Source organism: Nerophis lumbriciformis, linkage group LG06 (assembly GCF_033978685.3).
Source record: "Nerophis lumbriciformis linkage group LG06, RoL_Nlum_v2.1, whole genome shotgun sequence".
Classification (NCBI taxonomy): domain Eukaryota; kingdom Metazoa; phylum Chordata; class Actinopteri; order Syngnathiformes; family Syngnathidae; genus Nerophis; species Nerophis lumbriciformis.
The window spans coordinates 53490810-53562898 of NC_084553.2; the positions used below are offsets into that span (position 1 = coordinate 53490810).

At 38.1% G+C, this 72089-nt stretch overlaps 2 protein-coding genes across 7 annotated transcripts in view; both read left to right on the top strand.

The window, feature by feature from the left end:
• The first annotated feature begins 3342 nt into the window (after positions 1–3342).
• Positions 3343–21157, top strand: aktip (akt interacting protein). Its single transcript, XM_061964539.2, has 10 exons — positions 3343–3472; positions 7399–7540; positions 9059–9267; positions 9382–9446; positions 9549–9649; positions 13413–13501; positions 13578–13676; positions 15679–15786; positions 15865–15925; positions 20194–21157. The coding sequence occupies exons 2-10, from the start codon at positions 7499–7501 to the stop codon at positions 20299–20301; spliced, it is 882 nt and encodes a 293-aa protein (XP_061820523.1). The 5' UTR covers positions 3343–3472; positions 7399–7498; the 3' UTR covers positions 20302–21157.
• Positions 21158–37970: 16813 nt separating this feature from the next.
• chd9 (chromodomain helicase DNA binding protein 9) overlaps positions 37971–72089 on the top strand; it is a 254829-nt gene continuing 220710 nt past the window's right edge. For 4 of the 6 annotated variants that reach the window (XM_061964542.2, XM_061964544.2, XM_061964545.2 and 1 more), the window contains exon 1: positions 37971–38127. The gene's annotated coding sequence lies outside the window, so the exon portion shown is untranslated. Of the gene's footprint in view, positions 38128–53676; positions 53799–72089 lie in introns of those variants that run through there. The other 2 variants (XM_061964540.2, XM_072913392.1) reach the window with 2 other exon arrangements.

Below are 72089 nucleotides of genomic sequence, written 5' to 3' on the forward strand. Positions count from 1 at the left end.
TACTTGGGGGAGGAAAATATGTTCAACGGCAACAAGCCTTTAAATTAAAGGTGCAATTTAAAACTAAGTTTGTTTGGGTGTCAAATTAATTAGCAAGTGATAGCTTTCGATAAAGTTGACAGTTGGCAGTTTTGAAAAAAAACAACAACTGCAGTTTCGCACATTCAATTAAGTAATCCAATCTCCCCCATTTTGATTACGTTCATTAGTATATTTGTTTGACCATGCAAGGTCATGGGTTGATTAGCTAAAGATATAAAAAAAAAACTCATTACAAAAGCAGCGGTGTGGATATTTGCACCCTTGTTAGCCTCGGATTGTTTAGCTCAATGTCAAGGAAGGCAAAGGCGCCGTAAACGTATTTGCTTTTGCGGTCGTCTTTGATTTGTCCGTGTCAAAAGTGCGCTGATGACCTTGTCTCTTCTGCTGCTCAAATAAGCAGGCAGGACACTAATTAGCTTTGTCAGTCAAGTGCACATGGAGCAATATACAATCAAAAAACAATGATGAGGTCAATCATTTGTATTTACTCCCAAACTTGGACAATGTCATCCCTACCAATTAATACAACCGCTCACGCATTAAATTAGGTTTTTTCCACGCGCCCGGAAAAATAACGAGGTGTAATTGTTAAGAAATCAATTCATCAACTGAGCGCCAAAGAAAGTGTGGTCAAAAACTAAATAAATGCGAGGCGCAGATGGCGTGGATGCATCTAACTCTCCAGGGATATTTGCTGTGCAGCGCCCCGAGACGTTCAATTTAAACCGACGCAAACGCCAAGTGTGTACTGTTGCTAAAGTCAGCAAAGTGTCTTTAAGCAGTTAGTTTTGTAGTTTGGTTCTTACCTTGGAATTTGAACTGACAAATTGGGAAAAATATAGCTTAAAGCAGTGTTTTTCAACCTTTTTTGAGCCAAGTCACAGTTTTTTCATTGAACAAATACAAAGGCACACCAACAGCAGAAAACATAAAAAAATGAAGCTCAGTAGCCGATATTGACGGTAAAAAGTTGTTCTTGCAATTGTTGTATATGAATTTAAACCATAACCAACCATGCAGCAATATAGCTCTTGTCTCAAAGTAGGTGTACTGTCACGACCTGTCACATCACGCCGTGACTTATTTGGAGTTTTTGGGTGTTTTCTTGTGTGTAGTGTTTTAATTTTTGTCTTGCGCTCCTATTTTGATAGTTTCATGTCTTCCTTTAAGCGCTATTCCTCGCACCTGCTTAGTTTTAGAAATCAAGAATATTTAAGTTGTTGCTATCCTTTGTTGATTGTCATGTCATGTACGGATGTACTTTGTGGACACCGTCTCAGCTCCACATGCTGTTAGTTTTTGCTGTCGTCCAGCATTCTGTTTTTATTTACTTTGCAGCCAGTTCAGTTCCAGTTTCGTTTTGCATAGCACTTCCCTAAGCTTAAAGTTAAAGTACCAATGATTAGGTGTGACCACTAGGTGTGGCGAAATTATTCTCTGCATTTGACCCATCACCCTTGATCACCCCCTGGGAGGTGACGGGAGCAGTGAGCAGCAGCGGTGGGAATCATTTTTGGTGATTTAACCCCCAATTTCAACCCTTGATGCTGAGTGCCAAGCAGGGAGGTAATGGGTCCCATTTTTATAGTCTTTGGTATGACTCGGCCGGGGTTTGAACTCACGACCGACCGATTTCAGGGCGGACACTCTAACCACTAGGCCACTGAGCAGGTTAAATGCCTTTTCTTAGAGGTTATTTATCTACTTCGGTTTTACACTTTTGGTATTCGAAGTATTCTCTGTCTCTGTCTTTTACATTGCATGTGAAACAGATATAAATGATAAATGGGTTATACTTGTATAGCGCTTTTCTACCTTCAAGGTACTCAAAGCGCTTTGACAGTATTTCCACATTCACCCATTCACACACACATTCACACACTGATGGCGGGAGCTTGCCCAAGGACACAACGGACGTGACTAGGATGGTAGAAGGTGGGGATTGAACCCCAGTAACCAGCAACCCTCCGATTGCTGGCACGGCCACTCTACCAACTTCACCACGCCGTCCCCATATGAATGAAGGCTGTTACAATTGTTGTTGTTTTTAGCACATATTCAAAAATTAAAGGCCTACTGAAACCCACTACTACCGACCACGCAGTCTGATAGTTTGTATATCAATGATGAAATCTTAACATTGCAACACATGCCAATACGGCCGGGTTAGCTTACTAAAGTGCAATTTTAAATTTTGCGCGAAATATCCTGCTAAAAACGTCTCGGTATGATGACGTCTGCGCGTGACGTCACAGATTGTGGAGGACATTTTGGGACAGCATGGTGGCCAGCTATTAAGTCGTCTGTTTTCATTGCAAAATTCCACAGTATTCTGGACATCTGTGTTGGTGAATCTTTTGCAATTTGTTCAATGAACAATGGAGACAGCAAAAAAGAAAGCTGTAGGTGGGAAGCGGTGTATTGCGGCGGGTGTTGTGCCGGATAACGCACCCCCGCCGTAGAATGCACCCCTTGATTGTTGTGCCGGATAACACAGCCGGTGTTTCATTGTTTACATTCCCGGAAGATGACAGTCAAGCTTTACCATTGGCCTGTGGAGAACTGGGACAACAGAGACTCTTACCAGGAGGACTTTGAGTTGGATACGCAGACACGGTACCGTGAGTACGCATGCAGCTGCGGCTTCCAAACATTTGATCGCTTGCCCGTACGTGCGTGCCCGCTTTGTGCATGTCACGTACGTAACTTTGGGGACTTTGGGGAAATATATGTGCTGTATGAACTTTGGAGAGGTGAACGGTACTTTGGGCTGTGGGATTGAGTGTGTTGTGCAGGTGTTTGAGTGTGTTGTGCAGGTGTTTGAGTTGTATTGACGGGAGAGGGGAGGTGTTTGTTATGCGGGATTAATTTGTGGCATATTAAATATAAGCCTGGTTGTGTTGTGGCTAATAGAGTATATATATGTCTTGTGTTTATTTACTGTTTTAGTCATTCCCAGCAGAATATCAGGTCCCACCCGCCTCTCACAGCATCTTCCCTATCTGAATCGCTCCCACTGCCCTCTAGTCCTTCACTCTCACTTTCCTCATCCACAAATCTTTCATCCTCGCTCAAATTAATGGGGAAATCGCATTTCAGTAGGCCTTTAAATGACCTCTGGGTGTCTGTTTGTACAAAAAATTTACCTTTTTGATGTTTTTTCCACACTTCTTCCACACGTCGTCGCTGCAGCCACGTCAAGTGCTCATTTCCTTGTTTCTCACGTGACTGAATTATGGCCAATCACAGACCAAAGACGTCTTCTCGAAGGACCAATGGAATGGCAGGGTGACGGACAGACCCGCCCCTCTCGCGGGGTTAGATTGAGCTCGGGCTGTCAAAGTGTTGAGCTGCACGGACGCTGGCGAGCTAGCCGTGTTTACACCCAGGCGATGACGAGCAGATGAACTTTTGCCACACTTAAGCTGAGGTAAACCCATTTTTTATGTTTTTGTCGTTTTTGGAGAAGTGTGTTCAATCTTTTCCGAAGGCTAACTTGTTAAATTTGAGGTGTGTTGAAGTTGTCATCGACGCTAAGTCTGCATTGCTAATGCTAATGTTTAAAGGTTTGGTTCAGTGAGGCAAGGAAGCAGGTGAGGTTACGTCAGCTTGTTGACAAAACCACATACTGAAGTTTAACAAGTCATTTAGAGAAGTTAACGCCACGCACGCGATTAAAGTTAACTTCCAAGTATGTTTGGTATAAAGTTATCCACGTCGCAATGGCTAACCTGCCAGTGTAAGGCAGCCCTAAAGCTAGCTAGGCTAAATTACCTTGTCATACACGCCATGCAGTAAACAACCCATTTTAGGAATATTTAACGTATATTCTTATTGCTGTTAGCCTTCTAGAACATGAATAATGTTGTAACCCAATTTTAAAGTACAAAATGTGACGCTAATCATCACATACAGTAAATAAAAGAAAACAAAAAAAGTACAATATGAAAGGCATTATCACATAATATTGAAACAGTGCTTGTGCATATTCAGTAAAAGGCATCTAATAAATAAATAAATAAAAGCAGCAATAATATATATATATATATATATATATATATATATATATATATATATATATATATGTATGTATATATATATATATATATATATGTATGTGTGGGGGGAAAAAAAACAAAAAAAAAACAAGCAAACCGTCAACTTCCTTGACGTCACTTTCAACCTGAGAAATAACAGCTACCAACCATTCACGAAACCCAACACAACAGTCCCAATACGTGCACCATGACAGCAACCATCCACCCACCACCACGAAAAGAATACCTACCGGAATCAATAAAAGGCTATCGATGCTGTCATCTAGCAAAGCTGAATTTGACCAAGCAACCCCCCCGTACCAAAAAGCCCTTGATGAAAGCGGATACAATTTCACCCTCACCTATGAACCCACGCCAGGAAACCAGCCAAAAAAGAACAGAAAACGAAACGGCATCATCTGGTACAACCCCCCATACAGCAAAAACGTCTCAACGAACATTGGACACAAATTCCTCAACCTGATTGACAAACACTTTCCCAAAGACAACAACCTAAGAAAAGTATTCAACAAGAACAACATCAAATTGAGCTACAGCTGCATGAACAATATACGACAAATCATCTCAAACCACAACAAAACAATTGCAAATGAGCCGTCGACCCCCAGTCAGAACGACTCCAAAACCAACAAAGCATGTAACTGTCGAAAGAAACCTGATTGCCCCCTCAACGGGGGATGCTTACAAACATCAGTTGTCTACCAATCTAAGGTAATACGCAAGGACATTAACACATCCGACACATATGTAGGATTAACCGAGGGTGAATTCAAAACCAGATGGAACAACCACAAGGCTTCTTTCAGGAACAAAAACCTGCGAAATACCACAGAACTCAGCAAACACATTTGGGACCTCAAAGACAATAATGTTGAATATTCAATAACTTGGCAAATTCTTGCATCCAGCACACCTTACAATAGTGGTAATAAAAGATGCAACCTATGCTTGAAAGAGAAACTGTTTATTATCTACCGTCCAGACCTGTCATCCCTCAACAAGCGCAGCGAAATTGTAACAACATGCCGCCATAGACGGAAACACCTCCTAGGTAACACATGAACCAATCACCACGCCCCTAGGCCAGCCTGTACCCACCCACTCTGTGCCCTATATAAACCATGGTATGCGAATGCTCCCATTAAAATCTCCTGACGATTGAGGGTACCCCCCTCATGAAACAGGCCTGTAGAGATGAAATAGTCTTGTGATTTTTTTTTCCCCACACATACATATATTGCGCTCTACTACGGTATCGAGCACTATTTTTTGGATAACCTTATTAAGACATATATATATATATATATATATATATATATATATATATATATATATATATATATATATATATAGGCAGCACGGTGGAAGAGGGGTTAGTGCATCTGTCTCACAATACGAAGGTCCTGAGTCGACTGGGGTTCAATCCCGGGCTCAGGATCTTTCTGTGTGGAGTTTGCATGTTCTCCCCGTGACTGCGTGGGTTCCCTCCGGGTACTCCGGCTTCCTCCCACCTCCAAAGACATGCACCTGGGGATAGGTTGATTGGCAACACTAAATTGGCCCTAGTGTGTGGATGTGAGTGTGAATGTTGTCTGTCTATCTGTGTTGGCCCTGCGATGAGGTGGCGACTTGTCCAGGGTGTACCCGCCTTCCGCCCGATTGTAGCTGAGATAGGCTCCAGCGCCCCCGCGACCCCGAAGGGAATAAGCGGTAGAAAATGGATGTATATATATATATGTATGTATGTATGTATGTATGTATGTATGTGTATGGTTCTCGCCCGGAAAAGGGTGGAGTGCCATCTCCGGGTTGGGGAGGAGATCTTGCCCCAAGTGGAGGAGTTCATCAAGTACCTCGGAGTCTTGTTCACGAGTGAGGGAAGAGTGGATCGTGAGATCGACAGGCGGATCGGTGCGGCGTCTTCAGTAATGCGGACTCTGTATCGATCCGTTGTGGTGAAGAAGGAGCTGAGCCGGAAGGCAAAGCTCTCAATTTACCGGTCGATCTACGTTCCCATTCCTCACCTATGGTCATGAGCTTTGGGTTATGACCGAAAGGACAAGATCACGGGTACAAGCGGCCGAAATGAGTTTCTTCCGCAGGGTGGCGAGGCTCTCCCTTAGAGATAGGGTGAGAAGCTCTGCCATCCGGGAGGAGCTCAAAGTAAAGCCTCTACTCCTCCACATCGAGAGGAGCCAGATGAGGTGGTTTGGGCATCTGGTCAGGATGCCACCCTAACGCCTCCCTAGGGAGGTGTTTAAGGCACGTCCGACCGGTAAGAGGCCACGGGGAAGACCCAGGACACGTTAAAGTTAAAGTTAAAGTACCAATGATTGTCACACACACACTAGGTGTGGCGAGATTATTCTCTGCATTTGACCCATCACCCTTGATCACCCCCTGGGAGGTGAGGGGAGCAGTGGGCAGCAGCGGTGGCCGCGCCCGGGAATCATTTTGGTGATTTAACCCCCAATTCCAACCCTTGATGCTGAGTGCCAAGCAGGGAGGTAATGGGTCCCATTTTTATAGTCTTTGGTATGACTCGGCCGGGGTTTGAACTCACAACCTACCGATCTCAGGGCGGACACTCTAACCACTAGGCCACTGAGTAGGTGGGAAGTAGGTTGGGAAGACTATCTCTCCCGGCTGGCCTGGGAACGCCTCGGGATCCCTCGGGAAGAGCTGGACGAAGCACTCTTGGCATTCTATCGATGAGCTGCAAGAGGTAGTCTCCTGAAACGGTTTTCACTTCACAGGTGTGGTTTAAGCTCATCGAGAGAATGCCAAGAGTGTGCAAAGCGGTAATCAGAGCAAAGGGTGGCTATTTTGAAGAAACCAGAATATAAAACATGTGTTCATTGATAGTTTTGATGCCTTCAGTGACAATCTACAATGTAAATAGTCATGAAAATAAAGAAAATGCATTGAATGAGGTGAAGGTGTGTCCAAAATGTTGGCCTGTAAACTATGTAGTAATGAATATGATTAGAACATTTTAGCATTATGTTTGTCTTCAATTATACAGTAAGTGTGTTTATTTCTAAATATTCCTGCCACTTCATTTTACACTATCGTTTTAACCCAATTTTTAAAATACACGATGTGATGCTAGGTCAACTCAATGTAGTTCAGATAGTAAATAAAAGCAGCAATAAATTAAAAAAAATACAGTATATATAATTTAAAAATGTGTCTACACATTTTATAAAATACACAGATACCAATGTTTCCATTTATATGATTGGTACCTAACGGAACTTCAAATGCAATGCAAGCTGTTTATGTTATCTGTCTGCAGAGCCACACCATTTGTGAATGTATGTCCTGGAAAGCACTTGTCATGGGACCTACGTAAAGGGAGAAAAAGGGGAGCACAGCACTGAACCTCTTCATGTGTAATGAACCCCTTCTGGAGCATGTCAGCCAATACAAGTCGAAAGGTAAAGTATTCAAGAAAAGAAGGGACAAGCGGTAGGAAATGGATGGATGGAAATACCTAATAGTGTCTTAAAAACTTTTTTCAGTTTATTGTTTTTGTCACATTTAGATTAATTGGTCAAACACTACATGAAAATAAGCAAACAAGTTGCTCTTAATATATTAGTTAATTATTTAATTACCAATACTAAATGTATTTATTTTTTGCTTGAAAAAGTGAATGTCCCTGCACAATTCTTTGCACTTAAAAATACATATACAGTGCAGGCCAAAACTATGAATGAACACATGTGGAGTTATGTACTTAACAAAAAAAGGTGAAATAACTGAAAACATGTTTTATATTCTAGATTCTTCAAAATAGCCACCCTTTGCTCTGATTACTTTTTTTGCACACTCTTGGCATTCTCTCGCTGAGCTTCAAGAGGTAGTGCCCTGAAATGGTTTTCCCTTCACAGGTATGGTTTAAGCTCATCGAGAGAATGCCATGAGTGTGCAAAGCAGTAATCACAGCAAAATGTGGCTATTTTGAAGAAACTAGAATATAAAGCATGTTTTCAGTTATTTCACCTTTTTTTGTTAAGTACATAAGTACACATGTGTTCATTCGTAGACATGAAAATAAAGAAAACTCATTGAATGAGGAGAAGGTGTGTCCAAACTTTTGGCCTGTACTGTGTGTAGTAATGAATATGATTAGAACATTCTAGCATTATGTTTGTCTTCAATTATACAGTAATTGTGTTTATTTCTAAATATTCCTGCCACTTCATTTTACACTAACATTTTTAAGTCTTTCTTTCGGACATATACCACAATAATATTGTACCGTGGCCTTAATAATTTTGTACCGTGAGATTTGATACCGTTACATGCCTACTTTAAACACATTGGAAAGTTAGCGCCCTCTAAGCATCCTTGTAAAGGTTGAAAACAGCGGCTTGAACATTAGTATTTATACAAGTGTAAGGAGAAGTCAAATTAGTAATACGGCAGCTAAATCCAACTTTTTGATTGTCCAGGGTGTACCCCGCCTTCCGCCCGATTGTAGCTGAGATAGGCTCAAGCGTCCCCCGCGACCCCAAAAGAGAATAAGCGGTAGAAAATGGATGGGTGGATGAATCTTTTGAATTAGTTAATGACAATTTTCGGTATGAGGTGTAAATTTGGGGCTTTAGCAGCTAAGAGTTATAAAATCTGTACCATTTTCCAATTTTTCAAAAGCAGAACACAGTTCATCCTTAGGTGCTTGCAGAGTTTCATGAGACAGGCATGGCCTCCAAAATACTCAGAGGGCCTTCTTTCCAAATGCTGATTCTCATCATTAAAACTTCCTGGTAGATTCCCTTCTGTGCAGTTATAAACGTCTACAGTGACATTTTTCTCCCCGTTTTATCAGGACACTTGTGTCTTCTGACTTCATTTCGACGAGGTGTACCGTAACCTGAGAAGATTGTCAAAGCACATGTCGACCCCACCCTGAGCGCCCACATGCTGAGATGTCAGCTGTTATTTTGCAGAGACCTGACAGCGAGGACCAGGGCGGACAGGGGGAGCAGAGACCCAGCCCGCCCCGGCTGCCGTTCATCAAGAAGCAGCTTCCAGCCATCCCTAAGAATGCAACCGCCGTCACCAAGCCCACAGGCATGGGCAGCCCGGCCCAGTCTGCCAACGGCCCACATGCACCCTACGGACCCTTTTACTTGGAGTACTCCCTGCTGGCCGAGTTGTATGTAGCGGCGTCTTGTGTGACCCTTACAAAATCAATTTGGCTCACTGCTGAAGGAAAGCCAGGTTGCATGCATTTCGAATGGTTTTAACTTGATTGTCATGTGACCTGCAGCACACTCGTGGTTAAGCAGAAACTCCCTGGAATTTATGTGCAGCCGTCTTACAAGTCGGCACTAAGTGAGTATTGATTTCTCACTTTTGGAATGTGGAAATTGGTCACTGACTCTATTACCCGCTTTGAGTTTGCGCCACTAACATTTTCCGTCTCCCCCTGTTTAGTGTGGTTTGGGGTCATATTCATCAGACACGGCTTGTACCAGGATGGAGTCTTCAAATTCACTGTGTATATCCCAGATAACTATCCAGATGGCGATTGTCCAGTGAGTGGTGCTTTACATTCACAGTTGTGAGTTTTATACCAATAGCTGAGTAGCATTGGCCTCATTTCAAGCAGTAAATAAAGCTGCTAGACTCTGGATTTAACAAACATATGTATGATAACTGTAGTGAAACTTGTGTTGGTTATTATCGTAATATATGTATTGAAAAACGGTGACTAATAACTGCATTATGATAAACTCATGGACAGACTGGCACCAGCTAGCTCGCTCGCTTAAATGCTGACATGAAAACTAGAAACATTAACATCTTTCCCCATTCAAATAACAACATACCCGAATCTAAAAGTATATAAACACACTGAGGGACTAAGATATTTTATTGTGCACATTGAACCTATAAACTATGCTCTCTCAGCACATAGTGGTTGTTTTACACTCTGAAGAATACGAGACAGAGGTGTTTTTGCGGTACGTTCAAGGACCGCTTAACAGTAGCACGCTACAAGGCCCGCCAGAAATAATAAATAATAGATTTTATTTGTTGTGCACTTTTAAGTTAAATACATCTTAAAAGTGCTACATAACAATCCAATGTTAAATAATGCTTAGCAATTAAAACAGATAAAAGACAAAGACTAAAACACTATCAGTGAAGCGTAAAAAATACAAAACTTGTAAAATAGTGGGTTTTCTAACTATGTCTATTTAATTATTTGTTTTTTTAAATAGCTTGGTCAAAAGACTTAAGTGTGTATACATGTACTTTTTGAGCATATTTAACAATTCCGCAATGATGTTGATAACCGTGGTATTTTGGTCATGATATTTGTGGTCGCAAATTTTCATATACTTATATCTCTAATGCCGACTACTCGTGATACTGCAAATGAAGCTTCGGCCGGCTTGTGGGATTAATAAAATACCTGAGGAGGTTGCCTACAGCCCTAGCTATTTGCAAACCATACACCCCTAAACTGTGGAAGACTGATTAATTAAATAGAGGCGTTAAATTGAACATTTACAGCGATTGTCGAACTGCGTGGGCTACATCTACTGGTACACCAAATCACTTGATTATAGTCATACTTGCCAACCCTCCCGAATTTTCCGGGAGACTCCCGAAATTCAGCGCCTCTCCCGAAAACCTCCCGGGACAAATATTCTCCCGAAAATCTCCCGGTTTTCAGCCGGAGCTGGAGGCCACGCCCCCTCCAGCTCCATGCAGACCTGAGTGAGGACAGCCTTTTTTCATGATGGGAGGACAACAGGGTGACAAGAACTAAATCATCCAGACTAGAGATAAACTGTATTATTATGTTTATCTTACCTACATATAAATATATTTGTTAATTTAAAAAAAAAAAAAAAAAATTGATTTTGCTAAAAACATCCAAATTAATTCTATTTTTATTTTTATTTTTTCTGACTCCTTATTACATCCAGCCATAGAATTATACATTAAAATAAACATGTTTGAAATAATTAATTTTAAATGATCATAGTAATTCATTTAAAATGACCATATCTAATTATTAAAATAATTGCTTGTTTATCAACAACTTTAGCATTTTATTCATTACATTTTGAAGCTCTCAGAAGCCAAGTTATGTTATATTCCTTAAGATTTATTTATGCAAGTTTGAAGTATCAATTATCTAAACACAGTTTTGTTTGCATATTTTCAGGATATATATGTATGTGTATATATATATATATATATATATATATATATATATATATATATATATATATATATATATATATATATCAATCAATCAATGTTTATTTATATAGCCCTAAATCACAAGTGTCTCAAAGGGCTATATATATATATATATATATATATATATATATATATATATATATATATATATATATATATATGTGTATATATATATATATGTATATGTATATATATATATATATATATATATATATATATATATATATATATATGTGTGTGTATATATATATATATATATATATATATATATATATATATATATATATATATATATATATATATATATATATATATATATATATATATATATATATATATATATATATATATATATATATATATATGTGTGTGTGTGTATATATATGTATATACGTGTGTGTGTATGGAATGCTTGACTTGGTGAATTCTAGCTGTCAATATACTCCTCCCCTCTTAACCACGCCCCCAACCACGCCCCCCACATAAAAAGCACACAATAGGTAAAACATGTAATGTTTAACTAAAAACAAGTACAGTGCCCAATAGAAAGAAACAGCTTCTCGATCCTTTTAAAAAAAAATGGTATGAAATTCACCCAAAGTGGTCAGTTCAGGTAGCCTCAGATCCTTTTGTAATTTTATTTCATGACCATGGGACTTTTTTTTTTATTTTATTTTTTTATAAATAATAAATTGAGACTTGGGGACGGCGTGGCGCAGTGGAAGAATGGCCGTGCGCGACCCGAGGGTCCCTGGTTCAATCCCCACCTAGTACCAACCTTGTCATGTCCGTTGTGTCCTGAGCAAGACACTTCACCCTTGCTCCTGATGGGTGCTGGTTAGCGCCTTGCATGGCAGCTCCCTCCATCAGTGTGTGAATGTGTGTGTGAATGGGTAAATGTGGAAGTAGTGTCAAAGCGCTTTGAGTACCTTGAAGGTAGAAAAGCGCTATACAAGTACAACCCATTTGTGTTGGCTCAGGGACCTGTGACCTTAAACTTTAGCGACTCGAGTCTCTACACATAAAAGAACATAAATAGGGGGGACCCAGAGCAAGAAGTGATGTATACAGTATATAAAAAAAGGTTGCCAAAACTGGTAATAAAACGTAATGCACAGTGATATACAGTATCCATTTTTTTCCAATACGTTTAGGGTGCATTCATAAAAAGCAAGTTTTCATTATCTAGCAAAGACATAAAAGTGTTCAGAATCAAGCGTTTCATAACTTGTAGGGAAAAACAGGACTTGTTTTTAAAGAAAAAAAACGAATTTAATTTTAAGTTTAGCAATACGTTTTTCTATGTGTAATTTAAAAGATAAATTCTCATTAATAACAATCCCTATGTACTTCTATTTCGTGACCATTTCAAGTTCAACCCTATGAGCTGTTTATATTTTTGGAATGTTTAATGGCAGTTGTTTGCCATTTGAAAATAACATCACCTTAGATTTGTCTGCATTTAGCACTGGTCAACTGAGTCAGCTGGGACTGAACAACACCAAAAGCAGACTGCAGGAGCTCAGAGGTTTGCGCTACAGCAGGGGATGAACAATATATGACCGCGTCATCTGCATAAAAGGGAAACACAGCATCCGACACAATATCACAAATATTGTTTACACAGATGGAGAACAACAACGGACCTCATGGTTCCAGCATCACCGTCATCGGCTCGGCCGCCACGCTCTGATTAGCGGTGCATTGTGACACTAACATTCTAAAATGTCATACATGAGTCAAAATAATCAATCCCCTCAACTATAACAATAACAGTTAATTTTAACAATACGATGGTGATTGGCGCCACATTATTATATCCTTAACTGTCACAAATGCACTGTAAAATGTCAAAACAACACTACCTCAATGACAACAATCTTTTATGATTTCCCACACGTCTTAACTCTTTGAGGCTGATTTTGGAGCAACTTGAAGAAGCAAAACATCCGATCATTTGATGCTTGCTTAACTGAAATGTTTTGTCATATGCTGATGTCTTATTTGACTAAGATGTGAATTGCACATATTTAGGTAGATCCCTTTTACAAAAATTGTTGTTTAACTACTATATTACAGAAATTGGTGTTTGATATGCCAGCCTTCCACCCGCTTGTCGACCCCGTCTCTGGCGAGCTTGATGTTAAAAGAGCTTTCACCAAATGGAGGTACTGTAATTATCTCCTTTTTACACATGTGCAGTATATACAACACCGACGACACCATGCCGTGTGTTCATTGCAGGCGAAATCACAACCACATCTGGCAAGTCCTCATGTATGCACGTACCATTTTCTACAAGATCAACACGACAGAACCCTTCAACCCAGAAGCTGCTGTGCTGTGAGTTACCAAAATCATCACCTCCTCAAAATAACTTCTCACAGTCAAACATTTTTCAACTAAATGCCACTAATTGGTGTAATTGTTTCATGTCTTCAATGCTTACAACTCCAATAGTTGGGCAAACTGCTATTAATTCAACCTAAAATGGAAAAAAGCTCCAATAGGTTTTTGCTTAAAGGAGAACTGCGCTCTTAGTATTTTTGCCTATCATTTAAAATCCTATGTCTTTCTTTTTTTTTAATGAATTTCTAAAACGTAAATAAACGCTACCAATGGGTGGCTAACAATGCAAGCAATTGGGATTCAATCTATTCCACCTATAAAGCGGTCCTAAAAATAATCCCCTACTGTCCAACGTCTGCTCTCACTGGGATGCTGACTGATGGGATGTTTATATCTTTCAGCACAAGACCTCGTTTTAGATAATAATTTAATCATAATCTTCACTCCTCAGGTAGAAAAAATGTGAGAAGCGATCATCTTGTCGTACCAACCCGATTTCTTGGGGGGGGTCTAAATTCAATGTCAAAGTTCACCAACTATTTGGCTTATGGCCACAACCTTCTACTATACAGGTGTGAGGCATGACTTAAAATAGAGCACAAGCTTTTACCAACTCAGAGGCGATGCAGCAGCTCAGTAGGTCAATAGCTGCAGGAGCTAGTTACATCTCGGTAAAAGTGGTTCTTCTGCGTATACCAATGTTGCCAATACCTGGTTAATATTCTGGTCACGACACGTAAATGGCGTATTTATGGATGTTTTTTTCGAGGGCTTTGATGGCGGAATAGTTGACTGCCATTAGGTATATTGTTGCTGTCTAGTACGAGTTGTATTTTACAATTTAGAATGCATAAAAAAAGAGGGAAAAAAATGTTCTTGTCTCACATAGGGATTGTGACTAGAGATGTCCGATAATATCGGCCTGTCGATAAATGCTTTTAAAATGTAATATCGGAAATTATCGGTATCAGTTTTTTTATTATCGGTATCGGGTTTTTTTTTGTTTGTTTGTTTTTTTGTTTTTTTATTAAATCAACATAAAAAACACAAGATACACTTACAATTAGTGCACCAACCCAAAAAACCTCCTCATTCACACAAAAGGGTTGTTTCTTTCTGTTATTAATATTATGGTTCCTACATTATATATCAATATATATCAATACAGTCTGCAAGGGATACAGTCCGTTAGCACACATGATTGTGCGTGCTGCTGGTCCACTAATAGTACTAACCTTTAACAGTTAATTTTACTCATTTTCATTAATTACTAGTTTCTATGTACCGTATTTTTCGGAGTGTAAGTCGCACCGGAGTATAAGTCGCACCTGCCGAAAATGCATAATAAAGAAGGAAAAAAACATATATAAATCGCACTGGAGACCGGCCAAACTATGAAAAAAAAACTGCGACTTATAGTCCGAAAAATACGGTAACTGTTTTTATATTGTTTTACTTTCTTTTTTATTCAAGAAAATGTTTGTAATTTATTTATCTTATTTTATTTTATTATTATTTTTAAAAAGGACCTTATCTTCACCATACCTGGTTGTCCAAATTAGGCATAATAATGTGTTAATTCCACGACAATATATATATATCGGTATGGGTTGATATCGGTATCGGTTGATATTGGTAATTAAAGAGTTGGACAACATCGGAATATCGGATATTGGCAAAAAGCCATTATCGGACATCCCTAATTGTGACTGATAGGCAAAACGTTTTTACAAACAAAGTGCAGTTCTCCTTTAAGTTCTCTACTCAGTACATTCCATTACTCTTCAAATTGATTTTAGTTTTTATCCTTACAAATGTTTTAAAGCTCTTGTTTGATGGTTGTTGTCAGGTTATTTCAAACATGCATGCAGTGACAATGAAATACATCACACGCAGTATTTCCAGTTGTTTCCTTACAGCGTGTCCATGTTTGTTTGCCTCGTGCATTATGTTAACCATATGCCATCCGAGTTCTTAAAAACTGTTGTGTCCTCAGCTATGAGAAGGATGTGCAGTTGTTCAAGAGCAAAGTGGTGGACAATGTGAAACTATGCAACAGTCGTCTGTTTGACCACCCCAAGATAGACGATCCCTACGCAATAAGGTGGCTTCTTTAAACCGTCGCCAGCTTCTTATTTCACCTTTATGTACATGATAATAATTGATGATGTCTGTGCTGCAGCTTTTCTCCATGGAACCCAGCTGTTCACGAGGAGGCAAAGGAGCGAATGTTCACATACAAAGTAGGTCGCTATCTTTTTGGCTACACAAAAATCTTTTACTGGTAGTGTCGGTAGGATGTTTCTTCATCATGTCTTTAACATTTGTTATGAGATTTATGTGTGCAGACAAATAGTCTTTAGAGAGTAAAAGATAAATCTTAGTTCCGGCTGTCTCCTCAGCCTTCCTCAAAGCGGTCGCTACTTCTTGGTGTGATGTCCCGTCTGTAACATCAGCTGGCCTCCCACATCGCTTATTATATAAAGTATTTTGTCTGCACACAATATTGTACTAATAGTGCGGGGGGATGTTTCTACTTGGAGGGGTGAGGTTGAGCCTCATCGGGACATGGGACGCACTGCCTCGTCCTGGAGGTGTAGCTCTCTTCTTACAAAAGATAATGATCCTAACATTAGCCAATTATGACTCATCAAACAAACCCCAACCAATCATTTTCTCTGTATGTATGGATGTTCTCATTAATCCAGGTCATTCGATTTTCTCTGTATTATTTTTTTTGGCCTGGCCTCCATTTTCTCTCTTTGTAGCTTGTAGTTTTGGTGTAAGCTACCTCGCTACATGGCTCTAAAAGTAGCTAGAAAAGCTACTCGTTAAAAAAGTAGCTAAGCTACTAGAAAAGGTAGTTATGCTACATAGCTTAGCTACATGTAGCTTGTTACTGCTCATCACTGGAGTACAAAGGACAAATGAACTGAGGATGTGCGGTCGACGCGGAATTTGTTTACCACAGAGGCGGAAGTAGTTTCTTCTTACTTATTTCCGGAAATAAAATGCATGTCATGATTGGATGATTTTTTTTATTGTCTATGTAAACAGTGGATTTACAATTCCCCTCAACCAAGTTTTAGATCAGTTCACATACAGAAACTTTGTTATAACTTTTATTTAGTCAAGTTTGATGTCTTCATGTTGCTGCGCGCCAAAGCGGATGACTTTAACAACGATGGGTATTTTTTTAATTAATTTTTTTAGGTGAAAAAAAGTCACAAATAAGAAGTTTGTTCCTTTTTAAGGAAAGACTGTATTCCTTTCATAAGTGCTTTTTTGAAATATCCTCGTATACTGTACGTGCTAGATCACATGCATGTGACGTTACTGACACCCAGTGACCAGGCAGTGTACTACATATCACCATCTGTTTATTTCTCTAAAAAAACAAAACAAAAAAAAAAACCATAGATTCGACGAAATGAGCAAAATCTAATTAATCAGATTCGGCTAAATAAAAATCCTTAAATCAAAAGCAGCTCTAATAACAATCCTTCCGCAGGTTCACATATGGAAACTTTTGCAACTCCATTCTGACACTTTTAGTGACTAGGCAGTGTACAGAACTACATCACAATCTGTGTTTAATACCATAGATATGACTTTGCGTCGCTAATGGGCAAAATCTAACGAATCATATCAGAGGACAGGCGTGTTTACTGAAGTCTGGTGCGATTTTTGTGCTAGTGTTTGCCTCATTACGTCAAGCTTGGGCACTCGTGCAACCCTTGTGTCTCCATCCGTGTGTTTGTTGGGGACAAAGTGCATTTCGACATATAATTTTTTTTTTTTACTGGGCAGCTTTGGTGCCAATGATGTGTATGATTAAAAACGGTGCCGTGGATGCTAAGTAAACCTGATGCTCAGCATGTTCGCCGGTCTCGGTCTGATCTGACCCCTAACCCTAAAACATTGGATTTACCGAACATGTCGTCTGATAGAAGATTGCATGACATTAGTAAACACACAAGGAGGCGTTATGATGCTAATTTTTAAAGGGGAACTACACTTTTTTTTAATAATTTTGCCTATCATTCACAATCCTTGTGTGAGACAAGACACATGTTTTTATTTTTTATTTTATGCATTCTAACTTGTAAATAAACAATGGAGGTAATGGGATTCCGCTCTATTTAGCCTATAAAGCACTTTAAAAAACATCCAAAAGCCTCCATCATTTATTAAAGAGTAATTCTATTGGTAATTAAATCACTTTTTGGTTAAGTAACAAGTAACTATAATTTGTTTTTAAAAGTAGTTTTCAGGACACTGGTAGTAACAGTATTGTGGTGTTGAGTTTAAACTAAACATTGTACATTTTGTTTAAAATACTGTTATATCCGATTGTAGCTGAGATAGGCTCCAGCGATCTCAAAGGGAATAAGCGGTAGAAAATGGTTGAATAGATGGATGGATGAATCCTATATTGTGATACAACCTAAAAATACCAGGATATCAGTTTTGGTCCATATCGCCCAACCCTACACTGTAAGTATATATGTAATGTAGTGACAGGCACGTTCAGAAAAACATGTGAGATTTACGTATTTTGCTAATTTTAAACGTACGGCGGTGTATCACAAGGTTCGTTATTTTTTTTCAATAACTACTGCTAACAGACTTTGAGCGTCAACGTCTACTGCTTTGGAACAAATAATGACCCAGCAAATTATATCTTTAAGCCTAAATGAAAGGATGAACTACAAGTTTTAGAAGCTGTGCGATAAGCAGATCCTGCTAAACGCTAAACAAGAAATGCAAACTACGAACATAATAAAACATCACTTACTGTACAATGTCTGCTCTCACTAGGATGCCGACTGATGGGTTCTTTATATGTTCCCCTCTTTCGATGAAGAATTATTCATATACCTCACTAGGTTAAAAAAAAAACCCATTAAAAGGTGATCCAAACTGTTTGAGTCTTTCTCGCCATCGCTGGTTCTAAGTTGAATGAAGTAAGTGAATGTTCTGCAATTTGTCTTGTCGTCCCCAAAGTAAGAACTGAACTGGGCAAGAAAGCATTCAGGTTTTCAGCACCGAAGGCTTGGAATAACCTAAAATCGAATATTAAACTTCAAACCCTTGTTACATTGAATGAGTTTAAAGCTTCTGTGAAAGGATTGCAGTCTCTCTTGTCTGTATACACATGTGTCATGTGAGCAAGTTTTAATGTTGTAAATTTGATGTTTTATGTGTTGTTTACTGTTTTTAATGTAACCTTGCTGCTGCCCTCTTGGCCAGGTCTCCCTTGGAAAAGAGAACTTTGATCTCAATGGGATTTTTACCTGGTTAAATAAAGGCTAAATTAAAAAAATTATAATAAATTGGCTGTCAAAGTTGACCAACTTCACAGTCTATGGCCACATCCTTCTACTATACAAGTGAGAGTCATGATTTATAATTAACTTTTACTTACATTGAGGCGATGCAGCAGCTCACCGGCTCAGTATGTCAATAGCGGCATAAGTTAATTAGCTCTCTGCAATCACGGCGCCGCTGAAAGTAGTTCCTCTCCATTATTGCTTATAATAACAATATCGTTAATACTCAGGTCACAACATTTAAATGGAGGATTGTTGGTGCTTTTTGGATGTTTTTTTACAGGGCCCAACAGATTAGTCCTATTGGCTGCCTTGTCGTACTTGCTGTATTTTACTAATGACAATGCATAAAAGACAAATGTATGTTCTTACGTAGAGATTGTGAATGACAGGCAAAGTAAATTTAAAAAAAAGTGTAGTTTCCCTTTAGGTCAGTGGTTCTCAAATGGGGGTACGCTTACCCCTGGGGGTACTTGAAGGTATGCCAAGGGGTACTTGAGATTTTTTTTAAATATTCTAAAAATATCAACGATTCAAAAATCCTTTATAAATATAAATAAAAACCTATCTTTTTTTCAAAATAGTTCAAGAAAGACTACTACAAATTAGCAATATTTTGCACTGTTATACAATTTAATAAATCAGAAACTGATGACATAGTGCTGTATTTAACTTAATCTCTTTTTTTCAACCAGAAATGCTTTACTCTGATTAGGGGGTACTTAAATTTAAAAAAAAATTCACAGGGGGTACATCACTGAAAAAAGGTTGAGAACCACTGCTTTAGGTGATGATAATCAATGGAAAAAGCCATCCAAAAACTTCTGAGCAGCCACAAATAATGCCACTTATCTCGTAGCTACTAAGCGCCGTCCTCTTTTTGTACTTGATTTTTGACTTGAAAAAAACATTTTTCCAAATGGGTCGTTGTGTTGTTTGAATGAAGGTAGTGCTCACTAGTCCATACTGTAAACCTCCTTCTTTACATTCTTGCAACCAATGAGCACTCTCTTAGTTTACGATGCTTTGTTTATTATTAAACTTTATAAGAAGAAACAGAAGAGAAACCGACCCAGGTTTACAAATCCATCAATTGGCTTTTCTAGCAAACTATTTTATAACCGTCTGTATTTTTTTATAGCCAGACCACTTTTTTTACGTGACCGATTTCCCTCTAGAGACGACCTGAGGATCACCATAAGGGAACGCAGGGCTCAGGCCTGTCTTGGGTCAAACCAGGCTCAACGCAGCCCTTCAGCAAAGACGACAGTCCTCCTCGGAGCTGAACCTGCGCACGGCCACTAGAGGGAAGCACCCACGCCACTTTTGCCTCCCCCAATCAATGTCCGTGAGCTGGTTTCCTTTTTGGAGAAGAAGAAAAAGAGCATTATCATATTTATTGCTCAGCTTTAAAAGCTTCGCCCGCCAACAGCTTTAGCTTAAGGAAATGAAAGTTTGCAAGGCAAAGATGACAAATGGATGTCTCCAAGTTGAGTAGATTTGAGTGCAGTGGACATGATCTCTCTCTGGCTCAGGACTTTCATCAGACCAGGAATGTCAATCACAGCTGGGTCGACGACCTCCAACCTGTCCATCTAAGCGACATTTTTATTATTTTCTTTCTTATCGGATTTATTTTTAATGACGTGCAAACCATGGTCTTACAGTTCATCATATGTATATTGCAGAAGTTAATTAGTCTTTTACTATGGTTTGGTTTTAATTTGGTGATCATCTAATTAAAGGATGTTTATGTAAATAATGCTTGCGTCGGTGAAGGTTTGATTTGAGTAAAGCTTGCAATCTTTACGCTGATTTGTTCCCCATTTTCAGTCCTAATAAGTCCTGATTCACCCATGACCCCAAATGATAATCACATGTATTTCTCTTTTCCACTTTTCCAAATTAACTACCTGTATATGACGGTGTAAGAATACTAATAGACGGTGCTAAAAGCTGCTGGATCTATTTATAATCTCTGCGAAAGGACAAACCAGTTTCTGCCATTTAGCCTCCCATCGAACTGTTTCATTTGACTTCTGTTCAATGATCACCACAGATCCTTTCTATTGAGTGGGAATGACATCACTGCAACCATCTGTCAATGCTTTCTTTTGACTACAATAAAATATTCATTTAATACTCTTGGACTTTCTTATTTTGTTTCCGCCACTGGCTTTCATTACACTCCTGTCTGTTAAACAGTCTTTGAATGCAGTAGGTCCTCAAAAACAGCAGAGTGCTTCTGTCATATAGAGGATCATTGACTAGCCTTTTTTCTGTAGGTCCTCAAAAACAGCAGCGTTCCTGTCATTTAAATGTTCTTCAACTGGCTGTTTTGCACTAAGTTCCCCAAAACAGTGACATCTGGGACTTAACTTTTTTGTGTAGTTTCTTAAAAACAGCAGCGTTCCTGCCATTTAAATGATCTTTGACTAGATTCTTACAATAGGTTCCCAAAAACAGCAAAGTATTTGTCATACAGACCAACTGTTTTGCAAAAAGTTCTCAAAAACACCAGAATGCTCCTGTCATTTAAAGGTTCTTCAACTGGCTGTTTTTCAGTAGTTCCCCAAAACATTGACATCAGGGACTTAATTTTTTTGTGTAGGTTCTTAAAAATGGCAGCGTTCAGGTCATTTAAAGGTTCTTCAACTGGCTGTTTTGCTGTAGGTTCCCCAAAACTGTGGCATCTGGGACTTAACTTGTTTGTGTAGTTTCTTAAAAACAGCAAAGTATTTGTCATACAGAGGATCTTTGACCAGCTTGTTTGCAATAAGTTCTCAACAACACCAGAATGCTCCTGTCATTTAAAGGTTCTTCAACTGGCTGTTTGACTAGATTTTTTTTTTTTTTGGTAGTAGGTCCTTTTAAAAACAGTGGACATTATCTCTCTCTAGCTCAGGACTTTCATTAGACCAGGAACCTACTGCAAAAATAGATCTTTGCCTAGCTTTTTTGCAGTAGGTCCTCAAAACAATGACATCTGGGACTTAACTTTTTTGTGTAGGTTCTTTAAAAACCGCAGCGTTCGTGCCATTTAAAGGATTTTTGACTAGATTTTTGCAATAGGTTCCCCAAAATAGCAAAGTATTTGTCATATAGAGGATCTTTGACCAGCTTGTTTGCAATAAGTTCTCAAAAACACCAGAATGCTCCCGTCACTTAAATGTTCTTCAACTGGCTGTTTTGCAATATGTTCCCAAAAACGGTGGAGCTCTCCTGTCATAGAGGTTGACCCACCTTTGTTTTTGTTTTTTGGTAGTAGGTCCTTTTAAAAACAGTGGACATTATCTCTCTCTAGCTCAGGACTTTCATTAGACCAGGAACCTACTGCAAAAATAGATCTTTGCCTAGCTTTTTTGCAGTAGGTCCTCAAAACAATGACATCTGGGACTTAACTTTTTTGTGTAGGTTCTTTAAAAACCACAGCGTTCGTGCCATTTAAAGGATTTTTGACTAGATTTTTGCAATAGGTTCCCCAAAATAGCAAAGTATTTGTCATATAGAGGATCTTTGACCAGCTTGTTTGCAATAAGTTCTCAAAAACACCAGAATGCTCCCGTCACTTAAATGTTCTTCAACTGGCTGTTTTGCAATATGTTCCCAAAAACGGTGGAGCTCTTCAGTCATAGAGGTTGACCCATCTTTGTTTTTGTTTTTTGGTAGTAGGTCCTTTTAAAAACAGTGGACACGATCTCTCTCTTGGCTCAGGACTTTCATCAGACCAGGAACCTACTGCAAAAATAGATCTTTGACTAGCTTTTTTGCAGTAGGTCCTCAAAACAATGACATCTGGGACTTAACTTTTTTGTGTAGGTTCTTAAAAACAGCAGCGTTCGTGCCATTTAAAGGATTTTTGACTAGATTTTTGCAATAGGTTCCCCAAAAACAGCAAAGTATTTGTCATATAGAGGATCTTTGACCAGCTTGTTTGCAATAAGTTCTCAAAAACACCAGAATGCTCCCGTCATTTAAATGTTCTTCAACTGGCTGTTTTGCAATATGTTCCCAAAAACGGTGGAGCTCTTCAGTCATAGAGGTTGACCCACCTTTGTTTTTGTTTTTTGGTAGTAGGTCCTTTTAAAAACAGTGGACATGATCTCTCTCTTGGCTCAGGACTTTCATCAGACCAGGAACCTACTGCAAAAATAGATCTTTGACTAGCTTTTTTGCAGTAGTTCCTCAAAACAATGACATCTGGGACTTAACTTGTTTGTGTAGGTTCTTAAAAACAGCAGTGTTCCTGCCATTTAAAGGATTTTTGACTAGATTTTTGCAATAGGTCCCCAAAAACAGCTAATTATTTGTCATATAGAGGATCTTTGACCATCTTGTTTGCAATACGTTCTCAAAAACACCAGAATGATCCTGTCATTTAAAGGTTCTTCAACTGGCTGTTTGACTAGATATTTTGTTTTGGTAGTAGGTCCTTTTAAAAACAGTGGACATGATCTCTCTCTTGGCTCAGGACTTTCATCAGACCAGGAACCTACTGCAAAAATAGATCTTTGCCTAGCTTTTTTGCAGTAGGTTCTCAAAACAATGACATCTGGGACTTAACTTTTTTGTGTAGGTTCTTTAAAAACCGCAGCGTTCGTGCCATTTAAAGGATTTTTGACTAGATTTTTGCAATAGGTTCCCCAAAATAGCAAAGTATTTGTCATATAGAGGATCTTTGACCAGCTTGTTTGCAATAAGTTCTCAAAAACACCAGAATGCTCCTGTCATTTAAAGGTTCTTCAACTGGCTGTTTGACTAGATTTTTTTTTTTTGGTAGTAGGTCCTTTTAAAAACAGTGGACACGATCTCTCTCTAGCTCAGGACTTTCATTAGACCAGGAACCTACTGCAAAAATAGATCTTTGACTAGCTTTTTTGCAGTAGGTCCTCAAAACAATGACATCTGGGACTTAACTTGTTTGTGTAGGTTCTTAAAAACAGCAGTGTTCCTGCCATTTAAAGGATTTTTGACTAGATTTTTGCAATAGGTCCCCAAAAACAGCTAATTATTTGTCATATAGAGGATCTTTGACCATCTTGTTTGCAATACGTTCTCAAAAACACCAGAATGATCCTGTCATTTAAAGGTTCTTCAACTGGCTGTTTGACTAGATTTTTTTTTTTTGGTAGTAGGTCCTTTTAAAAACAGTGGACACGATCTCTCTCTAGCTCAGGACTTTCATTAGACCAGGAACCTACTGCAAAAATAGATCTTTGACTAGCTTTTTTGCAGTAGGTCCTCAAAACAATGACATCTGGGACTTAACTTGTTTGTGTAGGTTCTTAAAAACAGCAGTGTTCCTGCCATTTAAAGGATTTTTGACTAGATTTTTGCAATAGGTCCCCAAAAACAGCTAATTATTTGTCATATAGAGGATCTTTGACCATCTTGTTTGCAATACGTTCTCAAAAACACCAGAATGATCCTGTCATTTAAAGGTTCTTCAACTGGCTGTTTGACTAGATTTTTTTTTTTTGGTAGTAGGTCCTTTTAAAAACAGTGGACACGATCTCTCTCTAGCTCAGGACTTTCATCAGACCAGGAACCTACTGCAAAAATAGATCTTTGACTAGCTTTTTTGCAGTAGGTCCTCAAAACAATGACATCTGGGACTTAACTTTTTTGTGTAGGTTCTTTAAAAACCGCAGCGTTCGTGCCATTTAAAGGATTTTTGACTAGATTTTTGCAATAGGTTCCCCAAAATAGCAAAGTATTTGTCATATAGAGGATCTTTGACCAGCTTGTTTGCAATAAGTTCTCAAAAACACCAGAATGCTCCCGTCATTTAAATGTTCTTCAACTGGCTGTTTTGCAATATGTTCCCAAAAACGGTGGAGCTCTCCTGTCATAGAGGTTGACCCACCTTTGTTTTTGTTTTTTGGTAGTAGGTCCTTTTAAAAACAGTGGACATGATCTCTCTCTTGGCTCAGGACTTTCATCAGACCAGGAACCTACTGCAAAAATAGATCTTTGACTAGCTTTTTTGCAGTAGTTCCTCAAAACAATGACATCTGGGACTTAACTTGTTTGTGTAGGTTCTTAAAAACAGCAGTGTTCCTGCCATTTAAAGGATTTTTGACTAGATTTTTGCAATAGGTCCCCAAAAACAGCTAATTATTTGTCATATAGAGGATCTTTGACCATCTTGTTTGCAATACGTTCTCAAAAACACCAGAATGATCCTGTCATTTAAAGGTTCTTCAACTGGCTGTTTGACTAGATTTTTTTTTTTGGTAGTAGGTCCTTTTAAAAACAGTGGACATGATCTCTCTCTTGGCTCAGGACTTTCATTAGACCAGGAACCTACTGCAAAAATAGATCTTTGACTAGCTTTTTTGCAGTAGGTCCTCAAAACAATGACATCTGGGACTTAACTTTTTTGTGTAGGTTCTTTAAAAACCGCAGCGTTCGTGCCATTTAAAGGATTTTTGACTAGATTTTTGCAATAGGTTCCCCAAAATAGCAAAGTATTTGTCATATAGAGGATCTTTGACCAGCTTGTTTGCAATAAGTTCTCAAAAACACCAGAATGCTCCTGTCATTTAAATGTTCTTCAACTGGCTGTTTTGCAATATGTTCCCAAAAACGGTGGAGCTCTCCTGTCATAGAGGTTGACCCACCTTTGTTTTTGTTTTTTGGTAGTAGGTCCTTTTAAAAACAGTGGACATGATCTCTCTCTTGGCTCAGAACTTTCATCAGACCAGGAACCTACTGCAAAAATAGATCTTTGACTAGCTTTTTTGCAGTAGTTCCTCAAAACAATGACATCTGGGACTTAACTTGTTTGTGTAGGTTCTTTAAAAACCGCAGCGTTCGTGCCATTTAAAGGATTTTTGACTAGATTTTTGCAATAGGTTCCCCAAAATAGCAAAGTATTTGTCATATAGAGGATCTTTGACCAGCTTGTTTGCAATAAGTTCTCAAAAACACCAGAATGCTCCTGTCACTTAAATGTTCTTCAACTGGCTGTTTTGCAATATGTTCCCAAAAACGGTGGAGCTCTCCTGTCATAGAGGTTGACCCACCTTTGTTTTTGTTTTTTGGTACTAGGTCCTTTTAAAAACAGTGGACATGATCTCTCTCTTGGCTCAGGACTTTCATTAGACCAGGAACCTACTGCAAAAATAGATCTTTGCCTAGCTTTTTTGCAGTAGGTCCTCAAAACAATGACATCTGGGACTTAACTTTTTTGTGTAGGTTCTTTAAAAACCGCAGCGTTCGTGCCATTTAAAGGATTTTTGACTAGATTTTTGCAATAGGTTCCCCAAAATAGCAAAGTATTTGTCATATAGAGGATCTTTGACCAGCTTGTTTGCAATAAGTTCTCAAAAACACCAGAATGCTCCCGTCATTTAAATGTTCTTCAACTGGCTGTTTTGCAATATGTTCCCAAAAACGGTGGAGCTCTCCTGTCATAGAGGTTGACCCACCTTTGTTTTTGTTTTTTGGTAGTAGGTCCTTTTAAAAACAGTGGACATGATCTCTCTCTTGGCTCAGAACTTTCATCAGACCAGGAACCTACTGCAAAAATAGATCTTTGACTAGCTTTTTTGCAGTAGGTCCTCAAAACAATGACATCTGGGACTTAACTTTTTTGTGTAGGTTCTTTAAAAACCGCAGCGTTCGTGCCATTTAAAGGATTTTTGACTAGATTTTTGCAATAGGTTCCCCAAAATAGCAAAGTATTTGTCATATAGAGGATCTTTGACCAGCTTGTTTGCAATAAGTTCTCAAAAACACCAGAATGCTCCTGTCATTTAAATGTTCTTCAACTGGCTGTTTTGCAATATGTTCCCAAAAATGGTGGAGCTCTCCTGTCATAGAGGTTGACCCACCTTTGTTTTTGTTTTTTGGTAGTAGGTCCTTTTAAAAACAGTGGACATGATCTCTCTCTTGGCTCAGGACTTTCATTAGACCAGGAACCTACTGCAAAAATAGATCTTTGCCTAGCTTTTTTGCAGTAGGTCCTCAGAACAATGACATCTGGGACTTAACTTGTTTGTGTAGGTTCTTAAAAACAGCAGTGTTCCTGCCATTTAAAGGATTTTTGACTAGATTTTTGCAATAGGTCCCCAAAAACAGCTAATTATTTGTCATATAGAGGATCTTTGACCATCTTGTTTGCGATACGTTCTCAAAAACACCAGAATGATCCTGTCATTTAAATGTTCTTCAACTGGCTGTTTTGCAATATGTTCCCAAAAATGGTGGAGCTCTCCTGTCATAGAGGTTGACCCACCTTTGTTTTTGTTTTTTGGTAGTAGGTCCTTTTAAAAACAGTGGACATGATCTCTCTCTTGGCTCAGGACTTTCATTAGACCAGGAACCTACTGCAAAAATAGATCTTTGCCTAGCTTTTTTGCAGTAGGTCCTCAGAACAATGACATCTGGGACTTAACTTGTTTGTGTAGGTTCTTAAAAACAGCAGTGTTCCTGCCATTTAAAGGATTTTTGACTAGATTTTTGCAATAGGTCCCCAAAAACAGCTAATTATTTGTCATATAGAGGATCTTTGACCATCTTGTTTGCGATACGTTCTCAAAAACACCAGAATGATCCTGTCATTTAAAGGTTCTTCAACTGGCTGTTTGACTAGATATTTTTTTTTGGTAGTAGGTCCTTTTAAAAACAGTGGACATGATCTCTCTCTTGGCTCAGGACTTTCATTAGACCAGGAACCTACTGCAAAAATAGATCTTTGCCTAGCTTTTTTGCAGTAGGTCCTCAAAACAATGACATCTGGGACTTAACTTTTTTGTGTAGGTTCTTTAAAAACCGCAGCGTTCGTGCCATTTAAAGGATTTTTGACTAGATTTTTGCAATAGGTTCCCCAAAATAGCAAAGTATTTGTCATATAGAGGATCTTTGACCAGCTTGTTTGCAATAAGTTCTCAAAAACACCAGAATGCTCCCGTCATTTAAATGTTCTTCAACTGGCTGTTTTGCAATATGTTCCCAAAAACGGTGGAGCTCTCCTGTCATAGAGGTTGACCCACCTTTGTTTTTGTTTTTTGGTAGTAGGTCCTTTTAAAAACAGTGGACATGATCTCTCTCTTGGCTCAGGACTTTCATCAGACCAGGAACCTACTGCAAAAATAGATCTTTGACTAGCTTTTTTGCAGTAGTTCCTCAAAACAATGACATCTGGGACTTAACTTGTTTGTGTAGGTTCTTAAAAACAGCAGTGTTCCTGCCATTTAAAGGATTTTTGACTAGATTTTTGCAATAGGTCCCCAAAAACAGCTAATTATTTGTCATATAGAGGATCTTTGACCATCTTGTTTGCAATACGTTCTCAAAAACACCAGAATGATCCTGTCATTTAAAGGTTCTTCAACTGGCTGTTTGACTAGATTTTTTTTTTTGGTAGTAGGTCCTTTTAAAAACAGTGGACATGATCTCTCTCTTGGCTCAGGACTTTCATTAGACCAGGAACCTACTGCAAAAATAGATCTTTGACTAGCTTTTTTGCAGTAGGTCCTCAAAACAATGACATCTGGGACTTAACTTTTTTGTGTAGGTTCTTTAAAAACCGCAGCGTTCGTGCCATTTAAAGGATTTTTGACTAGATTTTTGCAATAGGTTCCCCAAAATAGCAAAGTATTTGTCATATAGAGGATCTTTGACCAGCTTGTTTGCAATAAGTTCTCAAAAACACCAGAATGCTCCTGTCATTTAAATGTTCTTCAACTGGCTGTTTTGCAATATGTTCCCAAAAACGGTGGAGCTCTCCTGTCATAGAGGTTGACCCACCTTTGTTTTTGTTTTTTGGTAGTAGGTCCTTTTAAAAACAGTGGACATGATCTCTCTCTTGGCTCAGAACTTTCATCAGACCAGGAACCTACTGCAAAAATAGATCTTTGACTAGCTTTTTTGCAGTAGTTCCTCAAAACAATGACATCTGGGACTTAACTTGTTTGTGTAGGTTCTTTAAAAACCGCAGCGTTCGTGCCATTTAAAGGATTTTTGACTAGATTTTTGCAATAGGTTCCCCAAAATAGCAAAGTATTTGTCATATAGAGGATCTTTGACCAGCTTGTTTGCAATAAGTTCTCAAAAACACCAGAATGCTCCTGTCACTTAAATGTTCTTCAACTGGCTGTTTTGCAATATGTTCCCAAAAACGGTGGAGCTCTCCTGTCATAGAGGTTGACCCACCTTTGTTTTTGTTTTTTGGTACTAGGTCCTTTTAAAAACAGTGGACATGATCTCTCTCTTGGCTCAGGACTTTCATTAGACCAGGAACCTACTGCAAAAATAGATCTTTGCCTAGCTTTTTTGCAGTAGGTCCTCAAAACAATGACATCTGGGACTTAACTTTTTTGTGTAGGTTCTTTAAAAACCGCAGCGTTCGTGCCATTTAAAGGATTTTTGACTAGATTTTTGCAATAGGTTCCCCAAAATAGCAAAGTATTTGTCATATAGAGGATCTTTGACCAGCTTGTTTGCAATAAGTTCTCAAAAACACCAGAATGCTCCCGTCATTTAAATGTTCTTCAACTGGCTGTTTTGCAATATGTTCCCAAAAACGGTGGAGCTCTCCTGTCATAGAGGTTGACCCACCTTTGTTTTTGTTTTTTGGTAGTAGGTCCTTTTAAAAACAGTGGACATGATCTCTCTCTTGGCTCAGAACTTTCATCAGACCAGGAACCTACTGCAAAAATAGATCTTTGACTAGCTTTTTTGCAGTAGGTCCTCAAAACAATGACATCTGGGACTTAACTTTTTTGTGTAGGTTCTTTAAAAACCGCAGCGTTCGTGCCATTTAAAGGATTTTTGACTAGATTTTTGCAATAGGTTCCCCAAAATAGCAAAGTATTTGTCATATAGAGGATCTTTGACCAGCTTGTTTGCAATAAGTTCTCAAAAACACCAGAATGCTCCTGTCATTTAAATGTTCTTCAACTGGCTGTTTTGCAATATGTTCCCAAAAATGGTGGAGCTCTCCTGTCATAGAGGTTGACCCACCTTTGTTTTTGTTTTTTGGTAGTAGGTCCTTTTAAAAACAGTGGACATGATCTCTCTCTTGGCTCAGGACTTTCATTAGACCAGGAACCTACTGCAAAAATAGATCTTTGCCTAGCTTTTTTGCAGTAGGTCCTCAGAACAATGACATCTGGGACTTAACTTGTTTGTGTAGGTTCTTAAAAACAGCAGTGTTCCTGCCATTTAAAGGATTTTTGACTAGATTTTTGCAATAGGTCCCCAAAAACAGCTAATTATTTGTCATATAGAGGATCTTTGACCATCTTGTTTGCGATACGTTCTCAAAAACACCAGAATGATCCTGTCATTTAAATGTTCTTCAACTGGCTGTTTTGCAATATGTTCCCAAAAATGGTGGAGCTCTCCTGTCATAGAGGTTGACCCACCTTTGTTTTTGTTTTTTGGTAGTAGGTCCTTTTAAAAACAGTGGACATGATCTCTCTCTTGGCTCAGGACTTTCATTAGACCAGGAACCTACTGCAAAAATAGATCTTTGCCTAGCTTTTTTGCAGTAGGTCCTCAGAACAATGACATCTGGGACTTAACTTGTTTGTGTAGGTTCTTAAAAACAGCAGTGTTCCTGCCATTTAAAGGATTTTTGACTAGATTTTTGCAATAGGTCCCCAAAAACAGCTAATTATTTGTCATATAGAGGATCTTTGACCATCTTGTTTGCGATACGTTCTCAAAAACACCAGAATGATCCTGTCATTTAAAGGTTCTTCAACTGGCTGTTTGACTAGATATTTTTTTTTGGTAGTAGGTCCTTTTAAAAACAGTGGACATGATCTCTCTCTTGGCTCAGGACTTTCATTAGACCAGGAACCTACTGCAAAAATAGATCTTTGCCTAGCTTTTTTGCAGTAGGTCCTCAAAACAATGACATCTGGGACTTAACTTTTTTGTGTAGGTTCTTTAAAAACCGCAGCGTTCGTGCCATTTAAAGGATTTTTGACTAGATTTTTGCAATAGGTTCCCCAAAAACAGCAAAGTATTTGTCATATAGAGGATCTTTGACCAGCTTGTTTGCAATAAGTTCTCAAAAACACCAGAATGCTCCCGTCATTTAAATGTTCTTCAACTGGCTGTTTTGCAATATGTTCCCAAAAACGGTGGAGCTCTCCTGTCATAGAGGTTGACCCACCTTTGTTTTTGTTTTTTGGTAGTAGGTCCTTTTAAAAACAGTGGACATGATCTCTCTCTTGGCTCAGGACTTTCATCAGACCAGGAACCTACTGCAAAAATAGATCTTTGACTAGCTTTTTTGCAGTAGTTCCTCAAAACAATGACATCTGGGACTTAACTTGTTTGTGTAGGTTCTTAAAAACAGCAGTGTTCCTGCCATTTAAAGGATTTTTGACTAGATTTTTGCAATAGGTCCCCAAAAACAGCTAATTATTTGTCATATAGAGGATCTTTGACCATCTTGTTTGCAATACGTTCTCAAAAACACCAGAATGCTCCCGTCACTTAAATGTTCTTCAACTGGCTGTTTTGCAATATGTTCCCAAAAACGGTGGAGCTCTCCTGTCATAGAGGTTGACCCACCTTTGTTTTTGTTTTTTGGTTGTAGGTCCTTTTAAAAACCGTGGACATGATCTCTCTCTTGGCTCAGGACTTTCATCAGACCAGGAACCTACTGCAAAAATAGATCTTTGACTAGCTTTTTTGCAGTAGTTCCTCAAAACAATGACATCTGGGACTTAACTTGTTTGTGTAGGTTCTTAAAAACAGCAGTGTTCCTGCCATTTAAAGGATTTTTGACTAGATTTTTGCAATAGGTCCCCAAAAACAGCTAATTATTTGTCATATAGAGGATCTTTGACCATCTTGTTTGCAATACGTTCTCAAAAACACCAGAATGATCCTGTCATTTAAAGGTTCTTCAACTGGCTGTTTGACTAGATTTTTTTTTTTTGGTAGTAGGTCCTTTTAAAAACAGTGGACACGAGCTCTCTCTAGCTCAGGACTTTCATTAGACCAGGAACCTACTGCAAAAATAGATCTTTGACTAGCTTTTTTGCAGTAGGTCCTCAAAACAATGACATCTGGGATTTAACTTTTTTGTGTAGGTTCTTAAAAACAGCAGCGTTCGTGCCATTTAAAGGATCTTTGACTAGGTTTTTGCAGTAGGTTACCAAAAACAGCAAAGTATTTGTCTTATAGAGGATCTTTGACCAGCTTGTTTGCAATAAGTTCTCAAAAACACCAGAATGCTCCTGTCATTTAAATGTTCTTCAACTGGCTGTTTTGCAGTAGGTTCCCCAAAACAGTGACATCTGGGACTTAACTTGTTTGTGTAGTTTCTTAAGAACCGCAACGTTCCTGCCATTTAAAGGATCTTTGACTAGATTTTTGCAGTAGGTTCCCAAAACCAGCAAATTATTTGTCATAAAGAGGATCTTTGACTAGATTTTTACAATAGGTTCCCAAAAACAGCAACGTATTTGTCATATAGAGGATCTTTGACCAGCTTGTTTGCAATAAGTTCTCAACAACACCGGAATGCTGCTGTCATTTAAAGGTTCTTCAACTGGCTGTTTTGTAGTATGTTCCCAAAAACGGTGGAACTCTCCTGTCAGAAGTTGAGCCTGCCTTTTTTTTTTTTTTTTTTTTGGTAGTAGGTCCTTTAAAAACAGCAACACACTATTGTTATAGTGAATTTTTGACGTATTGTTTTGGCAGAATGCCCCTGTAATTTAGATTTGATTAGTGTTTGTAACTTAAAAACAGCAGAACACTCTTGTCAAAAGTAAAAAAGAATAACATGTTTTTGCTGTGGGTTTTTATAACCGCACAGTTTTTGTCAAATAGAGGATCTTTGACCTTACATTTTGGCATAGGTTCTTAAAAACAGCAGAGCACTCCTGTCTAATAAAGAGTGACTAGTTTTTTGCAGAAGGTTCTCGAAAAAACAGCAGAGCGCTCCTGTGTTATAGAGGATCTTTGTTTTGTTTTTTCAAAAACAGCAGAACTCCTCTTGAAAATCTTTGACCTTACATTTTATATCTCGTTATATGCAAATATAATGACAATAAAGTCCATTCTAGTCTATTCTATTCTATTAAAGAGTGACTATTTTTTTGCAGAAGGTTCTCGAAAAAACAGCAGAGCGCTACTGTCATATAGAGGATCTTTGACTTGCTTTTTTCAGTAAGTTTTCAAGAACAGCAGAACTCCTCTGGAAAATCTTTGACCTTAAATTTTGGCATAGGATCTTTAAAACAGCAAAGCCATTTTTAAAAAGAGGATCTATGACTTAACATGTTTGTGTAGGTTCTTAAAAACAACATAGCACTCCTGACTTATACAGGATCTTTGACCAGCTTGTTTGAAATAAGTTCTCAACAACACCAGAATGCTCCTGTCATTTAAAAGTTCTTCAACTGGCTGTTTTGTAGTAGGTTCCCAAAAACGGTGGAGCTCTCCTGTCAACAGCACAGTCTTTGTCAAATAGAGGAACTTTGACCTTACATTTTGGCATAGGTTCTTAAAAACAGCATAGCACTCCTGTCTAATAAAGAGTGACTAGTTTTTTGCAGAAGGTTCTCAAAAACAGCTGAGCGCTCCTGTCATATAGAGGATCTTTGACTTGCTTTTTTCAGTAAGTTTTCAAGAACAGCAGAACTCCTCTGGAAAATCTTTGACCTTAAATTTTGGCGTAGGTTCTTTAAAACAGCAAAGTCATTTTTAAAAAGAGGATATATGACTTAACATGCTTGTGTAGGTTCTGAAAAACAACATAGCACTACTGACTTATACAGGATCTTTGACCAGCTTTTTGATTAGTGTTTGACTTAAAAACAGCAGAACACTCTTGTCAAAAGTAAAAAAGAATAACACGTTTTTGCAGTAGGTTTTTATAACAGCACAGTCTTTGTCAAATAGAGGATCTTTGACCTTACATTTTGGCATAGGTTCTTAAAAACAGCATATCACTTCTGTCTAATAAAGAGTGACTAGTTTTTTGCAGAAGGTTCTCAAAAACAGCTGAGCGCCCCTGTCATATAAAGGATCTTTGACTTGCTTTTTTCAGTTAGTTTCCAAGAACAGCCGAACTCATCTGAAAAAACTTTGACCTTATATTTTGGCGTAGGTTCTTAAAAACAGCATAGCACTCCTTATCTATTAAAGAGTGACTAGTTTTTTGCAGAAGGTTCTCAAAAACAGCTGAGCGCTCCTGTCGTATAGAGGATCTTTGACTTGCTTTTTTCAGTAAATTTGCAAGAACAGCAGAACTCCTCTGGAAAATCTTTGACCTTATTTTGGCGTAGGTTCTTAAAAACAGCATAGCACTCCTTATCTATTAAAGAGTGACTAGTTTTTTGCAGAAGGTTCTCGAAAAAACAGCAGAGCGCTCCTGTCATATAGAGGATCTTTGACTTGCTTTTTTCAGTAAATTTACAAGAACAGCAGAACCCTGGAAAATCTTTGACCTTACATTTTGGCGTAGGTTCTTAAAAACAGCATAGCACTCCTTGTCTATTAAAGAGTGACTAGTTTTTTTTGCAGAAGGTTCTCGAAAAAACAGCAGAGCGCTCCTGTCATATAGAGGATCTTTGACTTGCTTTTTTTCAGTAAATTTACAAGAACAGCAGAACTCCTCTGGAAAATCTTTGACCTTATATTTTGGCGTAGGTTCTTAAAAACAGCATAGCACTCCTTGTCTATTAAAGAGTGACTAGTTTTTTTGCAGAAGGTTCTCGAAAAAACAGCAGAGCGCTCCTGTCATATAGAGGATCTTTGACTTGCTTTTTTCAGTAAGTTTTCAAGAACAGCCGAACTCCTCTGGAAAATCTTTGACCTTATATTTTGGCATAGGTTCTTAAAAACAGCATATCACTTCTGTCTAATAAAGAGTGACTAGTTTTTTGCAGAAGGTTCTCAAAAAAACAGCAGAGCGCTCCTGTCATATAGAGGATCTTTGACTTGCTTTTTTCAGTAAATTTACAAGAACAGCAGAACTCCTCTGGAAAATCTTTGACCTTATATTTTGGCGTAGGTTCTTAAAAACAGCATAGCACTCCTTGTCTATTAAAGAGTGACTAGTTTTTTTGCAGAAGGTTCTCGAAAAAACAGCAGAGCGCTCCTGTCATATAGAGGATCTTTGATTTGCTTTTTTCAGTAAATTTACAAGAACAGCAGAACCCTGGAAAATCTTTGACCTTACATTTTGGCGTAGGTTCTTAAAAACAGCATAGCACTCCTTGTCTATTAAAGAGTGACTAGTTTTTTTTGCAGAAGGTTCTCGAAAAAACAGCAGAGCGCTCCTGTCATATAGAGGATCTTTGACTTGCTTTTTTCAGTAAGTTTTCAAGAACAGCCGAACTCCTCTGGAAAATCTTTGACCTTATATTTTGGCATAGGTTCTTTAAAACAGCATATCACTTCTGTCTAATAAAGAGTGACTAGTTTTTTGCAGAAGGTTCTCGAAAAAACAGCAGAGCGCTCCTGTCATATAGAGGATCTTTGACTTGCTTTTTTCAGTAAGTTTTCAAGAACAGCCGAACTCCTCTGGAAAATCTTTGACCTTATATTTTGGCGTAGGTTCTTAAAAACAGCATAGCACTCCTTATCTATTAAAGAGTGACTAGTTTTTTGCAGAAGGTTCTCGGAAAAACAGCAGAGCGCTCCTGTCATATAGAGGATCTTTGACTTGCTTTTTTCAGTAAATTTACAAGAACAGCAGAACCCTGGAAAATCTTTGACCTTACATTTTGGCGTAGGTTCTTAAAAACAGCATAGCACTCCTTGTCTATTAAAGAGTGACTAGTTTTTTTTGCAGAAGGTTCTCGAAAAAACAGCAGAGCGCTCCTGTCATATAGAGGATCTTTGACTTGCTTTTTTTCAGTAAATTTACAAGAACAGCAGAACTCCTCTGGAAAATCTTTGACCTTATATTTTGGCGTAGGTTCTTAAAAACAGCATAGCACTCCTTGTCTATTAAAGAGTGACTAGTTTTTTTGCAGAAGGTTCTCGAAAAAACAGCAGAGCGCTCCTGTCATATAGAGGATCTTTGACTTGCTTTTTTCAGTAAGTTTTCAAGAACAGCCGAACTCCTCTGGAAAATCTTTGACCTTATATTTTGGCATAGGTTCTTAAAAACAGCATATCACTTCTGTCTAATAAAGAGTGACTAGTTTTTTGCAGAAGGTTCTCAAAAAAACAGCAGAGCGCTCCTGTCATATAGAGGATCTTTGACTTGCTTTTTTCAGTAAATTTACAAGAACCGCAGAACCCTGGAAAATCTTTGACCTTACATTTTGGCGTAGGTTCTTAAAAACAGCATAGCACTCCTTGTCTATTAAAGAGTGACTAGTTTTTTTGCAGAAGGTTCTCGAAAAAACAGCAGAGCGCTCCTGTCATATAGAGGATCTTTGACTTGCTTTTTTCAGTAAGTTTTCAAGAACAGCAGAACTCCTCTGGAAAATCTTTGACCTTAAATTTTGGCGTAGGTTCTTTAAAACAGCAAAGTCATTTTTAAAAAGAGGATATATGACTTAACATGCTTGTGTAGGTTCTGAAAAACAACATAGCACTACTGACTTATACAGGATCTTTGACCAGCTTTTTGATTAGTGTTTGACTTAAAAACAGCAGAACACTCTTGTCACAAGTAAAAAAGAATAACACGTTTTTGCAGTAGGTTTTTATAACAGCACAGTCTTTGTCAAATAGAGGATCTTTGACCTTACATTTTGGCATAGGTTCTTAAAAACAGCATATCACTTCTGTCTAATAAAGAGTGACTAGTTTTTTGCAGAAGGTTCTCAAAAAAACAGCAGAGCGCTCCTGTCATATAGAGGATCTTTGACTTGCTTTTTTCAGTAAATTTACAAGAACAGCAGAACCCTGGAAAATCTTTGACCTTACATTTTGGCGTAGGTTCTTAAAAACAGCATAGCACTCCTGACTTATACAGGATCTTTGACCAGCTTTTTGATTAGTGTTTGACTTAAAAACAGCAGAACACTCTTGTCAAAAGTAAAAAAGAATAACACGTTTTTGCAGTAGGTTTTTATAACAGCACAGTCTTTGTCAAATAGAGGATCTTTGACCTTACATTTTGGCATAGGTTCTTAAAAACAGCATATCACTTCTGTCTAATAAAGAGTGACTAGTTTTTTGCAGAAGGTTCTCAAAAAAACAGCAGAGCGCTCCTGTCATATAGAGGATCTTTGACTTGCTTTTTTCAGTAAATTTACAAGAACAGCAGAACCCTGGAAAATCTTTGACCTTACATTTTGGCGTAGGTTCTTAAAAACAGCATAGCACTCCTTGTCTATTAAAGAGTGACTAGTTTTTTTTGCAGAAGGTTCTCGAAAAAACAGCAGAGCGCTCCTGTCATATAGAGGATCTTTGACTTGCTTTTTTCAGTAAGTTTTCAAGAACAGCCGAACTCCTCTGGAAAATCTTTGACCTTATATTTTGGCATAGGTTCTTTAAAACAGCAGTCATTTTTAAAAAGAGGATCTATGACTTAACATGCTTGTGTAGGTTCTTAAAAACAACATAGACTTATACAGGATCTTTGACCAGCTTTTTTTTGAATAGTGTTTGTGACTTAAAAACAGCAAAGCGCTCCTGTCACACAGAACATCTTTGACCCGTGTTTTTGCAGTAGGACCAGTACTGCCATTCCTCCACTAGAGGTCGCTATATTCCCGCGGTGACGTGCGCCCTCTCGGGTCCTGGCTGACACGATTATCATGAAGGACTGACTCGTGCTGCCAAAGTAAAAGCTCTCCGGATTGGCTTTGGCTCCTAACGCGGCCATTTTATATGCTCCCGTGTCATCAAGCGCAGGACTTTGGTCGCGGAATCCGTGGTCGAATCCAGCCCTCTCTCCTGCGCGGATCCGCGGGGCGGCGGCGCCGCACGCCCCAGCTCTCTCCCAGACCCGGGGAACAAGTTTTTTTTTAAAACCCGGGGCCAAATTGAGGCGAAGGCTCGGTGTGACGTCCAATCAGGGAGGAGGTCACTCGTATGCAAATGAGGCGTTATCACAGTGACGTCAGCAGCAACGGCGGCGGCGGCGGCGGAGCAGCAGCTGTGTGGTGCCGAGCACCGCAAAACTAACTTCACCGACAACACGCAGCGCACAGCCGGGGCTCCGTTTTCGGGTAAGACACTGCCGCGCCGCTCGGTTTGTTTCGGCTTCTTCCGGAAGCTGTCAAGTGTTGCGCCTCATGTCACTCCGACGCCCGTCGACTTTTACCGCACTTGCTGCGGGGGCTACTTTGGAACATCACAGCCGCACTTTGGCGCAGTTCCACCCGCGGGGAAGTGGTGCGTGCGTCCGCTGGTCCTGAACTGACAGCGACCGGTTGATAGCGAGTGGACCCCGTGTGTTGTGACTTGTCCGCCGGAGCAGCAGCCCCGGAAATGACACCCGGCGTAGCCGCTGTCGGTGTTGTTATCTCGGACAACATCACCGTCCGTCGACCCCTCTCCAACCTCCAGCCTTCAACCATCCATTCCACCCTGGGCTTCCTCCTCTTAACATTGTTTTTGAAGACAACCGTTTGAACTTTGAAGCTTTTTTTTTATTTTTATTGTAATAAATTGAAATTGGAAGTAAGGAGCCATCGCTGCTAAGGATGCTACTTGACTTGAGAGGTTAGCCTGCTGGCTGTTAATTGAGACAAGAACAAACATGGCGACCTCTTCCTCCTCTATGGTAAAGTGCTGCAAACTTTTTTAATAGTTGTATAAAATGCTCCTGTCATATAGACGATCTTTAGCTAGTTTTGCAGTATGTCCTTAAAAGAGCAATATAGAGGATGTTCCATTGTCGTTGTTGAAGTATGCCCTTAAGGCAGCAGTGTTTCTGTCATATAGATGATCTTTGACTCGTGTTTCACAGTGTATCCTTAAAAACAGCAGTGTCATTTAAAGGATTTTTGACTGCTGTTTTTCGCTGGAGGTTCTTAAAAACAGCAGAGCCCTCGCGTTTATATGAATTACCTTTTCGCAGTAGGTCCTCAAAATCAGCAGTTTTCCTGTCATATAGATGCTTCTTGACTGTAGGTCCTCAAAAAAAGCAGTTTTATAGATTATCTTTGATTAGTGTTTTTGCAGTAGGTCCTTAAAAACTGCAGCGTTATTGTCATTTAAAGGATTTTTGACTGCTGTTTTTCGCAGTAGGTTCTTAAAAACAGCAGAGCCCTCACGTTTATATGAATTACCGTCCCGCAGTAGGTTCTCAAAATCAGCAGTTTTCCTGTCATATAGATGCTCTTTGACTAGTGTTTTTGCAGTAGGTCCTCCAAAAACAGAAGTTTCCTGTTTTATAAATGATCTTTGTCATATCTTGTCATTTTAAGGATTTTGGACTGCCTTTTTTCGCTGTAGGTCCTTAAAAACATACATTTTCCTGTCACATACATGCTCCTTGATTGTAGGTCCTCAAAAATAGCAGTTTTATAGATTATCTTGGACTAGTGTTTTTGCAGTAGGTCCTTAAAAACTGCAGTGTTCTTGTCATTTAAAGGTTTTTTGACTGCCGTCTTTTGCTGTAAGTCCTCAAAAACAGCAGTTTTCCTGTCATAGATGCTCTTTGACTAGTGTTTTTGCAGTAGGTACTCCAAAAACAGCAGTTTCCTGTTTTATATATGATCTTTGTCATATCTTGTCATTTTAGGGATATTGCACTGCCGTTTTTCGCTGTAGGTTCTTAAAAACAGCAGTTTTCTTGTCATATAGATGGTCCTTGACCGTAGGTCCTCAAAAATAGCAGTTTTATAGATGATCTTTGACTAGTGTTTTTGCTGTAAGTCCTTAAAAACAGCAGTTTTCCTGTCATATACTGTGTATTTTCTTTGACTTTTTTTTTTTTTTTTTACTGTAGGTCCTCAAAAACAGAAGTTTTCCTGTCATATGACTAGTGTTTCTGCAGTAGGTCCTTAAAAACAGCAGTGTTCCTGTCATTTAAAGGATTTTTAACCATCCATTCCACCCTGGTCTTCCTCCTCTAAACATTTTTGAAGATAACCGTGTGAACTTTGAAGCTTTTTTTAATTTTTATTCTAATAAATTGAAATTGGAAGTAAGGAGCCATCGCTGCTAAGGATGCTACTTGACTTGAGAGGTTAGCCTGCTGGCTGTTAATTGAGACAAGAACAAACATGGCGACCTCTTCCTCCTCTATGGTAAAGTGCTGCAAACTTTTTTAATAGTTGTATAAAATGCTCCTGTCATATAGACGATCTTTAGCTAGTTTTGCAGTGTGTCCTTAAAAGAGCAATATAGAGGATGTTCCATTGTCGTTGTTGAAGTATGCCCTTAAGACAGCAGTGTTTCTGTCATATAGATGATCTTTGACTCGTGTTTCACAGTGCATCCTTAAAAACAGCAGTGTCATTTAAATGATTTTTGACTGCTGTTTTCGCTGGAGGTTCTTAAAAAACAGCAGAGCCCTCACGTTTATATGAATTACCTTTTCGCAGTAGGTCCTCAAAATCAGCAGTTTTCCTGTCATATAGATTCTCTTTGACTAGTGTTTTTGCAGTAGGTCCTCCAAAAACAGCACTTTTCTGTTTTATAGATGATCTTTGTCGTATCTTGTCATTTTAAGGATTTTGGACTGCCGTTTTTCGCTGTAGGTCCTTAAAAACAGCAGTTTTCCTGTCATATAGATGCTCCTTGACTGTAGGTCCTCAAAAAAAGCAGTTTTATAGATTATCTTTGATTAGTGTTTTTGCAGTACGTCCTTAAAAACTGCAATGTTCTTGTCATTTAAAGGATGTTTGACTGCTGTTTTTCGCAGTAGGTTCTTAAAAACCGCAGAGCCCTCACGTTTATATGAATTACCGTCCCGCAGTAGGTTCTCAAAATCAGCAGTTTTCCTGTCATATAGATGCTCTTTGACTAGTGTTTTTGCAGTAGGTCCTCCAAAAACAGCAGTTTCCTGTTTTATAAATGATCTTTGTCATATCTTGTCATTTTAAGGATTTTGGACTGCCTTTTTTCGCTGTAGGTCCTTAAAAACATACATTTTCCTGTCATATACATGCTCCTTGATTGTAGGTCTTCAAAAATAGCAGTTTTATAGATTATCTTGGACTAGTGTTTTTGCAGTAGGTCCTTAAAAACTGCAGTGTTCTTGTCATTTAAAGGATTTTGACTGCCGGCTTTTGCTGTAAGTCCTCAAAAACAGCAGTTTTCCTGTCATATAGATGCTCTTTGACTAGTGTTTTTGTGGTAGGTCCTCCAAAAACAGCAGTTTCCTGTTTTATAAATGATCTTTGTCATATCTTGTCATTTTAAGGATTTTGGACTGCCGTTTTTCGCTGTAGGTCCTTTAAAAACATCAATTTTCCTGTCATATACATGCTCCTTGATTGTAGGTCCTCAAAAATAGCAGTTTTATAGATTATCTTGGACTAGTGTTTTTGCAGTAGGTCCTTAAAAACTACAGTGTTCTTGTCATTTAAAGGATTTTTGACTGCCGTCTTTTGCTGTAAGTCCTCAAAAACAGCAGTTTTCCTGTCATATAGATGCTCTTTGACTAGTGTTTTTGCAGTAGGTACTCCAAAAACAGCAGTTTGCTGTTTTATATATGATCTTTGTCATATCTTGTCATTTTAAGGATATTGCACTGCCGTTTTTTGCTGTAGGTTCTTAAAAACAGCAGTTTTCTTGTTATATGGATGGTCCTTGACTGTAGGTCCTCAAAAATAGCAGTTTTATAGATGATCTTTGACTAGTGTTTTTGCTGTAAATCCTTAAAAACAGCAGTTTCCCTGTCATATACTGTATATGCTTTTTGACTTGATTTTTTTATTTTTATTGTAGGTCCTCAAAAACAGCAATTTTCCTGTCATATGACTGGTGTTTCTGCAGTAGGTCCTTAAAAACAGCAATGTTCCTGTCATTTAAATGAGTTTTAACCATCCATTCCACCCTGGTCTTCCTCCTCTAAACATTTTTGAAGATAACCGTGTGAACTTTGAAGCTTTTTTTAAATTTTTATTGTAATAAATTGAAATTGGAAGTAAGGAGCCATCGCTGCTAAGGATGCTACTTGACTTGAGAGGTTAGCCTGCTGCCTGTTAATTGAGACAAGAACAAACATGGCGACCTCTTCCTCCTCTATGGTAAAGTGCTGCAAACTTTTTTAATAGTTGTATAAAATGCTCCTGTCATATAGACGATCTTTAGCTAGTTTTGCAGTGTGTCCTTAAAAGAGCAATATAGAGGATGTTCCATTGTCGTTGTTGAAGTATGCCCTTAAGGCAGCAGTGTTTCTGTCATATAGATGATCTTTGACTCGTGTTTCACAGTGCATCCTTAAAAACAGCAGTGTCATTTAAATGATTTTTGACTGCTGATTTTCGCTGTAGGTTCTTAAAAACAGCAGAGCCTTCGCGTTTATATGAATTACCTTTTCGCGGTAGGTCCTCAAAATCAGCAGTTTTCCTGTCATATAGATTCTCCTTGACTAGTGTTTTTGCAGTAGGTCCTCCAAAAACAGCACTTTTCTGTTTTATAGATGATCTTTGTCGTATCTTGTCATTTTAAGGATTTTGGACTGCCGTTTTTCGCTGTAGGTCCTTAAAAACAGCAGTTTTCCTGTCATATAGATGCTTCTTGACTGTAGGTCCTCAAAAAAAGCAGTTTTATAGATTATCTTTGATTAGTGTTTTTGCAGTAGGTCCTTAAAAACTGCAGTGTTCTTGTCATTTAAAGGATTTTTGACTGCTGTTTTTCGCAGTAGGTTCTTAAAAACAGCAGAGCCCTCACGTTTATATGAATTACCGTCCCGCAGTAGGTTCTCAAAATCAGCAGTTTTCCTGTCATATAGATGCTCTTTGACTAGTGTTTTTGCAGTAGGTCCTCCAAAAATAGCAATTTCCTGTTTTATAAATGATCTTTGTTATATCTTGTCATTTTAAGGATTTTGGACTGCCGTTTTTCGCTGTAGGTCCTTTAAAAACATCAATTTTCCTGTCATATACATGCTCCTTGATTGTAGGTCCTCAAAAATAGCAGTTTTATAGATTATCTTGGACTAGTGTTTTTGCAGTAGGTCCTTAAAAACTGCAGTGTTCTTGTCATTTAAAGGATTTTTGACTGCCGTCTTTTGCTGTAAGTCCTCAAAAACAGCAGTTTTCCTGTCGTATAGATGCTCTTTGACTAGTGTTTTTGCGGTAGGTACTCCAAAAACAGCAGTTTCCTGTTTTATATATGATCTTTGTCATATCTTGTCATTTTAAGGATATTGCACTGCCGTTTTTCGCTGTAGGTTCTTAAAAACAGCAGTTTTCTTGTCATATAGATGGTCCTTGACTGTAGGTCCTCAAAAATAGCAGTTTTATAGATGATCTTTGACTAGTGTTTTTGCTGTAAATCCTTAAAAACAGCAGTTTTCTTGTCATATACTGTGTATGCTCTGACTTGATTTTATTTTATTTTTTTACTGTAGGTCCTCAAAACAGCAATTTTCCTGTCATATGACGAGTGTTTCTGCAGTAGGTCCTTAAAAACAGCAGTATTCCTGTCATTTAAAGGATTTTTAACCATCCATTCCACCATGGTCTTCCTCCTCTAAACATTTTTGAAGATAACCGTTTAAACTTTGAAGCTTTTATTATTTTTATTGTAATAAATTGAAATTGGAAGTAAGGAGCCATCGCTGCTAAGGATGCTACTTGACTTGAGAGGTTAGCCTGCTGGCTGTTAATTGAGACAAGAACAAACATGGCGACCTCTTCCTCCTCTATGGTAAAGTGCTGCAAACTTTTTTAATAGTTGTATAAAATGCTCCTGTCATATAGACGATCTTTAGCTAGTTTTGCAGTGTGTCCTTAAAAGAGCAATATAGAGGATGTTCCATTGTCGTTGTTGAAGTATGCCCTTAAGGCAGCAGTGTTTCTGTCATATAGATGATCTTTGACTCGTGTTTCACAGTGCATCCTTAAAAACAGCAGTGTCATTTAAAGGATTTTTGACTGCTGTTTTCGCTGGAGGTTCTTAAAAAACAGCAGAGCCCTGGCGTTTATATGAATTACCTTTTCGCAGTAGGTCCTCAAAATCAGCAGTTTTCCTGTCATATAGATGCTCTTTGACTAGTGTTTTTGCAGTAGGTCCTCCAAAAACAGCAGTTTCCTGTTTTATATATGATCTTTGTCATATCTTGTCATTTTAAGGATTTTGCACTGCCGTTTTTCACTGTAGGTTCTTAAAAACAGCAGTTTTACTGTCATATACTATGTACGCTCTTTGACTTTAGTTTTTTTTTTTTTTACTGTAGGTCCTCAAAAATAGCAGTTTTATAGATTATCTTTGACTAGTGTTTTTGCAGTAGGTCCTTAAAAACTGCAGTGTTCTTGTCATTTTAAGGATTTTGCACTGCCGTTTTTCGCTGCAGGTCCTTAAAAACAGCAGTTTTCTGTTTTATAGATGCTCCTTGACTGTAGGTCCTCAAAAATAGCAGTTTCCTGTTTTATAGATGATCTTTTCCTCATGTTTTTGCAGTATATCCTTAAAAAGTGCAGTGTTCTTGTCATTTAAAGGAACCTTTACTGTCGTCTTTTGCTGTAGGTCCTTAAAAACAGCAGTTTTCCTGTCATATGGATGCTCTTTGACTAGCGTTTTTGTAGTAGGTCCTTAAAAACCGCAGTGTTCCTGTCATATAAAGGATTTTTGACTTGTTTCACAGTGCATCCTTAAAAACACCAGTATCATTTTTCAAGGATTTTTGACTGCTGTTTTTCGCTGTAGGTTCTTAAAAATAGTAGAGCCCTCACATTTATATGAATTACCTTTTCGCTGTAGGTCCTCAAAATCAGCAGTTTTCCTGTCATATAGATGCTCCTTGATTATAGGTCCTCAAAAATAGCAGTTTTATAGATTATCTTGGACTAGTGTTTTTGCAGTAGGTCCTTAAAAACTACAGTGTTCTTGTCATTTAAAGGATTTTTGACTGCCGTCTTTTGCTGTAAGTCCTCAAAAACAGCAGTTTTCCTGTCATATAGATGCTCTTTGACTAGTGTTTTTGCAGTAGGTACTCCAAAAACAGCAGTTTCCTGTTTTATATATGATCTTTGTCATATCTTGTCATTTTAAGGATATTGCACTGCCGGTTTTTGCTGTAGGTTCTTAAAAACAGCAGTTTTCTTGTCATATAGATGGTCCTTGACTGTAGGTCCTCAAAAATAGCAGTTTTATAGATGATCTTTGACTAGTGTTTTTGCTGTAAATCCTTAAAAACAGCAGTTTTCTTGTCATATACTGTGTATGCTCTTTGACTTGATTTTATTTTATTTTTTTTACTGTAGGTCCTCAAAAACAGCAATTTTCCTGTCATATGACGAGTGTTTCTGCAGTAGGTCCTTAAAAACAGCAGTATTCCTGTCATTTAAAGGATTTTTAACCATCCATTCCACCATGGTCTTCCTCCTCTAAACATTTTTGAAGATAACCGTGTGAACTTTGAAGCTTTTATTATTTTTATTGTAATAAATTGAAATTGGAAGTAAGGAGCCATCGCTGCTAAGGATGCTACTTGACTTGAGAGGTTAGCCTGCTGGCTGTTAATTGAGACAAGAACAAACATGGCGACCTCTTCCTCCTCTATGGTAAAGTGCTGCAAACTTTTTTAATAGTTGTATAAAATGCTCCTGTCATATAGACGATCTTTAGCTAGTTTTGCAGTGTGTCCTTAAAAGAGCAATATAGAGGATGTTCCATTGTCGTTGTTGAAGTATGCCCTTAAGGCAGCAGTGTTTCTGTCATATAGATGATCTTTGACTCGTGTTTCACAGTGCATCCTTAAAAACAGCAGTGTCATTTAAATGATTTTTGACTGCTGATTTTCGCTGTAGGTTCTTAAAAACAGCAGAGCCTTCGCGTTTATATGAATTACCTTTTCGCGGTAGGTCCTCAAAATCAGCAGTTTTCCTGTCATATAGATGCTCTTTGACTAGTGTTTTTGCAGTAGGTCCTCCAAAAACAGCACTTTTCTGTTTTATAGATGATCTTTGTCGTATCTTGTCATTTTAAGGATTTTGGACTGCTGTTTTTCGCTGTAGGTCCTTAAAAACAGCAGTTTTCCTGTCATATAGATGCTTCTTGACTGTAGGTTCTCAAAAAAAGCAGTTTTATAGATTATCTTTGATTAGTGTTTTTGCAGTAGGTCCTTAAAAACTGCAGCGTTATTGTCATTTAAAGGATTTTTGACTGCTGTTTTTCGCAGTAGGTTCTTAAAAACAGCAGAGCCCTCACGTTTATATGAATTACCGTCCCGCAGTAGGTTCTCAAAATCAGCAGTTTTCCTGTCATATAGATGCTCTTTGACTAGTGTTTTTGCAGTAGGTCCTCTAAAAACAGCAGTTTACTGTTTTATAAATGATCTTTGTCATATCTTGTCATTTTAAGGATTTTGGACTGCCTTTTTTCGCTGTAGGTCCTTTAAAAACATACATTTTCCTGTCATATACATGCTCCTTGATTGTAGGTCTTCAAAAATAGCAGTTTTATAGATTATCTTGGACTAGTGTTTTTGCAGTAGGTCCTTAAAAACTGCAGTGTTCTTGTCATTTAAAGGATTTTGACTGCCGGCTTTTGCTGTAAGTCCTCAAAAACAGCAGTTTTCCTGTCATATAGATGCTCTTTGACTAGTGTTTTTGTGGTAGGTCCTCCAAAAACAGCAGTTTCCTGTTTTATAAATGATCTTTGTCATATCTTGTCATTTTAAGGATTTTGGACTGCCGTTTTTCGCTGTAGGTCCTTTAAAAACATCAATTTTCCTGTCATATACATGCTCCTTGATTGTAGGTCCTCAAAAATAGCAGTTTTATAGATTATCTTGGACTAGTGTTTTTGCAGTAGGTCCTTAAAAACTGCAGTGTTCTTGTCATTTAAAGGATTTTTGACTGCCGTCTTTTGCTGTAAGTCCTCAAAAACAGCAGTTTTCCTGTCGTATAGATGCTCTTTGACTAGTGTTTTTGCGGTAGGTACTCCAAAAACAGCAGTTTCCTGTTTTATATGTGATCTTTGTCATATCTTGTCATTTTAAGGATATTGCAATGCTGTTTTTGGCTGTAGGTTCTCTTTTATAGATGATATTTTCCTCATGTTTGTGCAGTATATCCTTAAAAAGTGCAGTGTTCTAGTCATTTAAAGGAACCTTTACTGCCGTCTTTTGCTGTAGGTCCTTAAAAACAGTAGTTTTCCTGTCATATAGATGCTCTTTGACTAGTGTTTTTGTAGTAGGTCCTTAAAAACCGCAGTGTTCCTGTCATATAAAGGATTTTTGACTTGTGTTTCACAGTGCATCCTTAAAAAGAGCAGTGTAATTTTTCAATGATTTTTGTCTGCTGTTTTTCGCTGTAGGTTCTTAAAAATAGCAGAGCCCTCGCCTTTATATGAATTACCTTTTCGCTGTAGGTCCTCAAAATCAGCAGTTTTCCTGTCATATAGATGCTCCTTGACTGTAGGTCCTCAAAAATAGCAGTTTTATAGATTATCGTTGACTAGTGTTTTTAAAAGTAGTTCCTTAAAAACTGCAGTGTTCTTGTCATTTAAATGATTTTTGACTGCCGTCTTTTGCTGTAAGTCCTTAAAAACAGCAGTTTTCCTGTCATATACTGTGTATGCTCTTTGATTAGATTTTTTTTTTTTTTTTTACTGTATGTCCTCAAAAACAGCAGTTTTCCTGTCATATGACTAGTGTTTCTGCAGTAGGTCCTTAAAAACAGCAGTGTTCCTGTCATATAAAGGATTTTTAACCATCCATTCCACCCTGGTCTTCCTCCTCTAACCGTTTTTTAATAGTTGTATAAAATGCTCCTGTCATATAGACGATCTTTAGCTAGTTTTGCAGTGTGTCCTTAAAAGAGCAATATAGAGGATGTTCCATTGTCGTTGTTGAAGTATGCCCTTAAGGCAGCAGTGTTTCTGTCATATAGATGATCTTTGACTCATGTTTCACAGTGCATCCTTAAAAACAGCGGTGTCATTTAAATTATTTTTGACTGCTGTTTTTCGCTGTAGGTTCTTAAAAACAGCAGAGCCCTCGCGTTTATATGAATTACCTTTTCGCGGTAGGTCCTCAAAATCAGCAGTTTTCCTGTCATATAGATTCTCCTTGACTAGTGTTTTTGCAGTAGGTCCTCCAAAAACAGCACTTTTCTGTTTTATAGATGATCTTTGTCGTATCTTGTCATTTTAAGGATTTTGGACTGCCGTTTTTCGCTGTAGGTCCTTAAAAACAGCAGTTTTCCTGTCATATAGATGCTTCTTGACTGTAGGTCCTCAAAAAAAGCAGTTTTATAGATTATCTTTGATTAGTGTTTTTGCAGTAGGTCTTTAAAAACTGCAGCGTTATTGTCATTTAAAGGATTTTTGACTGCTGTTTTTCGCAGTAGGTTCTTAAAAACAGCAGAGCCCTCACGTTTATATGAATTATCGTCCCGCAGTAGGTTTTCAAAATCAGCAGTTTTCCTGTCATATAGATGCTCTTTGACTAGTGTTTTTGCAGTAGGTCCTCCAAAAATAGCAATTTCCTGTTTTATAAATGATCTTTGTTATATCTTGTCATTTTAAGGATTTTGGACTGCTGTTTTTCGCTGTAGGTCCTTAAAAACAACAGTTTTCCTGTCATATAGATGCTCCTTGACTGTAGGTCCTCAAAAATAGCAGTTTTATAGATTATCTTTGACTAGTGTTTTTGCAGTAGGTCCTTAAAAACTGCAGTGTTCTTGTCATTTAAAGGATTTTTGACTGCTGTTTTTCGCTGTAGGTTCTTAAAAACAGCAGAGCCCTCGCGTTTATATGAATTACCTTTTCGCGGTAGGTCCTCAAAATCAGCAGTTTTCCTGTCATATAGATTCTCCTTGACTAGTGTTTTTGCAGTAGGTCCTCCAAAAACAGCACTTTTCTGTTTTATAGATGATCTTTGTCGTATCTTGTCATTTTAAGGATTTTGGACTGCCGTTTTTCGCTGTAGGTCCTTAAAAACAGCAGTTTTCCTGTCATATAGATGCTTCTTGACTGTAGGTCCTCAAAAAAAGCAGTTTTATAGATTATCTTTGATTAGTGTTTTTGCAGTAGGTCTTTAAAAACTGCAGCGTTATTGTCATTTAAAGGATTTTTGACTGCTGTTTTTCGCAGTAGGTTCTTAAAAACAGCAGAGCCCTCACGTTTATATGAATTATCGTCCCGCAGTAGGTTTTCAAAATCAGCAGTTTTCCTGTCATATAGATGCTCTTTGACTAGTGTTTTTGCAGTAGGTCCTCCAAAAATAGCAATTTCCTGTTTTATAAATGATCTTTGTTATATCTTGTCATTTTAAGGATTTTGGACTGCTGTTTTTTGCTGTAGGTCCTTAAAAACAACAGTTTTCCTGTCATATAGATGCTCCTTGACTGTAGGTCCTCAAAAATAGCAGTTTTATAGATTATCTTTGACTAGTGTTTTTGCAGTAGGTCCTTAAAAACTGCAGTGTTCTTGTCATTTAAAGGATTTTTGACTGCTGTTTTTCGCAGTAGGTTCTTAAAAACAGCAGAGCCCTCACGTTTATATGAATTACCGTCCCGCAGTAGGTTCTCAAAATCAGCAGTTTACCTGTCATATAGATGCTCTTTGACTAGTGTTTTTGCAGTAGGTCCTCTAAAAACAGCAGTTTACTGTTTTATAAATGATTTTTGTCATATCTTGTCATTTTAAGGATTTTGGACTGCCGTTTTTCGCTGTAGGTCCTTTAAAAACATCAATTTTCCTGTCATATACATGCTCCTTGATTGTAGGTCCTCAAAAATAGCAGTTTTATAGATTATCTTGGACTAGTGTTTTTGCAGTAGGTCCTTAAAAACTGCAGTGTTCTTGTCATTTAAAGGATTTTTGACTGCCGTCTTTTGCTGCAAGTCCTCAAAAACAGCAGTTTTCCTGTCGTATAGATGCTCTTTGACTAGTGTTTTTGCGGTAGGTACTCCAAAAACAGCAGTTTCCTGTTTTATATGTGATCTTTGTCATATCTTGTCATTTTAAGGATATTGCAATGCTGTTTTTTGCTGTAGGTTCTCTTTTATAGATGATATTTTCCTCATGTTTGTGCAGTATATCCTTAAAAAGTGCAGTGTTCTAGTCATTTAAAGGAACCTTTACTGCCGTCTTTTGCTGTAGGTCCTTAAAAACAGTAGTTTTCCTGTCATATAGATGCTCTTTGACTAGTGTTTTTGTAGTAGGTCCTTAAAAACCGCAGTGTTCCTGTCATATAAAGGATTTTTGACTTGTGTTTCACAGTGCATCCTTAAAAAGAGCAGTGTAATTTTTCAATGATTTTTGTCTGCTGTTTTTCGCTGTAGGTTCTTAAAAATAGCAGAGCCCTCGCCTTTATATGAATTACCTTTTCGCTGTAGGTCCTCAAAATCAGCAGTTTTCCTGTCATATAGATGCTCCTTGACTGTAGGTCCTCAAAAATAGCAGTTTTATAGATTATCGTTGACTAGTGTTTTTAAAAGTAGTTCCTTAAAAACTGCAGTGTTCTTGTCATTTAAATGATTTTTGACTGCCGTCTTTTGCTGTAAGTCCTTAAAAACAGCAGTTTTCCTGTCATATACTGTGTATGCTCTTTGATTAGATTTTTTTTTTTTTTTTACTGTATGTCCTCAAAAACAGCAGTTTTCCTGTCATATGACTAGTGTTTCTGCAGTAGGTCCTTAAAAACAGCAGTGTTCCTGTCATATAAAGGATTTTTAACCATCCATTCCACCCTGGTCTTCCTCCTCTAACCGTTTTTTAATAGTTGTATAAAATGCTCCTGTCATATAGACGATCTTTAGCTAGTTTTGCAGTGTGTCCTTAAAAGAGCAATATAGAGGATGTTCCATTGTCGTTGTTGAAGTATGCCCTTAAGGCAGCAGTGTTTCTGTCATATAGATGATCTTTGACTCATGTTTCACAGTGCATCCTTAAAAACAGCGGTGTCATTTAAATTATTTTTGACTGCTGTTTTTCGCTGTAGGTTCTTAAAAACAGCAGAGCCCTCGCGTTTATATGAATTACCTTTTCGCGGTAGGTCCTCAAAATCAGCAGTTTTCCTGTCATATAGATTCTCCTTGACTAGTGTTTTTGCAGTAGGTCCTCCAAAAACAGCACTTTTCTGTTTTATAGATGATCTTTGTCGTATCTTGTCATTTTAAGGATTTTGGACTGCCGTTTTTCGCTGTAGGTCCTTAAAAACAGCAGTTTTCCTGTCATATAGATGCTTCTTGACTGTAGGTCCTCAAAAAAAGCAGTTTTATAGATTATCTTTGATTAGTGTTTTTGCAGTAGGTCTTTAAAAACTGCAGCGTTATTGTCATTTAAAGGATTTTTGACTGCTGTTTTTCGCAGTAGGTTCTTAAAAACAGCAGAGCCCTCACGTTTATATGAATTATCGTCCCGCAGTAGGTTTTCAAAATCAGCAGTTTTCCTGTCATATAGATGCTCTTTGACTAGTGTTTTTGCAGTAGGTCCTCCAAAAATAGCAATTTCCTGTTTTATAAATGATCTTTGTTATATCTTGTCATTTTAAGGATTTTGGACTGCTGTTTTTCGCTGTAGGTCCTTAAAAACAACAGTTTTCCTGTCATATAGATGCTCCTTGACTGTAGGTCCTCAAAAATAGCAGTTTTATAGATTATCTTTGACTAGTGTTTTTGCAGTAGGTCCTTAAAAACTGCAGTGTTCTTGTCATTTAAAGGATTTTTGACTGCTGTTTTTCGCTGTAGGTTCTTAAAAACAGCAGAGCCCTCGCGTTTATATGAATTACCTTTTCGCGGTAGGTCCTCAAAATCAGCAGTTTTCCTGTCATATAGATTCTCCTTGACTAGTGTTTTTGCAGTAGGTCCTCCAAAAACAGCACTTTTCTGTTTTATAGATGATCTTTGTCGTATCTTGTCATTTTAAGGATTTTGGACTGCCGTTTTTCGCTGTAGGTCCTTAAAAACAGCAGTTTTCCTGTCATATAGATGCTTCTTGACTGTAGGTCCTCAAAAAAAGCAGTTTTATAGATTATCTTTGATTAGTGTTTTTGCAGTAGGTCTTTAAAAACTGCAGCGTTATTGTCATTTAAAGGATTTTTGACTGCTGTTTTTCGCAGTAGGTTCTTAAAAACAGCAGAGCCCTCACGTTTATATGAATTATCGTCCCGCAGTAGGTTTTCAAAATCAGCAGTTTTCCTGTCATATAGATGCTCTTTGACTAGTGTTTTTGCAGTAGGTCCTCCAAAAATAGCAATTTCCTGTTTTATAAATGATCTTTGTTATATCTTGTCATTTTAAGGATTTTGGACTGCTGTTTTTCGCTGTAGGTCCTTAAAAACAACAGTTTTCCTGTCATATAGATGCTCCTTGACTGTAGGTCCTCAAAAATAGCAGTTTTATAGATTATCTTTGACTAGTGTTTTTGCAGTAGGTCCTTAAAAACTGCAGTGTTCTTGTCATTTAAAGGATTTTTGACTGCTGTTTTTCGCAGTAGGTTCTTAAAAACAGCAGAGCCCTCACGTTTATATGAATTACCGTCCCGCAGTAGGTTCTCAAAATCAGCAGTTTACCTGTCATATAGATGCTCTTTGACTAGTGTTTTTGCAGTAGGTCCTCTAAAAACAGCAGTTTACTGTTTTATAAATGATTTTTGTCATATCTTGTCATTTTAAGGATTTTGGACTGCCGTTTTTCGCTGTAGGTCCTTAAAAACATAAATTTTCCTGTCATATACATGCTCCTTGATTGTAGGTCCTCAAAAATAGCAGTTTTATAGATTATCTTGGACTAGTGTTTTTGCAGTAGGTCCTTAAAAACTGCAGTGTTCTTGTCATTTAAAGGATTTTTGACTGCCGTCTTTTGCTGTAAGTCCTCAAAAACAGCAGTTTTCCTGTCATATAGATGCTCTTTGACTAGTGTTTTTGCGGTAGGTACTCCAAAAACAGCAGTTTCCTGTTTTATAAATGATCTTTGTTATATCTTGTCATTTTAAAGATTTTGGACTGCCTTTTTTCGCTGTAGGTCCTTAAAAACATCAATTTTCCTGTCATATACATGCTCCTTGATTATAGGTCCTCAAAAATAGCAGTTTTATAGATTATCTTGGACTAGTGTTTTTGCAGTAGGTCCTTAAAAACTACAGTGTTCTTGTCATTTAAAGGATTTTTGACTTCCGTCTTTTGCTGTAAGTCCTCAAAAACAGCAGTTTTCCTGTCATATAGATGCTCTTTGACTAGTGTTTTTGCAGTAGGTACTCCAAAAACAGCAGTTTCCTGTTTTATATATGATCTTTGTCATATCTTGTCATTTTAAGGATATTGCACTGCCGTTTTTCGCTGTAGGTTCTTAAAAACAGCAGTTTTCTTGTCATATAGATGGTCCTTGACTGTAGGTCCTCAAAAATAGCAGTTTTATAGATGATCTTTGACTAGTGTTTTTGCTGTAAATCCTTAAAAACAGCAGTTTTCTTGTCATATACTGTGTATGCTCTTTGACTTGATTTTTATTTTATTTTTTTACTGTAGGTCCTCAAAAACAGCAATTTTCCTGTCATATGACGAGTGTTTCTGCAGTAGGTCCTTAAAAACAGCAGTATTCCTGTCATTTAAAGGATTTTTAACCATCCATTCCACCATGGTCTTCCTCCTCTAAACATTTTTGAAGATAACCGTTTAAACTTTGAAGCTTTTATTATTTTTATTGTAATAAATTGAAATTGGAAGTAAGGAGCCATCGCTGCTAAGGATGCTACTTGACTTGAGAGGTTAGCCTGCTGGCTGTTAATTGAGACAAGAACAAACATGGCGACCTCTTCCTCCTCTATGGTAAAGTGCTGCAAACTTTTTTAGTAGTTGTATAAAATGCTCCTGTCATATAGACGATCTTTAGCTAGTTTTGCAGTGTGTCCTTAAAAGAGCAATATAGAGGATGTTCCATTGTCGTTGTTGAAGTATGCCCTTAAGGCAGCAGTGTTTCTGTCATATAGATGATCTTTGACTCGTGTTTCACAGTGCATCCTTAAAAACAGCAGTGTCATTTAAAGGATTTTTGACTGCTGTTTTCGCAGGAGGTTCTTAAAAAACAGCAGAGCCCTGGTGTTTATATGAATTACCTTTTCGCAGTAGGTCCTCAAAATCAGCAGTTTTCCTGTCATATAGATGCTCTTTGACTAGTGTTTTTGCAGCACTTTCCTGTTTTATATATGATCTTTGTCATATCTTGTCATTTTACAGATTTTGCACTGCCGTTTTTCGCTGTAGGTTCTTAAAAAGAGCAGTTTTACTGTCATATACTGTGTACGCTCTTTGACTTGAATTTTTTTTTTTTTTTTTTTACTGTAGGTCCTCAAAAATAGCAGTTTTATAGATTATCTTTGACTAGTGTTTTTGCAGTAGGTCCTTAAAAACTGCAGTGTTCTTGTCATTTTAAGGATTTTGCACTGACGTTTTTCGCTGCAGGTTCTTAAAAACAGCAGTTTTACTGTCATATATTGTGTACACTCTTTGACTTGAGTTTTTTTTTTACTGTAGGTCCTCAAAAATAGCATTTTTATAGATTATTTTTGACTAGTGTTTTTGCAGTAGGTCCTTAAAAACTGCAGTGTTCTTGTCATTTTAAGGATTTTGCACTGCCGTTTTTCGCTGCAGGTCCTTAAAAACAGCAGTTTTCTGTTTTATAGATGCTCCTTGACTGTAGGTCCTCAAAAATAGCAGTTTCCTGTTTTATAGATTCTTTTCCTCGTGTTTTTGCAGTATATCCTTAATAACTGCAGTGTTCTTGTCATTTAAAGGAACCTTTACTGCCGTCTTTTGCTGTAAGTCCTTAAAAAGAGCAGTTTTCCTGTCATATAGATGCTCTTTGACTAGTGTTTTTGTAGTAGGTCCTTAAAAACCGCAGTGTTCCTGTCATATAAAGGATTTTTGACTTGTTTCACAGTGCATCCTTAAAAACACCAGTATCATTTTTCAAGGATTTTTGACTGCTGTTTTTCGCTGTAGGTTCTTAAAAATAGTAGAGCCCTCACATTTATATGAATTACCTTTTCGATGTAGGTCCTCAAAATCAGCAGTTTTCCTGTCATATAGATGCTCCTTGACTGTAGGTCCTCAAAAATAGCAGTTTTATAGATTATCTTTGACTAGTGTTTTTGCAGTAGTTCCTTAAAAACGACAGTGTTCTTGTCATTTAAATGATTTTTTTGACTGCCATTTTTGCTGTAGGTCCTTTAAAAACAGCAGTTTTCCTGTCATATAGATGCTCTTTGACTAGTGTTTTTGCAGTAGGTACTCCTGTTTTTTCGCAGTAGGTTCTTAAAAACCGCAGAGCCCTCACGTTTATATGAATTACCGTCCCGCAGCTAGGTTCTCAAAATCAGCAGTTTTCCTGTCATATATATGCTCTTTGACTAGTGTTTTTGCAGTAGGTCCTCCAAAAACAGCAGTTTCCTGTTTTATAAATGATCTTTGTCATATCTTGTCATTTTAAGGATTTTGTACTGCCGTTTTTCGCTGTAGGTCCTTAAAAACATAAATTTTCCTGTCACATACATGCTCCTTGATTGTAGGTCCTCAAAAATAGCAGTTTTATAGATTATCTTGGACTAGTGTTTTTGCAGTAGGTCCTTAAAAACTGCAGTGTTCTTGTCATTTAAAGGATTTTTGACTGCCGGCTTTTGCTGTAAGTCCTCAAAAACAGCAGTTTTCCTGTCATATAGATGCTCTTTGACTAGTGTTTTTGCGGTAGGTACTCCAAAAACAGCAGTTTCCTGTTTTATATATGATCTTTGTCATATCTTGTCATTTTAAGGATATTGCACTGCCGTTTTTCGCTGTTGGTTCTTAAAAACATACATTTTCCTGTCATATACATGCTCCTTGATTATAGGTCCTCAAAAATAGCAGTTTTATAGATTATCTTGGACTAGTGTTTTTGCAGTAGGTCCTTAAAAACTGCAGTGTTCTTGTCATTTAAAGGATTTTGACTGCCGGCTTTTGCTGTAAGTCCTCAAAAACAGCAGTTTTCCTGTCATATAGATGCTCTTTGACTAGTGTTTTTGCGGTAGGTCCTCCAAAAACAGCAGTTTCCTGTTTTATAAATGATCTTTGTTATATCTTGTCATTTTAAGGATTTTGGACTGCCTTTTTTCGCTGTAGGTCCTTAAAAACATCAATTTTCCTGTCATATACATGCTCCTTGATTATAGGTCCTCAAAAATAGCAGTTTTATAGATTATCTTGGACTAGTGTTTTTGCAGTAGGTCCTTAAAAACTGCAGTGTTCTTGTCATTTAAAGGATTTTGACTGCCGGCTTTTGCTGTAAGTCCTCAAAAACAGCAGTTTTCCTGTCATATAGATGCTCTTTGACTAGTGTTTTTGCGGTAGGTCCTCCAAAAACAGCAGTTTCCTGTTTTATAAATGATCTTTGTTATATCTTGTCATTTTAAGGATATTGCACTGCCGTTTTTCGCTGTAGGTTCTTAAAAACAGCAGTTTTCTTGTCGTATAGATGGTCCTTGACTGTAGGTCCTCAAAAATAGCAGTTTTATAGATGATCTTTGACTAGTGTTTTTGCTGTAAATCCTTAAAAACAGCAGTTTCCCTGTCATATACTGTATATGCTTTTTGACTTGATTTTTTCCCCCCACTGTAGGTCCTTAAAAACAGCAGTCTTCCCGTCATAAAGATGCTCTTTGACTGTAGGTCCTCAAAAATAGCAGTATTATAGATTATCTTTGACTAGTGTTTTTGCAGTAGGTCCTTAAAAACTGAAGTGTTTCTGTCATATAAAGGATTTTTGACTCTTGTTTTACAGTGCATCCTCAAAAACAGCGGTGTCATTTAAAGGATTTTTGACTGCTGTTTTTCGCTATAGGGTCTTAAAAAACAGCGTCGCCCTCGCGTTATATGAATAGGTCCTCAAAACAGCAGTTTTCCTGTCATATAGATGCTCTTTGACTGTAGGTCCTCAAAAATAGCAGTTTTATAGATTATTTTTGACTAGTGTTTTTGCAGTAGGTCCTTAAAAACTGCCGTGTTCTTGTCATTTAAAGGATTTTTTGACTGCCGTCTTTTGCTGTAGGTCCTTAAAAACAGCAGTTTTTCTGTCATATACTGTGTATGCTCTCTGACTTGAGTTTATTTTTATTTATACTGTAGGTCCTCAAAAACAGCAGTTTTCTTGTCATATACTGTATGCTCTTTGACTTGACTTTTTTTTTTTTTTTTTTTTTTTTTTTTTTACTGTAGGTCCTCAAAAACAGCAGTTTTCCTGTCATATGACTAGTGTTTTTGCAGTAGGTCCTTAAAAACAGCAGTGTTCCTGTCATTTACAGGATGTTTAACCATCCATTCCACCCAGGTCTTCCTCCCCAAACATTTTTTAAGCTAGCCGTTTGAACCTTGAAGCTTTTTTTATTTTTTATTTTAATAAATTGAAATTCGAAGTCCTCAAAAATAGCAGTTTCCTGTTTTATAGATTATCTTTTCCTCATGTTTGTGCAGTATATCCTTAAAAACTGCAGTGTTCTTGTCATTTAAAAGATTTTGGACTGCCATCTTTTGCTGGAGGTCCTTAACAACAGCAGTTTTCCTGGCATATAGATGCTCTTTAAATGTTTTTTTGCTGTAGGTCCTCAAAAACAGCAGTTTTTCTGTCATATAGATGCTCTTTGAGTAGTGTTTCTGCAGTAGTTCCTTAAAAACCGCAGTGTTCCTGTCATATAAAGGATTTTTGACTCGTGTTTCACAGTGTATCCTTTAAAAACAGCAGTGTCATTTAAATGATTTTTGACTGCTGTTTTTCGCTGTAGGTTCTTAAAAATAGCAGAGCCCTTGGGTTTATATGAATTACCTTTAGTGTTTTTTCGCAGTAGATCCTCAAAATCAGCAGTTTTCCAGTCATATAGATTCTCTTTGACTAGTGTTTTTGCTGTAAGTCTTCCAAAAACAGCAGTTTCCTGTTTTATAGATTATCTTTGACTAGTGTTTTTGCAGTAGGTCCTTAAAAACTGCAGTGTTCTTATCATTTAAAGGATTTTGGACTGCCGTTTTTCGCTGTAGGTCCTTAAAAACTGCAGTTTTCCTGTCATACAGATGCTCCTTGACTGTAGGTCCTCAAAAATAGCAGTTTCCTGTTTTATGGATGATCTTTTACTAGTGTTTTTGCAGGAGGTCCTTAAAAACAGCAGTTTTTCTGTCATATAGATGCTCTTTGACTAGTGTTTCTGTATTAGGTCCTTAAAAACCGCAGTGTTCCTGTCATATAAAGGATTTTTGACTCGTGTTTCACATTGCATCCTTAAAAAAACAGCAGTGTCATTCAAAGGATTTTTAACTGCTGTTTTTCGCTGTATGTTCTTAAAAATAGCAGAGCCCTCACGTTTATATGAATGACCTTTTTTGTTTTTTCGCAGTGGTTCCTCAAAATCAGCAGTTTTCCCGTCATATAGATGCTCTTTGACTAGTGTGTCTGCTGTATGTTCATAAAAACAGCAGTTTTCCTGTCATATACTGTACAGTATATGCTCTTTGACTAGAATTTTTTTTTTTTTTTTTTTTTTACTGTAGGTCCTCAAAAACAGCAGTTTTCCTGTCATATACTGTACAGTATATGCTCTTTGACTAGAATTTTTTTTTTTTTTTTTACTGTAGGTCCTCAAAAACAGCAGTTTTCCTGTCATTTAAATCATTTTTGACAGGCATTTTTCACTGAAGGTGCTTAAAAAACAGCAGAGCCTTCGTTTTATATGAAGGATCTTTGACTAGTGTTTTTTGTAGTAGGTTCTTAAAAACATAAACATTCCTGTAATTTTGAAGATATTTAAAGTAGGTTCTTAAAAAAACAGCAGAGTGCTCCCTGCATATAGGAGATCTTTAACCAGTGTTTTTGCAGTAGATGTTTAAAAAACAGCAGTTTTTCTCCAACAAGCGAGTCATGGAAGGGTTAAGAAGGGCAGGGAGGGTGAAGCTGTGCGTTGATATTATTGGGCATGTGTCGTCACGATTGTGCAGGAAACAGCTGGAAGCCGACACCGTGTGAAGGTTAGAGCCTTAGGGTGAGAAGGAAGATGTCGGGCCTGTAAAAAGGTTGGTTGTTGATTCAAGGCAAGTAAGTCAGCAGGTCACCTTTTTTTTGGCTCATTTCCCTTCTTAATGACTTCCTAATTGTCTGACAGTATAACTCATAAACTAATGATTTCCCTTCAAAATGTACTCGGACAGAAAGCATTAACTTTTTGTGGTAATTTTTTTTGGTCATTTTTAATTATTGCGAGACCTCTGGTCCACGCTGTAAAGCGCATTAGCACCACATACAGTACTGGAGTGGAATAGAAACATTATAATAGTATTTTACAACACATTTAAATCAGCCCCAGAGGTCTAACACTAGTTTAATGACCACAATCTGGCTTTGACACTTTAAAAGTAAGACCGTTTTGCGTTTGCGTGTGTGGTTTGAAAGAGCACTATTGTGCAATTTATACACCTTTTTGTATACATACTGTGATCCTGCACTCATATATTAGGGCTGCACAATTACCGTATTATTCGGACTATAACTTAAAATCCTTTCATTTTCTCAAAAATCTACAGTGCGCTTTATAACCCGGTGCGCCTAATGTACGGAATAATTCTGGTTGTGCTTACCGACCTAGAAACAATTTTATTTGGTACATGGTGTAATAAATGTGACCAGTAGATGGTAGTCACACATAAGAGATATGTGTAGACTGCAATATGACGCCAGTAAACAACACCAAAATGTTAAATGTTCCATTGAAAATAAAGAACATTACACACAGCACTCAAAAATCTGTCAAAATGTTTTAGTATGACTTTGAAGCCGCACCGCTTGATGGATTGTCGGCCCATTACGGCTACCATAGTCAGAGATACAAGTATTACTATGGTGTATGTATAAGGACTGCAAAATGGTACCCATTAGCAGACATATTATCTGCCGGTTTTTTCTCCACAATATTATGCAAAACCAACTTTTCTTATCTTCTGGTACCTGCTGATGTGTATTTGAGGTCCTGAAAATTTTCGCACGTCCGCCACTGTAGTCGGTGACGATACCGTAGTCGATAAGCTTCTTCTTTTTCACTATCTTCTTGTTATGGGACATTCACCCTCTGCTGTTGATATTTCTAATATAAAGTAGCGTACAGTTCTAACTTATATCTCGCTATAGAAGCGCTAAAAACATACCGGTGTAGTGAGTTTACATTATTCACCCACGGAACTTTAGTTATTAGAGAGTTTCAGTCGGACGGTTTTTCACGGGACACATTTCCGGCGTTGTTGCACTAGTGAGCCACGGATGAGGAGATGCTCCGTTGTTGATTTAAGTAAAGTCTGAATGTCATTAAAACAGTTAGTTCCATCTTTTGACACTTCTTCCACTCCCCGTCCTTGCACGCTACACCGCTACAACAAAGATGACGGAGAAAAGACGCTGCCGAAGGTGAGCCACGTAAATAAGACCGCCCACAAAACGGGCAACATATGCTGCTATCTAAGCGCCGTCTTTTTCATGGACGCCCCTGCCTATTTCAGCAAGACAATGCCAAGCCACATTCAGCACGGGTACTTTCCTGGTCCGCCTGCAGTCCAGACTTGTCTCCCATCGAAAATGTGTGGCTCATTATGAAGCGTAAAATACGACAGCGGAGACCCCGGACTGTTGAACGACTGAAGCTCTACATAAAACAAGAATGGGAAAGAATTCCACTTTCAAAGCTTCAACAATTAGTTTCCTCAGTTCCCAATCGTTTATTGAGAGTTGTTAAAAGAAAAGGTGATGTAACACAGTGGTGAACATGCCCTTTCCCAACTACTTTGGCACGTGTTGCAGCCATGAAATTCTAAGTTAATTATTATTTGCAAAAAAATAATAAAGTTTATGAGTTTGAACATCAAATATCTTGTCTTTGTAGTGCATTCAATTGAATATGGGTTGAAAAGGATTTGCAAATCATTGTATTCCGTTTTTATTTACATCTAACACAATTTCCCAACTCATATGGAAACAGGGTTTGTATCAAAATGTATGAAATCCGGACCGCATGGTGTGCCTGGTGCTTTGATTAATCATTTGAGAGTAACTAATAAAAATGTATCAAATCCGGACTGCATGGAGTGTCTGGTGCTTCGATTAATCGTTTTGAGTGTAGCTAATGTATCAAAATGTATCAAATCCGGACTGCATGGAGTGCCCAGTGCTTCTATCAATCGTTTTGAGTGTAGCTAATGTATCAAAATGTATCAAATCCGGGCCGCATGGAGTGCCCGGTGCTTCGATTAATGTTTTGAGTGTAACTAATGTATCAAATCCGGACCGCATGGAGTGCCCGGTGCTTCGATTAATCGTTTGATTGTAGCTAATGTATCAAAATGTATCAAATCCGGACCGCACGGAGTGCCTGGTGCTTCGATGAGTCGTTTGAGAGTAACTAATACAAATGTATCAAATCCGGAACGCATGGAGTGTCTGGTGCTTCGATTAATCGTTTGGTTGTAGCTAATGTATCAAAATGTATCAAATCTGGACTGCATGGAGTGCCCAGTGCTTCTATCAATCATTTTGAGTGTAGCTAATGTATCAAAATGTATCAAATCCGGGCCGCATGGAGTGCCCGGTGCTTCGATCAATCGTTTGATTGTAGCTAATGTATCAAAATGTATCAAATCCGGACCGCACGGAGTGCCTGGTGCTTCGATGAGTCGTTTGAGAGTAACTAATAAAAATGTATCAAATCCGAAACGCATGGAGTGTCTGGTGCTTCGATTAATCGTTTGGGTGTAGCTAATGTATCAAAATGTATCAAATCCGGGCCGCATGGAGTGCCCGGTGCTTCGATTAATGTTTTGAGTGTAACTAATGTATCAAATCCGGATCGCATGGAGTGCCTGGTGCTTCGATTAATCGTTTGATTGTAGCTAATGTATCAAAATGTATCAAATCCGGACTGCATGGAGTGCCCAGTGCTTCTATCAATCGTTTTGAGTGTAGCTAATGTATCAAAATGTATCAAATCCGGGCCGCATGGAGTGCCCGGTGCTTCGATTAATGTTTTGAGTGTAACTAATGTATCAAATCCGGACCGCATGGAGTGCCCGGTGCTTCGATTAATCGTTTGATTGTAGCTAATGTATCAAAATGTATCAAATCCGGACCGCACGGAGTGCCTGGTGCTTCGATGAGTCGTTTGAGAGTAACTAATACAAATGTATCAAATCCGGAACGCATGGAGTGTCTGATGCTTCGATTAATCGTTTGGTTGTAGCTAATGTATCAAAATGTATCAAATCTGGACTGCATGGAGTGCCCAGTGCTTCTATCAATCATTTTGAGTGTAGCTAATGTATCAAAATGTATCAAATCTGGACTGCATGGAGTGCCCAGTGCTTCTATCAATCATTTTGAGTGTAGCTAATGTATCAAAATGTATCAAATCCGGGCCGCATGGAGTGCCCGGTGCTTCGATCAATCGTTTGATTGTAGCTAATGTATCAAAATGTATCAAATCCGGACTGCATGGAGTGCCCAGTGCTTCTATCAATCATTTTGAGTGTAGCTAATGTATCAAAATGTATCAAATCCGGGCCGCATGGAGTGCCCAGTGCTTCGATCAATCGTTTGATTGTAGCTAATGTATCAAAATGTATCAAATACGGACCGCACGGAGTGCCTGGTGCTTCGATGAGTCGTTTGAGAGTAACTAATAAAAATGTATCAAATCCGGAACGCATGGAGTGTCTGGTGCTTCGATTAATCGTTTGGGTGTAGCTAATGTATCAAAATGTATAAAATCCGGACCGCATGGAGTGCCCAGTGCTTGTATCAATCGTTTGAGTGTAGCTAATGTATCAAAATGTATCAAATCCGGGCCGCATGGAGTGCCCAGTGCTTCGATTAATGTTTTGAGTGTAACTAATGTATCAAAATGTATCAAATCTGAACTGCATGGAGTGCCTGGTGCTTCGATTAATCATTTGATTGTAGCTAATGTATCAAAAGGTACCAAATCCGGAACGCTCGGAGTGCCTGGTGCTTCGATCAGTCATTTGAGAGTAACTAAAAAAAATTTATCAAATCCGGAACACATGGAGTGTCTGGTGCTTCGATTAATCGTTTATAGCTAATGTATCAAAATGTATCAGATCCGGACCGCATGGAGTGCCCAGTGCTTCTATCAATCGTTTGAGTGTAGCTAATGTATCAAAATGTATCAAATCCGGGCCGCATGGAGTGCCCGGTGCTTCGATTAATGTTTTGAGTGTAACTAATGTATCAAAATGTATCAAATCTGGACTGCATGGAGTGCCTGGTGCTTCGATTAATCATTTGATTGTAGCTAATGTATCAAAATGTACCAAATCCGGAACGCTCGGAGTGCCTGGTGCTTCGATCAGTCATTTGAGAGTAACTAAAAAAAATGTATCAAATCCGGAACACATGGAGTGTCTGGTGCTTTGATTAATCGTTTATAGCTAATGTATCAAAATGTATGAGATCCGGACCGCATGGAGTGCCCAGTGCTTCTATCAATCGTTTGAGTGTAGCTAATGTATCAAAATGTATAAAATCCGGACCGCATGGAGTGCCCGGTAGTTCGATTAATGTTTTGAGTGTAACTAATGTATCAAAATGTATCAAATCCGGACCGCACGGAGTGCCTGGTGCTTCGATTAATCGTTTGATTGTACCTAATGTATCAAAATGTATCAAATCCGGACCGCACGGAGTGCCTGGTGCTTCGATGAGTCGTTTGAGAGTAACTAATAGAAATGTATCAAATCCGGAACGCATGGCGTGTCTGGTGCTTCGATTAATCGTTTGGATGTAGCTAATGTATCAAAATGTATAAAATCCGGACCGCATGGAGTGCCCAGTGCTTCTATCAATCGTTTGAGTGTAGCTAATGTATCAAATACGGACCGCATGAAATGTCTGGTGCTTTGATTAATCAATTGAGAGTAACTAATGTATCAAAATGTATCAAATCAGAATTGCATGGAGTGCCTGGTGCTTCCATTAATTGTTTGAGAGTAACTAATGAAAATGTATCAAATCCGGACCGCATGGAGTGCCCGGAACTTTAAACCCGCGGACATAGATTCTGCACAGTTGCTGCAATAAAGTGTGTGTGTGGAAGCCGTGATCTGTGTGTCGGCGTTTATTTAAAACAAATATTTGTGTACAAGTGCAATTTAATTGTTGATGGTCTGCATATTAGAAAAAAGAATAGATGTTATGGCAAGCAGAAACATGTCCCTATTTTCCCTATATAATTGATATCTGCAGCTCGAGACCTGTGGGAAACACTAGTTACCCAACATAATGAATAATAGTGATTCTTAATCATTTATACAGTATGATTAAAAATAATCATGATTAATATTTTGGCCATAATCCTGCAGCCATACCATATTTTACACACAACAACGTAACATTAAGGGGTGCAACAGGAGGACAAAAAACCGTAGCAACACTAGCATAGCAATGTACCGTATTTTCCGGACTGTAAGGCACACTTAAAACCTTTTTTTGCTCTCAGAACTCGACAGTGCGCCTTATAACCCGGTGCGTCTAATGTACGGAATAATTCTGGTTTTGCTTACCGACCTCAAAGCAACTTTATTTGGTACATGGTGGGATAAGTGTGACCAGTAGATGGCAGTCAAACATTAGATATACGTGTAGACTGCACTATGATGGCAATATGACTCAAGTAAACACCAACATTTTATATGTTCCATTGAAAATATAGAATATTACACACGGCGCTCAAAAATCTATCAAAATGTTTTAGTACGACTTTGGTAAGCTATGAAGCCGCACCGCTTGATGTGCTTCAACATACCAGTATTATTATGGTGTGTGTATAAGGTAAGACATATTATCTGGTGTTTTGTTTCGCTCTATTATGCAAAAGCAACTTTTCTTACCTTCTGGTGGTACCTGCTGATATGTATTTGGGATCTGCATAAATCCTGAAAAATTGCGCACGTCCGCCTTTGTAGTCTTCTTTTTATCTATCTTCTTGTTATGGGACATTCATCCTAATTCATCCAACCATTTCTAATATAAAGTAGTGTAAAGTTCTTACTTATATCTGTCAGTAAACTCGCCATGAAAGCGCTAAAACATACCGGTGTAGTGAGTTACATTATTCACCCAAGCAACTGTAGTTATTAGAGTTCCGGTCGGATGGTTTTTCACGGGACACATTTCCGGTGTTGTTGTTTCCAGATGAAGAGATGCTGCTCCGTGGTTGATTTAAGTAAAGTCTAAATGTCATTAAAACAGTTAGCGCCATCTTTTGACACTTCTTCCACTCCCGTCCTTGCACGCTACACCGCTACAACAAAGATGATGGGGAGAAGACGCTGCACATCCTGAAGCGACTGTCAGAAAGCGGCTTGAAGATGATCTGTAAAACATAATCTATGCAACATTTTGACCAAATAACCACCATTACATGTTATGTAGACCACAAGGAAGTGTTTTAAATGTAGAAAAAAATCATATGACCCCTTTAATGCGCCTTATAATCCGGTGCGCCTTTTGTATAGAAAAAATATCTGAATAGACCCGCTCATCGGCAGTGCGCCTTATAATCCGGTGCGCCCTATGGTCCAGAAAATACGGTAATCACATTTTAATTACGATTTTGGGCTGTCACGAATAAATTAGGACCAAAATTGTAGACCACAAGGAAGTGTTTTCAATTTAGAAAGAAAAAAAAACTCCTTTAACCCTCTAAGACCCACAGTGATATATTTACATTTTTATTTTATTTAAAAAAGGGCTAAAAGTTTTCGTGATCTTTATAATGTCTAGAACATGTACCTATGTTATTATTGTGAAATACCTCCAAAAAATATGATTTAGATGATGTTTTATATTGGTTGTATATGTACAACCATGGGTCAATGTGGTAGCAAATATTCCCTTGACTAGTTTACCTACCAGGATACTGTGTAGTCTAAATAGATATGTTTTGTCAGGAATCTACAATATATTTTAATTTACACACACTTATTCCTTCTGTCTGTGCACATTTGCACTTTGATGTGCCCTATAATCCGATGCGCCTTATATATGAAAAAAATCGACCACTCATCGGCAGTGCGCCCTATGGTCCGGAAAATACGGTAAGCTACAATGCTAGGATTTCACCAGCAACAGGTTAAAAACAAATTGTTCAAACTTACAGCTCCCACATTTGTGGCTGACTTTTTTTTTTAAATAACAAAGCTGTCTTCTGTTAAATGGCGGATGTAAACACGGAGTTAGCTTATCCCGCTGGGGGGGGGCAGGTCAGAGCATACTTATTATTATTATTATTATTAGCCTTTATTTAACCAGGTAAAATCCCATTGAGATCAAAGATCTCTTTTCCAAGGGAGACCTGGCCAAGAGGGCAGGAGCAAGGTTACATTTAAAAACAGTAAACAAATACATAAAACATCACATTTACAACATTAAAACTTGCTCACATGACACATGTGCATACAGACAAGGTAGACTGCAATCCTTTCACAGAAGCTTTAAACTCATTCAACGTAACTAGGGTTTGAAGTTTAATATTCGATTGTAGGTTATTCCAAGCCTTCGGTGCTGAAAACCTAAATGCTTTCTTACTTGCCAACTTTGAGACCTCCGAATCCGGGAGATGGGGCGGGGTTTGGGCGTGGTTTGGTGGTAGAGGGTGGTGTATATTGTAGCGTCCCGGAAGAGTTAGTGCTGCAAGGGTTTCTGGGTATTTGTTCTGTTGTGTTTATGAAATGTGTTTGTCATTGTTGTTTGGTGTGGGTTCGCAGTGTGGCGCATATTTGTAACAGTGTTAAAGTTGTTTATACCGCCACCCTCAGTGTGACCTGTATGGCTGTTGATCAAGTATGCCTTGCAATCACTCATGTGTGTGTAAAAGCCGCATATATTATGTGACTGGGCCGGCACGCTGTTTGTATGGAGGAAAAAGCGGACGTGGCGACAGGTTGTAGAAGACGCTAAAGGCACTCCTCCAATATTGTTGTCCGGGCGGAAATCGGGAGAAATTCAGGTGAATGGTTGCCCCGGGAGATTTTTGGGAGGGGCACTGAAATTCGGGAGTCTCCCAGGAAAATCGGGAGGGTTGTCAAGTATGGGTCAGAGTGGGTATCATGTCCATGAGGAAGGAATTTTTTTGAATTTTTTCTCCTTTATGACGTCATCACAAGCAACTTCAAAGAAGTGATCCTTTGAACGCACAAAAACTACGCGTTCAAGTCATCAGGGTAACGTTTTGTTCTCCAATATGGTCATTTTGGCGTGACAGTCTCCCACCCGGATTGCATCAGGTGCTCAGAATTCGTCACAAATGCGAGAATTTGAGGGTTTCCAAATAGTAATAGGAAATGTGTCTGTTTGGGTTTTTCCCAAACAAACCACCGACATCATAGCGATCACCGTCTGTCCGCGCAGGGCAATGACTGTCGCGGCGACGTCGCCCTCTTGTCATTTTCCTGTGGTCTGTGGTCGCCGAGCCCACGCCCTCAAAGAACCTCGTCTTCCCTGCGTCTCGGTCTCTGTTGAAATTCTGTCAGCTGTCTGACGTGTCCTGGCCGGCAGCTCTGTCGGTTGTCGAGCTGGGCCAGAGTAGGTGGGCTTGGAAAGAAAGAGGGGGTGGTGTTGTTGCAGGAAAAGGCACCTGCTGCCACTGGCTGGCAGTTGGCTCACAGCAGCAGCTGCTTTGCAGCACACATGAAAGACCTGCTGATAGATAATTGACAGGGTTGAGTTTCTGACCTAGCTATTATGTGGCTTCGGAGCGCCCCGTTTCAACTCGGCAGGGTGGGCCATTATGAAGTTCTACTCGCATGCTTTCGCCGCAGAAGCAGATGGTAGAAACTGAGGTTGGTGGGTGGGGGGGGGGTAAGTCACTTGGAGTTAGTCATCTTTGGTAAGAATGATCTGTGTTAAAGTTAAAGTACCAATGATTGTCATGCACACACTAGGTGTGGCGAAATTATTCTCTGCATTTGACCCATCACCCTTGATCACCCCCTGGGAGGTGAGGGGAGCAGTGAGCAGCAGCGGTGGCCGCGCCCGGGAATCATAATTGGTGATTTAACCCCCAATTCCAACCCTTGATGCTGAGTGCCAAGCATGGAGGTAATGGGTCCCATTTTTGGGACCCATTATGAGTTTTTGTTTTTAGGTAGCGACCATCAGATCAGACAGAAGCAGTGTGCTAGATAAAAACCGTGCTACAAAACAGAACTATTTTTGCCGTACTTCAGCCAATAAGGAACTAAAATGTAATAAAATGAAATAACTCGCACTGTTTTCAATCTGTTACTCTTGCACTAATATTTTGTTTTATATTAAAACTCCTAAGCAGTTTTACCATATGTTTTGCATTGTGTTGCTTAAAAAGCAGAGGTACACACTAAAAAATTTTGATTTAAAAAATAACCCAATTTTAACCCAACTGCTGGTTCAGAAAAGGACGAACCCCTTATTTGGGTTATTTTAACTCAACATTTTGGGTTAAATTTTTCAACCCAACTTTTGCGTTGAATTATTTTACCAAAACGCTGAGTTATGATAAGTCAATGTTAAAAAAAGTTAAAGTAAAGTTAAAGTACCTATGATTGTCACACACACACTAGGTGTGGCGAAATTATTCTCTGCATTTGACCCATCACCCTTGATCACCCCCTGGGAGGTGAGGGGAGCAGTGAGCAGCAGCGGTGGCCGTGCCCGGGAATCATAATTGGTGATTTAACCCCCAATTCCAACCCTTGATGCTGAGTGCCAAGCATGGAGGTAATGGGTCCCATTTTTGGGACCCATTATGAGTTTTTGTTTTTAGGTAGCGACCATTTCCACAGTACAGGTTATCTCAAGGCCCGGTCCATCCAGAGCAGGTTTACAATTAATCGAACAAGTCGATTATAAAAAGCTTTTTAATTATATTTTGTTGCCTTGATTAATCGATTACATCAGGTCTGGGCAATTATTTTGACTCGGGGGGGCCAAATTTTGAGAAAATTATGTGTCTGGGGGCCATATACAGTCGTGGTCAAAAGTTTACATAAACTTGTAAAGAACATCATGTCATGGCTGTCTTGAGTTCCAAATAATTTCTACAACTCTTATTTTTTTGTGATAGAGTGATAGAGTGGTACTTGTTGGTCACAAAAAACATTCATGAAGTTTGGTTCTTTTATGAATTTATTATGGGTCTACTGAAAAAATGCTGGGTCAAAAGTATACATACAGCAATGTTAATATTTGCTTACATGTCCCATGTCAAGTTTCACTGCAATAAGGCGCTTTTGGTAGCCATCCACAAGCTTCTGGCAAGCTTCTGGTTGAATTTTTGACCACTCCTCTTGACAAAATTGGTGCAGTTCGGCTAAATGTGTTGGTTTTCTGACATGGACTTGTTTCTTCAGCATTGTCCACACGTTTAAGTCAGGACTTTGGCAAGGCCAGTCTAAATGCTTAATTCTAGCCTGATTTAGCCATTCCTTTACCACTTTTGACATGTGTTTGGGGTCATTGTCTTGTTGGAACACCCAACTGCGCCCAAGACCCAACCTCTGATGATTTTAGGTTGTCCTGAAGAATTTGGAGGTAATCCTCCTTTTTCATTGTCCCATTTACTCTCTGTAAAGCACTAGTTCCATTGGCAGCAAAACAGGCCCAGAGCATAATACTACCACCACCATGCTTGACCGTACGCATGGTGTTCCTGGGATTAAAGGCCTCACCTTTTCTCCTCCAAACATATTGCTGGGTATTGTGGCCAAACCGCTCAATTTTTGTTTCATCTGACCACAGAACTTTCCTCCAGAAGGTCTTATCTTTGTCCATGTGATGTCAAACATGTAACAAACACAGCGAAATATGAACACGAAGAGTACTACAATCTGATACATCTGATACATCACTAAGCTTGAGAAATTTGTTGTAAAGATCTCCTTCCGCGTCTGTCCTCGACACCCGCATTTCAGGCTGCCTGCTTTGGAAACACTCTGTGGAAAGGCTCCCCACCCACACTGCTTGGTGTCTCGTCTGAGCTGCTGTGACTTAGATTACCATAGTAACTAATTAGATTACTATAGTAACTAATTAGATTACCATAGTAACTAGCATATCATGCAAAAGCGCAGATTCCAACCATTGAATTACTTTGTATAGTTCAAGACTTACGGTCATTTGAAAACATCACTGCACATCATAATGGCAGCTACAGTTTCCATCTTAAAAATCTGTTATGTTTTTTGTTTTTTTGTCATAAAAAAATACAATCATGTGTGCTTACGGACTGTATCCCTGCAGACTGTATTGATCTATATTGATATATTGTAGGAACCAGAAATATTAATAACAGAAAGAAACAACCCTTTTGTGCGAATGAGTGTGAATGAGTGTAAATGGGAGAGGGAGTTTTTTTGGGTTAGTGCACTAATTGTAAGTGTATCTTGTGTTTTTTATGTTGATTTAATAAAAAATAAAAACATAAAAAAAAAAAAAAAATATATATATATATATATATATATATATATATATATGTATATATATATATATGTATATATATATATATATATATATATATATATATATATATATATATATATGTATATGTATATATATATATATATATATATATATATATATATATGTATATATATATATATATATATATATATATATATATATATATATATATGTATATGTATATGTATATATATATATATATATATATATATATGTATGTATATATATATATATATATATATATGTATGTATATATATATATATATATATATATATATATATATATATATATATATATATATATATATATATATATCCATCCATTTTCTACCGCTTATTCCCTTTGGGGTCGCGGGGGGCGCTGGAGCCTATCTCAGCTACAATATCAGTGGTCCCAACCACCGGTCCGTGGCCCTGTAACGGGCCGCACAAGAAAAAAAATAAAATAAAATAAAATAAAAAAATATATATTTTTTTTTATTTTTTTAATTTTTATTTTCTTGTGCGGCCCGGCACAAGAAAAAAAAAAATATATATATATATATATATATATATATATATATATATATATATATATATATGTATATATATATATATATATATATATATATATATATTTTCTTTTTTTTTTCTTGTGCGGCCCGGTACCAATCTATCCACGGACCGGTACCGGGCCACGGACCGGTGGTTGGGACCACTGATATATGTTACATTATTAGGTAATTAGGTTTAAAACATATGTATTTGAACCGGAAAGAACGAATACATTTAGGCGGGCCACATCTGGCCCTGGGCCTGGAGTTTGACACCTGTGGTGTATCTATTGAAAAGTAATAATATCCTGGTGGAGTGCTCTGAACTTTAAATAAGTAACATAGTTTCTGCACGGCCGCTGCAATCAGGCATACAAGAATGCAGTGGTTTGTGGGCGCTGTGATCTGTGACAGTGGAGAGTTGTTTTATTTGTATGATAAAAGTACAATTTCAATGTTGATGTGTAGAAAAAAAAGAATGATGGTTATGGCAAGCAGAAAAATATTGTTTATTTCAAGTACTTTTCCTAAAATATGCATTGAGCCTATAAAGTGTATTTACAGATTCCTTGATTAATCGAACAAAGTAATTGATAGTTTGCCCGATTACGAAAAATAACCAATAGCTGCAGCCTTAGTAATGGTACAAGTATTCAGATTTTATTGAACACGGGCAAATACTGTACATGTAAATATTTCTTTGAATGTTCCGAACTCCTGTTTCCATTGTATTGAAAAGAATATTACTACCGAGAGGAGTTACCATAATGACTACATGGATGTAGCCCAAACTCCTATAGCTGGCACCACCGCTGGTTGAAGCCAAATACTAAACTTCATTTTGCCTCCAAATGCTTCAGGACATGATTAAACCGAAGTCACACAAACGAGCAAAGCCTTAGCAAGATATAATCAATTATCCCCATCCCTGAAACCAAATGTTTTTTATTTCTCAATCAATAAACTGTCTTAGAGCATTTTACGGTTGGCAGCTTCATAGAACTTGACACGGGTAACTTTTTT

Coding starts and splice junctions, on each gene's coding strand:
- aktip (XM_061964539.2), top strand. CDS start 7,499: ATGAACCCCTTCTGGAGCATGTCAGCCAATACAAGTCGAAAG. Junction 9,268..9,381: donor TACTCCCTGCTGGCCGAGTT/GTATGTAGCGGC, acceptor TGTGACCTGCAG/CACACTCGTGGTTAAGCAGA. Junction 9,650..13,412: donor ATCCAGATGGCGATTGTCCA/GTGAGTGGTGCT, acceptor ACTATATTACAG/AAATTGGTGTTTGATATGCC.